This window comes from Mustela nivalis (assembly GCF_964662115.1).
Source record: "Mustela nivalis genome assembly, chromosome: 18".
In the NCBI taxonomy this organism is placed as follows: domain Eukaryota; kingdom Metazoa; phylum Chordata; class Mammalia; order Carnivora; family Mustelidae; genus Mustela; species Mustela nivalis.
Genome location: NC_139037.1, coordinates 58237645 through 58306946, shown reverse-complemented (window position 1 = coordinate 58306946; position 69302 = coordinate 58237645). Strand labels below are relative to the sequence as shown.

At 52.4% G+C, this 69302-nt stretch overlaps 2 protein-coding genes and 3 long non-coding RNA genes across 10 annotated transcripts in view; 4 read left to right on the top strand and 1 right to left on the bottom strand.

Moving 5' to 3' along the window:
- PVR (PVR cell adhesion molecule) overlaps nucleotides 1-13056 on the top strand; it is a 13494-nt gene extending 438 nt beyond the window's left edge. Inside the window, exons 2-8 of the mRNA XM_082710725.1 lie at nucleotides 2301-2660; nucleotides 5351-5653; nucleotides 6162-6279; nucleotides 8599-8747; nucleotides 9602-9730; nucleotides 10990-11021; nucleotides 11524-13056. Of these exons, the coding sequence (XP_082566851.1) occupies nucleotides 2301-2660; nucleotides 5351-5653; nucleotides 6162-6279; nucleotides 8599-8747; nucleotides 9602-9730; nucleotides 10990-11021; nucleotides 11524-11568 (1136 nt within the window). The 3' untranslated portion in view covers nucleotides 11569-13056. The remainder of the gene's footprint in view (nucleotides 1-2300; nucleotides 2661-5350; nucleotides 5654-6161; nucleotides 6280-8598; nucleotides 8748-9601; nucleotides 9731-10989; nucleotides 11022-11523) is intronic.
- Nucleotides 13057-27075: 14019 nt separating this feature from the next.
- On the bottom strand, nucleotides 27076-50713 carry LOC309853075. Its single transcript, XR_014305506.1, has 2 exons — nucleotides 50356-50713; nucleotides 27076-28190 (listed from the first exon to the last, which is right to left on the bottom strand). It is a non-coding gene; the product is annotated as an uncharacterized lncRNA (long non-coding RNA).
- On the top strand, nucleotides 27330-33422 carry LOC309853074. Its single transcript, XR_014305505.1, has 3 exons — nucleotides 27330-27410; nucleotides 29125-29210; nucleotides 33348-33422. It is a non-coding gene; the product is annotated as an uncharacterized lncRNA (long non-coding RNA).
- CEACAM16 (CEA cell adhesion molecule 16, tectorial membrane component) lies at nucleotides 47585-56699 on the top strand. 6 transcript variants are annotated; one of them, XM_082710720.1, is made up of 9 exons: nucleotides 47585-48115; nucleotides 48191-48319; nucleotides 48576-48708; nucleotides 49851-50195; nucleotides 50733-51008; nucleotides 51969-52247; nucleotides 53034-53094; nucleotides 54401-54727; nucleotides 56462-56699. In XM_082710720.1, exons 3-9 carry the CDS (start codon nucleotides 48672-48674, stop codon nucleotides 56586-56588), a joined length of 1452 nt encoding a protein of 483 aa, XP_082566846.1. In that variant the 5' UTR covers nucleotides 47585-48115; nucleotides 48191-48319; nucleotides 48576-48671; the 3' UTR covers nucleotides 56589-56699. The 6 variants fall into 6 exon arrangements, with proteins under 6 accessions (XP_082566846.1, XP_082566845.1, XP_082566848.1 ...); XM_082710719.1 differs by having other exon boundaries at nucleotides 48538-48708; XM_082710722.1 differs by lacking the exon at nucleotides 53034-53094 and having other exon boundaries at nucleotides 47588-48115; nucleotides 48538-48708.
- An 11563-nt stretch (nucleotides 56700-68262) lies between these two features.
- Nucleotides 68263-68878, top strand: LOC309853077. The gene is made up of 2 exons (XR_014305508.1): nucleotides 68263-68474; nucleotides 68673-68878. It is a non-coding gene; the product is annotated as an uncharacterized lncRNA (long non-coding RNA).
- Nucleotides 68879-69302: the final 424 nt, after the last annotated feature.

The window sequence follows — 69302 nt, the reverse complement described above, 5'->3', positions numbered from 1 at the left end:
AGAACCGTCGGTCAGTCTAGGAAAGCTGAGAATGAATGACTCATGCCCCGACACCTCACATCCCGCTCCTGCTCACGGTGGCCAGACCCCAGAGGCCGGGCCCATTGACCTCATCAGAGAATGCTTGATTGGGGGGGGGGGGGTTAGAAGAGGGCAGGAGCACATAACCTCTTCCCCCTTCTGACCCCAAATGTATGGCTCTAAGTCATGGCCATTCATTTATCCATGCAGCTGGGCATTTCATCCCACACAAATTCACCAAGTGTCTCACAATGTTCCAGGCCCTGGGGATATAGCTCTGAAGTCAGATGGCCCCAGTTTCAAAAGAGCTTTTGGCATTTAATACCTGTGTGAGCTCAGGAGAGTTTCAGGGAAACTAAAACTGTTTCCCTAAAAAAGTGTTGGGGATGGGGGAGATGGAGAGTCTACCTACCTTCTAAGACTCTTTCTTGGGTGGATGCCGATCAAAGTTGGATACACTGGGTAAGAACAATAATGACATGGTAATTTCGATGAACAATATTAACTCTGAATGCAGACTTGGGGAAGCCACAGTTGGTCATCTCAGCATTTCCCAAAAGGTGATTCCCAGAACTCTGGGCACTTCTCCAGAAAAGAGGGGCCCAAGGCTCGAGGACGTCACAGAGAGCCACCAACCCAAACCTCCTAAGGAGATTCCCAATATGAGCCCCACTGTGGCCTCCATTAGGAGAAGAGAAGCAACTTGCCCAGCGCACCAGCAAGGAGTAGCAGGTCCAATGAGTGAACCAAAATAGTGGACAGAGTCCCCCTCTACCAGGACGGGAGAGCCTGGTGCCCAGGAGCAAGGGCACAGGATAGACCTAGGCAAGTGGCTTGACCTTCGGAGGTGCACCTGACCTCTCCGTCCAGTGAGGATGAAAATACGAGTGCATATCTCACGGGGTCGTGGAGAGGGTTGGGGGAGGCCACTTGTAAGGAAACAGCTTGGTGTCCCGCACAGAGGAGGCACTTGAGTGTGGCCGTTATGCTTCACCCAACGCCGTCTTCATGGCAACCTTGCCAGGGACGAGACCTGCCATCGGGTGGACGAAAGCCCCGGAGAAGGAGACCCGCGTGCCCAGAGCCACACAGCACATCAGTGGCACAGCCGGCACTCAGACCCACTTTAGCAGGCTCCCCACTCTCCAATTGCCTGTGTCCAAACCGTGCCCTCCTCCACACAGCACACTCTAGGCACCCATCTGCTACTTCCCAGCTTCCTCTTCCTGATAACACAATAATTACAATATTCACCTTGGCAGAGTGAAGTGACACCACCCACGCACAGTCTCACAGCTGCTGCTGCTGCTAGCAGTACCAGAATTCAAAACCCTTACCTCCTTCCCACCTCCTCCATTCTCTTTATTATTACTAGTAAGAATGGACAGCATTGTGTTTATTAGTAGCAGTAGGTGCCAAGACATATTGAGGACCTACTATGTGCTGAGGCCTGAGCCTGAAAGATTTTAATATGGAGCCTGGTGGGTTAGAGGTCAGGACTGCTGAGCGCAGTCCGCAGGGTTCAAATCCCCCTTTGGCCGTTTACCTTCTCTGTGACCTGGAGGAAACGATTCTGTGCCTTGGTTTCCCCATCTGTAAAGTGAGGGTGATAGTAGTGTTTGCTTCAAGGAGCTGTTTAAGGGCTAAACCCCGAGAGATGCGTGAAGCACTGAGAACAGCCTGTGTGTGGTAACTGTTATTAGTCCCACATTACAAACTAGGAAAAAGAATCAGAGAGGTTAGGTAACCTGCCTGAAGCCTCACAGCAGAGATCGGAAGGGATCCAAAATCCTTGGGTTATAATTGCCTCCCTTCTTGTGCCAGGATCCCCTACAAACCTTCTCCCAAATGGGGTCCATGCATAGCAATAATAATAATAATATCATATTTCATGGATTCTAGGACTTAGATATGCTGGGCCTTTTCCCACCCCTCAGTCAGAGTTCCTGTAAATGACAGCGTCACAGTGGCATTGATGACAGTGAGCTGATGGAAACGCCTAGGAGCTAGATAGTGGTAGTTACTTGCACAGCTCAATGCCACGAACTGTGAGCTTTAAAATGGTTTAAATGGCAGATTTAAGTTTTCAGCCTCAGTACGGAACACAATTTAAAGCGTCGATGGGGAAATACGGTAATCACAGGCCCGCGAGGCTGCTCGGACGCAGACAGAGGGCAGCAGACCCAGTTCAGCCCGGGAAGGGGTGAGTGGCCTCCTGGGCGCCCCTCAGCATCCGACCTCGGACGCCGGGGTCTGACCCGCCCGCGTTTGCCCCGCAGGGACTGGGACGGTCGGCGTGCTGGCGCCCCGGGAGGTGAGCGGCCTCCTGGGCGACACGGTGGAGCTGTCCTGCAAACTGCCGCCGCTGGAGCAGGAGGTGCACGTGACGCAGGTGACGTGGACGCGGCAGGACGCGGCGGGGAACGAGCTCAACGTGGCGGTCTTCCACCCCATACAGGGCGCCAGCTTCCCCGAGCCCGGCCGGCTGGAATTTGTGGCCGCCACGCCGGGCTTGGAGCTGCGGGACGGATCGCTGGCCCTGCGGGGGTTGCGCGCCCAAGATGAAGCCAACTACACCTGCCGCTTCGCCACGTTCCCCGAGGGCAGCAGGAGCGCACGCACTTGGCTCCGCGTGCTCGGTGAGGGGGGGGGCGGGAGGCGGGGAGGGGCGGGGGGGGGGGAGGCTGGGGTGTGGCGCAAGGATGGAGCGCCGAGATTTTGTGGGGACCAAAGGAGGAGATGGGGCAATGATGGGGAGGTAGAGATGTGGGATCCTGGAGAGTAAGGTTAAGCTCTTGCAGACTGAGGGCAGAGCATGGGGGTGGTGGATAAGAAGGGGGGACAAGTAGAGTCCTGGCAGGGGCTGGGAAGCCTGGAGGCCAGGGTTTGCCTCCCAGTTGGCTACCACCAGCTTGGCAAACGCCTTCATCTCAGACTCTCCTTTCCTCACCTGTAAGGTATGGTTAGTTACAAGTGTGCTGTCCTCAGAAAGCTGTCCCTGGGGTCTCTGGAGTTTATCCAACTGAACCTTAGAACGGAGGCCCCTGTGAGCTCCTGATGGCTGTCAGTCATTGCTACTCCCTTTGGTGAGGAAGGGAGAGTTGAAATACACAGACAGGAAGGAGGGCCATTCTGACACCCAGGAGAAGAGGCTTTCCCCACCATGGACCCAGATGCCCCCAGGCATTGTCATCGATTCAAGGTTCCTGTTCCCCAGCAGAACATTTCCTCTTTGAAACTGAGGAAGTCCCTGGCCTCTGGGAAGGAGAGATCATCCTGAGGATTAGTAAGAGCTGATAAGTACTTAGAGGATTAGTAATAGAGGATTAGTAAGAGCTGATGCGTACTTACAGGGAGTTACCTGTGCTGGGAAGGGATCCAGGCCCTTACAAGATGCCTCCTGCACCGTTAAGTCCTTGAAGCGGTGCCCATAGCGCCCAGCCAAAGGCAGCACTTTCAGCAAATCTGGGACTTCAGGTCTTCGGGTTGAGAGTAACCCAGAACCAGTGAGCATCTGGGGCCAGGGCTAGGGGCCCAGCTCCCAGCATCTAGCGGCTGCTTGCCAGGCCATGTCCCCCGCTCCCCAGCAAAGTCCCCGCTAACAGGAAACTCAGTACAGCATCCTTGGAATCCAGCCCAGGCTGCCATGAACCTGGGGAGGTCATGGTAATAGGAGACCTTGGTGGGGCTCAGAACACCAGCATGCTGGTACCTTAGTAACAACTGGGAAATATCAAGCAGCCCATGAAGAAAAAAGTTAATCTACCTCCTTAACTTTGGAGAGCTTCCCTGGGATTGTAGGCCACATTCTGTAGCATCTACTGTGATCCCTTAGGTGAATCAGAGGCAACTGGAGACACAGCTTTTCATGTCTGCAATGAATCCCTCCCCAGCTCCACGCCAAAGTAGATAGACCCAGACCAATCTTCCTCTACTCTATGTTAATCAGAAAGAAAGGTGTCAAGTCGCAGCAGCCCCTAAACCTTGCTTACGTCTTTTATTTTATTTTTGTAAAAGATAATGAGACCCAAAGAAAGGGAAGGGTGAAATTTCATGCTATGCTTTCACATTCATCAGTGAGGCAGGGCTGGGAGGGGGCCTCCCCTCCAGGAAATCAAGTTCTCTGCTGCCTCCTCGCTGGTACCCTGGGAGTGAGGAGTGTTCCAATTGTGGATAAACTTGAAGGGCATTTTGCAAATTATAAAATAATGCATTTTTGAAAAGCACATTTGGTTGTAGTTTTAAGACAGAGTTCAGCTGTGAAATCCATCAGACGTGCCAAGTGAAGCACAAATTGGGAAAAGCAAAATAAATCGAACTTGAGCCCAAGCGATAGAGGGAATTTGCTTGAACAGAAGTGGACAACTAGATTGTCTAGTAGATTATTCCCAGCACCTGTGATTTCCTTTTCTCTTCATTAGCCAGAGATGACTAATTTAAATTTAGAAGCTGATTTTAACTTAAAATTTCCATGAATAAACTATTCATTGCAGATGCCTATTATACTACGTAACCATTGTTTTGGAAATTTTGTGTAAAATTAAAACTATCAGTATTTTACCAAAAAAAAAAAAAAAAAAAGACAAAAACCTACAACCAGTGAGTCAAATTTAAGAGAAATCTCCAGTCCATAGTAACACTACAGGAACAAGTAATAATGAGGAATGAATGAAGCGAAGCCCCAGGTTTGGGAATTACCAGAATAATGAAGAGATGGTCACACGAGGGGTTTGGAGTGGAAGCCCAGCTCTGTCCTGTAGAACTGTGTGACCTCAAGCCTGTCTTCCCTTCTCAACCTCCACACAACTGCTCAGCCCTCCCCTCCTCCATGAAGCCCTCCTTCACCACTCCCCCAACATTGAGACACCCTTTCTGGGCGCCCCCATCCCAGCTTTGCCCATTCTGGGTTGCCACTCTCTGGGGAAGTCTGTCTTCCCATTGGACTGTATACCTGCTAAAAGCAGGGCTGGGGGCTGCCTTGGGCATTGCTGGGTCCCCAACATCACCCACCCTCCAGCCAGGCACTGTATTCCATTCCCAATAATAATAGCAGCATTTCCTGAGCATGTATTATGCACCAGGTACCATCTTGGGAGCTTTACCTGCATGTTCTCATTGCCTGTGATCCTGTCCTTATCTCCCATTGACAAAGAAACTGAGCACAGACATGCCCATAGCCACCCAACAGCCTGGGGATGGAGCTAGGATTTGAACCCAGACCTCCAGTGCACTCACCTAGCTGCCCCCCTCCGCTGGTCCTCCGCTGGTGTGCTGTTTGCTGAAAGACCGCAGGCGAGGACTGACCAGTCCTTTTTGCTCTTGTCCGCAGCCCAGCCGGAGAACAAGGCCGAGGCTGAGGAGGTCCCGCTCAGACCACTCGGCCCAGAGCCTGTGCCTGTGGCCCGCTGCGTCTCCAGTGAGGGCCGCCCGCCCGCCGAGCTCTCCTGGTCACACCTGGATGGGAAGACCAATGAGAGCCTGGTGCCAGGACAGCAGCCTGGCACATACACCGTCACCAGCTTCTTAATCGCAATACCCTCAAGCCAAACAGATGGCAAGCCTGTCACCTGCAGAGTGGAGCATGAGAGCTTCAAGGAGCCCGTCCTGCTGTCCGTGACTCTCGATGTGCCTTGTGAGTGCACCCAGATGTGAGCAAGGACAAGGACCACTGTTCTGCTGTCTCCACCCCCACCCCCACATTGTCTACTGGGGACTTTGAAAATCTTCCCTGTCGATCATATTTGGGGTGGATAAATAGCAGCGGAGGCAGGGTCATCCAGGATTCTTCCCAGCAGGACTTGTCAGAGCCTTGAATGTGCTCCTGTATGTGATCGGTGTCCAAGAGGCCTCTTCTCCCAGGACACCCATGCCATGCCAGGACTTGGCTACCCAGGAAAATGACTAGAGAGAAGCAGATCCCCAAAAGCCTTCTCAGCACCCCGCTACCTCCCACCCTGCCGAGGACTTCTGGCCTTCTCTGCTCTGAAGGAATCCATTACCCAAGACTCCTCACGGCCCTCTGTGTCTTGGGCTGTTCCTGAAACCCACTGAAGCCTTTTCTTGTTATGACATGCTCCCACATATCTTAAGGCCCCTCTGAAGGGTCCCTGTCTTTGAGCCTGTGTGTCTGTTTCCCTCAGACCCCCCAGAGGTCTCCATCTCCGGCTTTGATGACAACTGGTACCTCGGCCGCAGGGAGGTTGCTCTGAGCTGTGACGTCCGCAGCAAACCGGATCCCACGGGCTATGACTGGAGCACGTGAGTCCTGGGCCGACCTGAGCCCCTGGGTCCTGGGTCTGAGGGAGTCAGGTCCTGAGTCTGAGGAAGGAGGGGCTGGGGGCAGGACTCCTGGGTCTGAGGGAGGAGAGGGCTGGGGGCCTGGATTCCTGAGTCTGAGGGAGGAGGGGCGGGGGCCTGAACCACTGAGTCTCAGGGAGGAGACTGGTACAAGAAAGTGAAAAGAGAGAAGTGGAGTCTAGGCCACAGTAGGATTTCTGTCTCGTATGCACAGTTTATGAGGCGATTTAGGGCAGGTTCACCATTATACCTGCTCTTTTCGGCTGTCTGCTGTGTGCCAGTGGTCACATGTGACCACTGTGACCCACAGTGTGACCCATGTGACCCCCACACCCCAGGCACAGGCAGCACCGTCACCGTTCCCCAGGTTAAAGATGAGTCGGGCCCCAGTAGGTGCCGTCACCTGCCTGGGTCCCAGGGCCACAAGGGTGCAGAAGTGGCTCCACACTGATCCTCCTAACATCTGGGTTTGGCCACCTCTGCGGTCGCCTCATGTAACCCACCCAGTCGCTTCTGGTGGAGTGGGTGCCATCCCCACTGTCTCGATGAGGAAACGCAGAGCACTCCGATTCCCTCAAGTTCGGACCAAGACTAGGATGCAGAGCAGGGAAAGAAAAAGACAAAGGGATCGATTGTTTTACAAGCTCCTTATTGGGCCCTTGTTCTTATTCTAAATAACTTACGGCCATTGTAGAAACTTCAGACAATCCAGTTAGGAGAAAAAGAAGATCTGTAGGCAAGTGTCCAGAAATATACACCACTACCCTTTGTTACACAGCCCTCCTGCCTTCTGTTCTCTGCCTTTCTCAGCAAAAACCGTGCCACGGGCACCTTTTTGAAACTTTCCCTGTGTCTCATCGCCTTCCCGCGTGACCCCATGTAGATCCCCGTCACCATGTCCCCCAGCGTTTCATCAGGCCAATCTGTAGACGTTCGGAAAAGACGTATGACTTTCCCAACAAGCACTCAGGAACCCACCCGGTGCATTCTCCTGCTTTGCCCAATCACGTCCATCAGTCTGTCTCCTCTCCCCATCCATCCGTCTTCTACCTGTTAGGCATGTCAGAGCCCCCACAGCGCCCTTTTCAGTGCTGCTGGGACCCCGTTCCATCCAGGGCACAGGCCATCAATTATTTAACCAACCCTGGACGGGGCTCACATCCCAGCTTGCAACCCTGCAGATGCCACGGGAGTGCCCATCCCCCACCAGCCCACCTCTGTGGATAGCCACTGCTACGTCTCTACGGTCAGTCAAGGGAATCATGGTCAAAGGTTTTCCAGTGGTGAAGGCAGACGCCTCTCCCATCCTGCTTCAAAGCACCGTGATCCAGGCCCGTGAGCCATGGGGCTGGGCTTCCGTCCAATCTATGCCGGATGCCCAGAAACCCATGCTTGCGTCTTCTCTGTCCACTAAACTGAAGCGTGTTGATTGCTTGCTCTGTGCCAGACCATATGGGCCAGCGTGTCTTGGTAAATGAAACAGGCCAAATTCTCTCGCCTCCTGGTGCTTCCAGTCTAGTAGGGGAGGAAAACAATAGACAAAATAATGCTGTGAAGTTGGTAGTGCATCAGATGGGGATAAAGCCTGAGTTAGAGATAAAGCAGAGGTGGGGGGGGGCATTGCACTTGAAATCAAGGTGGGGGCAAGAAAGGTAGGTCTTGCTAGGGTGACGTCTGAACAGAGGACTGAAGGAAAGGAGGATGAGCTGGGCACATACCCAGAAGAGCATTCCAGGCAGAGGGAACAGCGTGCAAAGACCCTGAGGTGGGGGTATTCAAAGACCACAAGGAGGCCACCGTGGACATAGAGCAGAGGGGAGAGTCACAGACAGTGTGGTCGGTGGTATCTGCAGTCAGCCTGTGGGGTCTGTGGCTGTGTGGACACTTTGGGTTTATGCTGAGTGAGGTGGGAGCCACAGGAGGGCTCTGAACAGTAAGGGAGGGGAACAAGTTCGTTCTAACCAGATCTCTCCAGCTGCTGCATGTGGGGCAGAGTGGGGTGGGCATGGGGTGGAGGCAGGGAGTCCTGGGAGAAGGTGGCCGCGGCAGCCCAGGAGCAGGGAGTTCAGCCTGGGGTGGTGGCCAAAGAGGCCTGTGGCGTGGTCAGAGTCTGGTGAGGTGTTTCAGATGGGGCGGAAGGCACCTGCTGCTAGGAGGGATGTGGGTATGAGAGGAAGAGTCGGGAGATTCCAGGGTTGCTCTCAACTGAGATCAGAGACGTCATGAATATGCAGTGAGAGCTCACACCTGCCGCTTCCTCCCGCCTCGGGTCTCTCCCAGGACCAACGGGACCCTGCCGCCCTCTGCTGTGGCCCAGGGCTCACAGCTCCTGATCCAGACCGTGGATGAGTCCATCAACACGACTTTCATCTGCCAAGTCACCAATGCCCTAGGGACTGGCCAGGCAGAACTGCCCATCCTGGTCAGAGGTGAGGAGCCCCTTGGATGGCAAGAATAGAGGGACCAAAGGCGGAGGTCACAGCAGGATCCTCTCTGACGGAGGAGTTTGGCGGTGGTTCCTGGTTAAGGGAATCGTCAGATGCAAGAAATCTTTCTGATTCCCATCCTTCCCCTAACACCCCTCATGAAAGGACCAAGGGAGTCAGCTTTAGTCTCATTAACTTACCATCTGTACCACTGGAACCACTGTGCAGCCTCCCGGATACACCCCATCTGCAAACCCAGGCTTGGGTAGCTGTGTGAGGCTTGTCCCCAGGACTCAGAAAGGCTTTTCCAAGCATGTGAAGCAGGAGTCTCTATCAGTTGCAAGTGATAGAAGCACAACTCTAAATAGCCTAAGCAAAAATGGGACTTTACTGAAAATGCACCTTCAGGTATGGTTGGATCCAGATGCTCCAACTGTAAAACCCAGGAACTTTCCTTTACCTCTCTTGTCTCTGCTTTTCTCTGTGTTCTCAGGGACATGAGATATTCCTCAGCAGCTACAGCCGCCTGTCTCCCCTGTCTAGTAGTCCCAGTTGAAAGAATACACCACTTTCAGTAGCTCTAGCCAAAGTCCCAGGGTTGACTGTCGTTGGCTTAGCTGGGGTCCCAGCAGCCCCGTGAATCTATCCCAACAGCCAAGGAGAATGGAATGCTCTGATCAGCCAGGCCTGGGTCAAAGTCCTGTCCTAGGAACCAGGGGGTGGAGTCAAGTCCACCTGAGACATGACCGGGAGAAGCCAGGCGGTAGCTTCCCTAAAGGACAAGGAATCATGTTTTAGGGGCACGTGAAGACCCCAGGAGCCCCTGAACTTAACCCTGCTTACTTCTTCTCTTCCAGAAGGACCTCCCAACCAGGCGCCACAACAAGGCTTGTCCCCTCTGAGCATCGCTTTGCTGACAGTGGGAGTCCTAGTCGTTCTGGCCCTGCTGGCCTTCCTGATTCGTCTCTGCCTGTCCAGACGCTCCCGTGAGTCCCTCCTCTTTGGCATATCTCCTGCCTGTCAGCTTAGAATGAGCATCCCCACAGCTGCCATGCTCGGCCACCTACTATGATCTAGACTCATCCCCGAGTACGGCAGCCTCAGACTGAACCCTCAGTACCATGAGTTTCCCGTATCCCAGCTGAAGGCCTCCTCCTCCAGAAAGCCCTCCCTGATCTCCCAGAGTGAGCCAAACACCTGCTCTGGACCTCCCCCCGCCAGCCCCCACCCAAGGCCTTGCCCCCTCGGGAACGCGCCACTGTGTGGGGACTCATCTATCTCTACAGCGAACTATGATCCCCAGGAGGGCAGAGCTAGAACTGTCATGGCCACAGCTGTGTCCCCAGCCCTGCCTGCCCCTGCACCAGGCACACAAGAGGCACTTGAGGAAGGGTTTGCCAAGCATGGCATCTCCGGAACCAGACTGCCTGTGTCTGCGCCCTCAGTCTACTGCTTTTTTTTTTTTTAGTATTTTATTTATTTGACAGAGAGAAATCACAACTAGGCAGAGAGGCAGGAGGAAGCAGGCTCCCTGCAGATCATGACCTGAGCCGAAGGCAGAGACCCTAACCCACTGAGCCACCAGGCGTCCCCAGTCTACTGCTTTATTCTTTGTGTCATCAAGGGCCAATGACCTACTCTCTGGGATTCAGGTTCCTCCTCCATGGGAGTAACCACCCCTGATCATACGGGTGAAGCACTCAGGGCAGCATTTTGGCACATCGTTAGCAACACGCCGGGTGCATGCAGGCTCTGAGTCCGGTTGTCGCCAGTATCAGCGGTTAATCCAAGCTCCATGAGAGTAGGGATTGGGGCTGTTTTGCTCACGGCTGTATCTCTGGCACCTAGAAGGCCCCTGGCGCAAAGTAGACATTTCTTATTTGCTGAATAAATCCCTGTGTGATGGTTGAGGAAACTGAGGCACAAAGCGTCAATTGGCTTAGGTCACACAACTCCTAAAGGGCAGAACTAGAATGTGAAACCTTCTCTCAGGTTCCAGAACTCATGGCAAATAAATATTTATTTATGCTTAATAACTGCTGGGTTATTATTAATAGCTGGATAGCTGGGTGGGGCACATACCCCAGTCCTGTTTTACGCCTAACCACTGCGGGGAGTGGCTTCCCCACGCCAGCAGCAGAGCTGGGGCTGAGAACGCAAGGGGCTCCACCACCCACATGCGTCCTCTCGCCATGCTGTCCAGTCCTGTCATTCATTCCCGAAACTTCTCCTTCTCTTTCCCTAGGTCGGGACCAACACCGCTCCTCGGCGAATGGCGTGAGTGTAGTGGTGGGGCTGAGGAGGGTGTGGGGCTCTGCATGAACCACGGACTAATCCCGTGGACATTCCTAAGGAGGGGACAGGCATCTCTGGGGACCTGTAGCATTTAACCAAACGCCAACATGGTGTCAGGAGCCAGGTCCTGGATTTTCTCTCCAGATGCCTCCAGCCGTGGTTCCCAATCCCTCCTGCCGGGCAGACTCCCCTGAAAAGTTTGCTTAAAATGCAGGTTCCCGGGCCCTGCCCCCTGAGCATCTGGTCTGGTGGGTGTGCTGGGGCCTGAGGATCTGCATTTCCGTAGGTGCCCCTTCCCTCCCCACTCATGACCACACCTTAAGAACTGCCCCGCCCTTTTGGCTAAGCTCAACTGAGGAAGCACCGCCCTGAGTTCCAGGGAGAGGGGAGGGAACAGGCCCACAGCTCTTTGCACACTGGGTTCCAGTGGGCAGATTCTGTTTGGAAGGGCCCTGAGGCTAACGTTTTAATATCTGCCTTCTAGCATGTCTCCTATGCGGTTGTAGACGTCAGTGTAGGATCCACCTAAAGAGAACACAAAGTGACAGCATCAGGACTGCTGGAGAGAAGAGACTGGGCCCGGCGAAGGCATGGACCTTGCAGCTGGACCCTGGTCCCAAGGGATGAGGCTCCTTCTAAAGAGACGGGCCACCCTTCTCATGCCAGACCTCAAGAATGTCACGTCCGCCCTGCACTGCAGTGGTAGGTGCAAGTTCAAGTGCCCCCACGATCCCTCTCAGGTGCCGTCATTCACTGGAAGGAATCACAGCACTCAGGAAAGCCGGTGCACTTACGGTTACAGTTTATTACAATGAAGGAATGAGGTTAGCAGTCACGTGAGAAGCCGCATAGGGCACTATCCGGGAGAGACCCTACACCAGCTCTCAGCTGCACGGACAGCACTGAATTCTCCCAGCAATGATGTGTGACAACACACAGAGTCTCACCAACCAAAGACGCTCACCTGAGCCTCGTTTTCCAGGGTTTTTATCCGGGGTACATCATTGCAGATGTGGCTGACCAGCCATGGAGCTGACCTTAGTCTCCAGCACCTCCGCAGGTCAGGGCCCCACTATGAATCACACTGTTAGCTTAGACTCTCTGGTGCTGCCCACAGCCCCAGGCAGAATAAGACTCCTATCAGCCAAAACACTCCCGAGGGCTTAGGGCCCTGGAGCCAGGGGCAAAGGGCCAATCTCTCTTTGGGCAAGATTAACCCTTTCCTGCTTCATGGAGCCACACAGACTATTCCAACTGCCAGATAATTTTTATAAGAATTTGACCTCTGGCCTTGAGCTTCTAAATCTCTGTATTCATGGCATCCCTTGGTTACAAGAAAGAACTGCCAACCTTCGTCCAGAAGAGAACCCAAGTCTGGAGTTCAGCTGCTTAGCGCTGTTCGAGGATCAGGAACAATGGCAGACATGAACTTGAAGGATAAGAGATCCTAGCACCTTCTGCCAAGACTCAGGCCATGGGAGATCATCTGTAGCCAGCATGCTGGGCTGGACAGGAACCCAGGGAACATGAGCTAGTCATCCACCAAGGAAAGCAAAGTGTGAAAAACAAGAAGGAAGAGGTCCTGGGGGAGCAGAAGCTACAGCTGTTCAAGACACAAGACAGCCCTCAGACCAGGAAGGATACAGCCCAAGGTCCCGGAGGCAACAGATGCAACAGGCCTGTTTCCTATTTTATAACAGATGCTGATCTCAGGAGCAGGATCCAGAATTCCTCTTACAGTGAGACCTGTCTGTTGGGGAAGTACTTGGCAGGATGTAAGGCCGTGGGCCAGGGTGCTAAACCAGAGAGTGAGGCATGAGCTTCTGTGCAAGAGAAAACAAGTTCTTAGGGTCTTCTCTGGATGGAGAGGAGAGTGTGAATAGAGAAGAATGGGCGGAGTGAGGGGCAAGGGCGTGGCAAGGCCCATAGGGCTCCACAGTGTCAGGGAGACATTGTTGCTACATAAACCCCTGTCCATCCCCAGCCCCAATATTAAAGTTAATTTATTACATCTGGAGTGGCTGTGTGCAAGGGAGGTCTTTTTGTAGGAATTGGGGAGGAGCTGCATTTTGTGTGGACTTTCAGCATGTGGGACAGAACCAGAGGTGTGGGAGCAAGATCCTGAATCAAGAAAGTGTCTGGGTGACTCAGTCGGTTAAGCATCTGACTCGATCTCTGCTCAGGTCTTGATCTCAGGATCATGAGTTCAAGCCCCATGCTGGGCTCCACGGTGGGCATGGAGTCCACTTAGAAAAAGGCAAAAAAAAAAAAAAAAAAATACACTACAGGGACATGAGCCCCCAGGATTCTCAGACACCCTGGGGAAAGTTCTTATTTATCTCTCTCTCTCTTTAATATTTTTAACTAGGTCCTATGTAAACACCCCAAATCAAAAGTTATAAAAAGCAAGGGGGTGTCTACTTTGAGTTAATTTGCACATTGAGAATAAGGTGAGGGTCCAACTTCACGCTTTTGCTTACAGATATCCAGTTTTGCACAACCTTGTGACTAAGATTAACACCACAAAACTATACACTTAAAAATGCCAAAAATGGTCAATTTTGTCATCTCTATTTTCCCACGATTTTTAAAAGTTGATAATGTAATATACCAAAAACCACCGAATAGTACATTTTATTTTTTTAAGAATTTATTTATTGGGTGCCTGGGTGGCTCAGTAGGTTAAGCCTCTGCCTTCGGCTCAGGTCATGATCTCAGGGTCCTGGGATCGAGTCCCGCATCGGGCTCTCTGCTCGGCGGGGAGCCTGCTTCCTCCTCTCTCTCTCTCCACCTGCCTCTCTGCCTATTTGTGATCTCTCTCTCTGTCAAATAAATAAATAAGATCTTTTTAAAAAAAAAAAAAGAATTCATTTATTTATTTGATGGAGAGCACAAGCGGGGAAAGCGGCAGAGGAAGAGGGGGAAGCAAGCTGGGGGCTCAGTCCCAGGACCCTGAGATCATGACCCCAGCCGAAGGCAGAGGCTTTAACTGACTGAGCCACCCAGGCGCCCTCTGAATAGTACATTTTAGATGGGGGAACTGTATCACCACAAGCATAGTGGCTTCAAACACAAAATTCTCTTACAGCTCTGGAATCGGAAGTCCAGAGTCTCCTGGGGCTAGAATCAAGGTGTCGGCTGGGACTGGTTCCTCTGGAGGCCTCAGGGGAGAACCCATTTCCTGCCTTTCCGGCTTCTAGAGGTGCGGCCAGCACTGCTTGGCATACAGCCCATCACGTGGCCTTTTCTCCTCCTGCTCCCTCCTCCCTCCTCCCTCCTGTGGCCTTCTCACCTCCCTCTTCCCTTTAAAGATCCGTGCGATTACACCGGGCCCCCTGGGGTCATCTAGAATCTAAGTTCCCCATCTCAAGGTCCTCGACTTAATCACACCTGCAAAGTCCTTTTGCCATATAAGAGAACATATCTTATCTACCACTCCCACTAGAACAACCATGGCATTGCTTGTCGGGTAAGGTTATTAATGCACAGAGAACAAATAGGTATTGTTTTTTTCCATAGTAGGTAGTGTCTTAGACACACCATTCTGTACCTTACTTGTATTAGTAGGGTTTCTGGAAATTCTGATGGAATGTCTTCAGTTTTTTTTTACAAAAAGCCACATAGTGGGGCACCTGGGTGGCTCAGTCAGTTAAGCATCTGCCTTCAGCTCAGGTCATGATCCCGGAGTCCTGGAATGGAGCCCCATGTCAGACTCCCTGCTCAGAGACGAGTCTGCTTCTCCCTCTCCCTCTGCCCCTCCCCCACCACTTGTGTGCTCTCTCCCTCTCTCCCAAATAAAATCCTTTTTTTTTTAAGCCCCATAGTTGGACGCCTGGGTGGGTCAGTTGGTTAAGTGTCGGCCTTCAGCTCAGGTCACAATCCTGGGGTCCTGGGATCGAGTCCCACATGGGGCTCCTTGCTCAGCAGGGAGCCTAGTTCTCCCTTTCCTGTTCCCCCTGCTTGTGAGTGTGTGCTCTCTCTCTGTGTCATATAAATAAAATATTTTTTTAATGTAAACCACATAGTAAGTACCCCACAGGAGGATATCTGGAACTTTTTTCAACCAAGACCTTACTGGACAGATGTTTGTAGTATTTCTGCCCCTTTACCATTACAGTGATGTGGTGGGTGGCCTTGTGCCCTGTCACCCCCCACCCCCAGCTCTTGTTGACACCTGAGTGTAGGACACACTCCTGGAGGTGAAATTCCTAGTCAGAGAGTATGTGCCCCTATTGCTGCGATAGATACTGACAAACGGTCCTCCACAGAAGTCTCTGTTCCCAGCAGTGATGGACGCAACTGCTTGTGTCGATGGGGGAAGCATCTGTGGGTTCCACAAAAGCCAGGAGTCGAGAGTGGACCCTGTATTTCAGTGTAGGAATTGTATAAACTCCACATACGACTGAGAGAACCATGATCATCCATTCTGGACAAGGAAGGGGAGGGGGTCTGATGGACTAAAACAGCCCCCAGCCCTCCCTCTGCGAGGAGAGAGAAGTGGGGCAATGTCATTTATATCAGGTTTGAAAAACTGCAGAGCCAATGCCATAGATTATATGGGGAGGCATCTGGATGTGATCATAGTATGAAAACACAGGAGAGGGGTGCCTGGGTGGCTCAGTAGGTTAAGCCTCTGCCTTCAGCTCAGGTCATGATCCCAGGGTCCTGGGATCGAGCCCCACATTGGGCTCTCTGCTCAGCAGGGAGCCTGCTTCATGCCCCCCACCATCTGCCTGCCTCTCTGTCTACTTGTGATCTCTCTCTCTGTCAAATAAATAAATAAAATCTTTAAAGAGAGAGAGAGAAGCCTCAGCACCTAGAAAATGCAGGATAACTGGCTTTGCTTTATAGGCTGCCTAGCCCTGCTTACAGAGCCTTTGCTCCAGGTGGTTAGTGGTGATAATGTATCAAGAGTCCCTCTGACTCCTAAACTCCCCTTTCTGCCCAGCCAAATTCCTACCAGAATGAGGCTGGTTTGTGCAATTTTGTTGCAGCCCAGACTTGGAGCTATCTCCCCTAGGTGGCTCCACTTGGAGACAATGGCTGGGTTTGCAACAATCTCTCTCTCCAGCAGATGGACAGAGAAACTTACAAAACTGCAGCCAGAAGGACCTAGGGAAAATCCCTGTGAACACCGCAGTAAACATCGTACAAAACCTTTCAGGCATTAGGGACCTTTCAGGAGTTGGGGGATCAGTAATTCCTCCAGAAAAAATGCGCTTCCCTTGAACAGGGTTACAGAGGGGCAGGGAGAATTCAGGAGGTAGCTCAAGTCCAAAGACAAGGTCAACACCACCACCATGAGACAGCTGTTGCCTGCTTGCCAAGCCTCCTGCATGAGCATCTCCTTACCCCTCCCAGCAGCCCTGTGAGGTGGCGATGCTTGTCCCCATTCTCCAGAGGAGGAAGCCAAGCTCAGACAGGTGACGTCATTTGCTACCAAGTCAAGATTTCTCTCTCACTCCAACCTGGGGACCCTGGTAGATGCCACCACCTCTGGCAATCTGGTGACATACACAGGCAAACTGCTATCCCAACCTAGTGCTCTTCCCACAGAACCCGAAACATTGCCCGGCGCTGCCCCCTTCTGATCCATAGACAAGCACTGTCCAACAGAAATTTCCATGATGGTGATGAAAATGCTCTGTAGCTGTGCTATCAAATGTGATAGCCACTGGTCCCGTGGGATAACTGATCACTTGAAAGTGACTAGGCCGAGAAACTGATTTTGAAGGCAGTGAATTTTAATTGATTTAAGGGTCTATTTCAGTCACCTGAGGTGACTACTGACTATAGTATCAGCACAACCCTGGACCCTCCATCACCTAGACCCTGTCCCAAGAGAGCTCAAAGTTCCAATCAATCCCTCCTTCTTCTCCAACCTCACCCCCTCCTGCTCAGCCCGTTCAGTTAGGATTTTCAGCCTCCACACCTTGCATGTGCTATTTATGATGCCTGGTAAACCTCACACCCCTCCTGCACCCTACCATCTGTCTCATAGCCACTCCTACTCCAGGTCTCTGTTCAGATGTCTCCTCCTCCAGGAAGCCTTCCCTGCCCCTCAGGCTGAGTGAAGCACCCTTTTGGGCTCTTCCGGCCCCCTGGGCTCTTCCATCTCAGGATTGATCACTCTGGATCATCACCAGTGTCTGCACCCATCCCAGAGAAAACAGGTGAAGCCTCTGGAGCCTGTGGATAGGGGGTGCTGGGGCTCAGCTAGCCTCAGCCATGTCTGGAAGGCACCCCCCCCCAGGATCCCCACTAAGCTGACCCACTTCACACGGCCAAGGCCCAGCCCTCCAGCCCAGTCGGCGTCCACTGTGGCCCCTTGGCATCTCCACGCTCTGGAGTGAGTGTGCCCAAGGAACAAGGGCCCAAGAATGTTAGCTGTTGCTACCGTCTACCACCCTCTTTTATTTATTTATTTTTAATTAATTTATCTTTTTAATGATTTTATTTATTTATTTGACACACACAGAGAGATCACAAGTAAGCAGAGAGGCAGGCAGAGAGAGAGCAGAAAGCAGACTCCCCGCTGAGCAGAAAGCCCTATGCAGGGCTTGATCCTCAGACCCTCTACCTGGGCACTGTTAACATCTTAGTCTGGCTAATTCTGTGTAGTCAGGGGCTGCTCCGGGCACTGTAGGATATCTAGCAGCATCTCGGGCCTCTACGCACTAGATGCCGGGAGCCTTCACCCAGTTGTGACGACCAAAATTGTCTCCGGACATTACCAACTGTCACCCTGATTGAGAACCACTGCACCTGTATCTTAAGAAAAAGAAAAACAAACAAACACACGAAGGACGCCTGACTGGCTCAGTCAGAAGAGCATGAGACGGTTGGTCTCTGCAACATGAGTTTGAGCCCCACACTGGGTACAGAGCTTACTAAAAACAAATAAACTTTTAAAATTAAACTAGGCGTACCTGGGTGGCTCAGTCATTAAAGATCTGCCTTCGGTTCAGGTCATGATCGCCTTGTCCTGGAGTCGAACCCCGCGTCAGGCTCCCTGTAAAGCGGGAGTCGGCTTCTCCCTCTGCCTCTTGCCCTACTTGTGCACAAGCGCACACGCATGCATGCTCTCGCTCTCTCTCACTCGCTCAGATAAATAAATTTTTTTGAAGTTTTTTTTTAATTTTTTATTTTTTATAAACATATATTTTTATCCCCAGGGGTACAGGTCTGTGAATCGCCAGGTTTACACACTTCACAGCACTCACCAAAGCACATACCCTCCCCAATGTCCATAACCCCACCCCCTTTCTCCCAACGCCCCTCCCCCCAGCAACCCTCAGTTTGTTTTGTGAGATTAAGAGTCACTTATGGTTTGTCTCCCTCCCAATCCCATCTTGTTTCATTGATTCTTCTCCTACCCACTTAAGCCCCCATGTTGCATCACCACTTCCTCATATCAGGGAGATCATATGATAGTTGTCTTTCTCTGCTTGACTTATTTCGCTAAGCATGATATGCTCTAGTTCCATCCATGTTGTCGCAAATGGCAAGATTTCATTTCTTTTGATGGCTGCATAGTATTCCATTGTGTATATATACCACATCTTCTTTATCCATTCATCTGTTGATGGACATCTAGGTTCTTTCCATAGTTTGGCTATTGTGGACATTGCTGCTATAAACATTCGGGTGCACGTGCCCCTTTGGATCACTACGTTTGTATCTTTAGGGTAAATATCCAGTAGTGCAATTGCTGGGTCATAGGGCAGTTCTATTTTCAACATTTTGAGGAACATCCATGCTGTTTTCCAGAGAGGTTGCACCAGCTTGCATTCCCACCAACAGTGTAGGAGGGTTCCCCTTTCTCCACATCCTCGCCAGCATCTGTCATTTCCTGACTTGTTGATTTTAGCCATTCTGACTGGTGTGAGGTGATATCTCATTGTGGTTTTGATTTGTATTTCCCTGATGCCGAGTGATATGGAGCACTTTCTCATGTGTCTGTTGGCCATCTGGATGTCTTCTTTGCAGAAATGTCTGTTCATGTCCTCTGCCCATTTCTTGATTGGATTATTTGTTCTTTGGGTGTTGAGTTTGCTAAGTTCTTTATAGAGTTTGGACACTAGTCCTTTATCAGATAAATAAATTTTTTAAAAAAATTTAAAAACATAGGGGCACCTGAGTGGCTCAGTGGGTTAAAGCCTCTGCCTTCAGCTCAGGTCATGATCCCAGGATCCTGGGATCCAGCCCCGCATCAGGCTCTCTGCTCAGCATGGAACCTGCTTCCTCCTCTCTCTCTCTGCCTGCCTCTCTGCCTACTTGTGATCTCTCTGTCTGTCAAAAAAATAAATAAAATATTTTTTAAAAAATTTAAAAATATATTAAAATATTTTTAAATTAATTTAATTTAATTTAAAAACCTTATGAAAGTGATATGCCTTTTACATCTTAATAGAGCTGGGAGAATAAAATAAGTTCTCAACCCTCCCAGGCAGACTTGGTCATTAACCATCCATGTCTCCAGAGGACTCTGATCATCCCACTAACTCTGTGATTTTCATAATGTGCCACATTCCAAGCATGTCTCACTAGCAGAGTAATTCTTCAAAGTGAGAGAATGAAAACATACTTGTCTTTTTTTTCCATATTTGTCTTTTTATCATCCAGCATCTTCTACAGGGTGGGGTGGGAGGGACACACAGTAGGTTCTCAGTTAATGTTTGTTGGATGAAGAAATGAATGAAAACGTTCTCCTTTTTTTGAAGGAGTGGGGCAGAGGGAGAGAGAAACAGCCTCCCCCACTGAGCTTGGAGCCTGACTTGGGGCTGGATCTCATGACCCTGAGATCATGACCTGAGCTGAAATCAAGGGGCGGACACTTAACTCATCAAGTCACCCAGGAACCCCTGAATGAAAGTTTTCAAAACCAAAACCTCCATGAGGCAGGCCCCATTATTGTCTTCATTTTACAGCTGGGGAGACTGAGGCATAGAGTATGGTAGCACTGAGATTTGATCCCACAAACTCACAATACCAGAGTCTGGGAGCTTAACCACTTCCTCTCAAAGGAAACAAAGAGGGAGAAAAAAATCTCCTTACCTTCATTCATATGTGGGTTGCTGAAAATGAGCACGTAGACAGTAAATTAAGCTCATATTTCAGAGACATTAACAATAACAGTTATAGCTAACATTATTTGGTGCTTATTACGTGCCGACTGTATGTACAACTCATGTAATCCTCACTGCAGCTCTGTGAGGTGGATAATATTGTTGGACTCATTTTACAGATGAGGAAATTGAGGCATACAGAGTTTACAATTTGCCCTGAAAAAAAAAAATTAAAACAGGATGATGTGATCTGGGATGGGAGGTCATCAAGGAGTGACATTTGAGCAGAGGAAGTGAAGGCAGCCCTGCAGATTTCTGAGGGACAGAGTTCCAAGAAGAGGGAACAGCAAGTGCAAAGGCCCTGAGGCAAGACTAGCTAGCTTAGTGCGTTCAAAGCATACAGATAGAAAGATGCCATGGCTCTAAGGCAGCAAGCAAGTTGGGTGTTAGGAGTTGAGGTCTGAGAGGCACACGGGGGCCAGGCTTGTTGGCCGTGGAGGGATTGAAAGAAGCCACTAACGGGTTTTAAAGAGAGGATTGATCTGATTCCCAGTTTATCCTAGCCACAGTGAAATGTGAGCCAAATCTCCATTCTATCTAGAAAGAAGCTGAGGCTCGGGTGGTTGAAGGCATGCTCCGAATATCAGGCATCCAACCATGGAATCAGTGATAGGGTTGGGATTCAAGCGGAGGTCCACCTAATGAGACATGCAGCTGCCCCTGCATGCGCTGAGCAGTTCATTTACCCGTCCCTTCAGCAAGGCTCCCCCCAGCGCCTCTTCCTTAAGGCTGCCTCTGCATCTGGACTGTACTGGGCAGTGCTGGGGACACAGTGCAGACTGAGACAGCCCCGACCCTGCCTCCCGGGCTTCACGGCCCACGGTGGGGGTGGGGAGGTGGCAGAGGAACTGATATTAAGCAACAATCACATACACAAAATACATCGTTATGGGGACGCCTGGGTGGCTCAGTCGGTTAAGCGGCTGCCTTCGGCTCAGGTCATGATCCCAGGGTCCTGGGATTGAGTCCCACATCGGGCTCCTTGCTTGGCAGGGAGCCTGCTTCTCTCTCTGCCTCTGTCTGCCACTCTGCCTGCTTGTGTGTGTGCTCTCGCTCTGTCTTGCTCTCTCTCTCTCTGACAAATAAATAAATAAATAAATCTTAAAAAAAAAAAAAAAGAATACATCATTATGCACAGTGTAGGTACCATGAAGGAAAGGCACATATGGGGATGATGAAAGTGTAAGTTTGGGTAGCAGAGAGGTTGCCCTGAGAAGGTAATCCTTCAACAAAGCTTGAATGATGACTGGTAGTTCTAAGTAGAGGAGAAAGGAGCTTTGGGAGGTGTTTGGGCAGAAGGCTTGGTCTGTGCAAAGGGCCTGTGGCAGGAAGCTGTAGGGCTCATGAATTGAGCTGGCAGGAGGCCAGCATGACAGTCAGGAGAGCAGGAGGAGCATCCTGGGAGGCCAGCGCAGTGGGACGTATTCAAGCCAAGGCCCAGGCTGTAAGGACAGAAGCTCTCTGCAACTGACTCACAGGGTAGGGAGACTTGTAGGACCCCAGGATAGTCCCTGGGATGGTCAACTCTGGGAGCCCTGAGTTCACAGGTGGCTCCTCGGAGCCTAGAACAGGAACAGACATCCTCGAATAAATGAATGATTGGGGAACCCAGCAGAGCTGATGAAAATAGTTGTCAGAAAAGCAAGTGCACCCTCCTCCTCCAGAGGGCACCATCCCTCGTCTGGCTTCTGCTCAGGGTCCTCCCCCCCCCATTCTCCTTTTCATGGCCAAGGACCCCTGCCTGAACTGGGTATCAGCCTAGGCTTCTTTGCATATTCTGAATCTCCCCTTCCAAAATGCAGAGGTAGAAATAAGAGAGCTGGAGAGACAGACAGACCAAGATAGAGCTAGTTGTTCCGGGATGCCAAGGTGGCTCAGTCAGTTGAGTGTTCGACTCTTGGTTTCGGCTCAGGTCATCATCATCTCTTGATTGTGGGACTGAGCCCCACATAGGGCCTCCAGGCTCGGTGGGGAGTCTGCTTGTCCCCCATCTCTCTCTGCTCCCTGCCCAACCCCCACCCCGACCCACTCACGCTCTCTCCCACACTCTCTCTCAAGTAAATGAACAAATAAATCTTTAAAAATAATAATAATTATAATCTGGTTGGTCCAACCTGGCCTGTGGTTTCCTTCGCCATGAGTGAAGGGTCCACCCCTTGTCCAAGGGGTTAGGATCAAGTAGGACCAACAAGACGGGGAGCCAGATGCCGGGGACCCAGGGCAGGGAAGATAAGCAAGAAGTCAACACCTGCTCTCCAAGTAATAATAGTAACGTACGTTTCTATTATGGTTTTGTTCACCACCGAGCCCCAGTGCAGAGAAGTGCTTAGCATACAGCAGGTCCTCCAAAAATACTTGTGACTCCGTCTCCCATCTGTGAGCACTTCCGGTATGCCAGGCACCTCCAAGCCAAGTCCTTTGCTGACCTCACTACATCTCATTCCCACAAGAACTTGGCAGGCCCCGAATGATCCCCATTTTACAGAGGGGCAAACAGAGACCCCGAGGGCCCACCAGCACGCGGCTGGGGAAGGCAGGAACCAAGGGCCCTGCCAGGTCTGGGTCCGTGTCCCTGTGTCACCTGGCCTTTTTCCCAGCCCCAGTAGAATCCACTCCCTCATGAGAAATGCCTTGGCGTCCAGACAGCTGAACACAGGGGACAGGGAAGCAGCGTGATTCAGCAAAAGGAACAGCAAAGAAGAAGGTGGAGGCGATGAGGCATGGGGTTGGGCATGTCCTCGTGTCAGGTTAGGTCACCTCAGCAGCTGGGGCATTTCTATTTGAGGACAGCTGTGGCTGCAAATCCAGCCCCCGGGAGGGGGCACGGGGATGGGCCTGGCTGGGAGCACTTCCGGTGTCCCTGGTAAATCCTGTGCTTTACCTCTCTCAGTCGTGAGGGGATGGGGTCAGAACAGGAGCCAAGCCCAGCTGGCATGTACAGAAAAGGGCTTAGTGAAGGGTACCGCAGGCTCACGGGACCCCAAGGAAGCCGGGAACCAGAAACGAGGTGTGAAGTACTTGCAGAATTCTGCAAGAGTTAGCGTTGCCCATGCATCAGCCCTGGGTCCTGAACCCTGCCGGGGCGGGGGAGGACACTGGGAAGCTGCATTCATTCAACAAACATCCACTGAGCATGTCCTGTGTGCTAAGCACTGAGTGTACAGAAGGAACAGACAGAGATCTCCGCTCGCGTGGAGTTTATCTGTTGGTGGGCATGTCCCTGAGTGGGGCCCTGGGTCACATGTCACTGCCCCATGGAAAAAGAAGCCAAGAAAGCCAGCCTCTGGCCAAACTCCCAAAGGGGAGGATTCACAGGCTCAGCACGGACTGAGAACATAAGAAAGGCCCAGGACACATAGATCCCCAGTGTACCGATGAGGAAACAGATACTCAGAGAGGTCCCAGAGCCAGTAAGCAGCCTAAACCAGGCTTGGAAGCCACAGTGGGATCACATTATTGACAGCTGGTGTCTGATCTCCGATAAATCCAGTCGTGGAGACTTGGGGGCCTCCAAGTAACACTGTACAGGTTCCTCAAAGCCTTCAGGGCCCCTGGCACCCAAGGCAGCTCATTACAGAGCATAGCACCCGTTTACCAAACGTGTGGAGTGTTCCCACACATTTCTCCTTTGTGTCCTCCCTGCCATGGCAAGATGATCCCCATTATGCAGATGGAGAAACTGAGGCACAGAGCTTAAGTAACTTGTCCAGGTCACCCAGCTAAGGGACAGCAGGTGCCAGACTTGAACCCAGGCTGGTGGGCTCCAGAGCCCACACTTTTAGGACTTTACTCTGCTTCATCATTAACAACCACTAACTGACTGGCGTCATGGGTTTATATGACCTTGAGTCAAATGCCCACACCTTTCAGAGCCTCTGTCCCCACCCCCACCACACCCCCGCCAAATACCTGTAAAATGGTGGCAATCACACCTCTCACCATGGATTGTTGCGAGGACTGGCTGGCAAATCCATGTGAAGTTGTGGAAACCCCAAGCCCAGCCAATGGGAAAAGCAAAGGCCATTTACTCAGGGCTGGCTGGAATAAGGGAGTTGGCTCCTGTCACTTGCAATTGGGCAGAGACTCAAAGGCAGGCCGAGGGATGGGAAAGCTTCACAGTGGAAGAAAGAGAAGGCTTCGGCTGTGTCCTGATTGATGGTTGTTGGCACAAGGACGCTGGAGGTCCCTGGTTAGGGTATATCTCTGGGTTTCTTAGGAGCTGGTCCTAAGTTAGAAGCAGGGACAAAAATCAGGGAAGCTCTTGGTTATTAATCAAGTCCTGACCATTTAGAGCCAATTCTTAAAGAGGTTACTATTTGTCTTCCTGGATTGTCACTGGAGATAGCAATCTAGCTTCCCACAAGTGTGACTCAAAGCAGGCTGTCATCGTGGGCTGTTGGTAAGAGGATTGGTCTTCTCGGTAGGTTGGTCCTTGCTGCAGGTTGTAGTCTGGAATTCTATTTTCATGTGTGGTCTGAACTGTGTCTGCTTTTCTAATGGTCTCTCAAAGCACTTTTCCAAATGTGCTTGTATCTACTCAAAGATAAACACAGTTAGGGGCACCTGGGTGGCTCAGTGGGTTAAATCCTCTGCCTTTGGCTCAGGTCATGATCTCAGGGTCCTGGAATCGAGCCCCACATCAGGCTCTCTGCTTGGTAGGGAGCCTGCTTCTCCCCCCTGCCCGCCTGCCTCTCTGCCTACTTGTGATCTATGACTGTCAAATAAATAAATAAATTCTTTAAAAGATATGCAGGGTTAATTTTGGTCCATAGAAGAAGACCCAGATGATTCTTTGCTGGTAGAACTGAGGATAGATGGTCCCAGTTGATTGGTAAAGATAAAAGCCAAAAAGAAAAATTTCAGTCCTGGAAGAAGAAACAGAAGAGGGGGGCTCTGTTCTCGTTACTTGTTTTTTATTTTTTAAGATTTTGTTTATTTCGGGATGCCTGGGTGGCTCAGTTGGTTAAGCAGCTGCCTCCAGCTCGGGTCATGATCCCAGCATCCTGGGATGGTGTCTCACATTGGGCTCCTTGCTTGGTGGGGAGCCTGCTTCTCCCTCTGCCTCTGCATGCCATTCTGTCTGCCTGTGCTCACTCTCACTCCTCTCTCTATGACAAATAAATAAAAACTTTAAAAAAAAAAAAAGACTCCCTCTCCCTTTAAAAAAAATATTTTATTTATTTCTTTGAGAGAATGAGAGAGATATAGAGAGACAGAGAGAGAGTGTGTGAGAGGGCAGAGGTCAGAGGGAGAAGCAGACTCCCCGCCCAGCGGGGAGCCCAAGGCAGGACTTGATCCTGAGACTCCAGGATCATGACCGGAGCTGAAGGCTGTTGTCCAAACAACTGAGCCACCCAGGTGCCCCTGTTCTAGTTACCTCTTGGTACAGAGCAAACTCAGTTGTATAGAACAACAACCATTTTATGATGTTCATGATTGCTGGGATCAGGAATTCAGATAGGGCAAGCAGAGGTGGTCTGTCTGCTTCAGACAGAAGTCATACATAGCCTTGGAAGTCATACAGCATTGCTTACATTGTATTCTTTTGATTACAACAGGAGCCGCTTAGATTAGCCAAGATTCAAGGGAGGGGTATTAGATCTTTCTACCAGATAGGAGATGGTATCACAGAAGAGATCCTGTCACAATGACTTTGAAAAAGACAGTGATTCACAGTTTCCCTCTTTTAAGCTCACTGCCTATGATAAAAGGCAGAATATATAACAAGTGCTAAAGAGGGGACACTTAATCATGTGGTTCTGGAAGGGTTCTTGTTACAGCAACAGAAAATGCTGCTAGCTGATTTAAGCAGAAAAGAAATAGATTCAAGGATTCTGAGCAGCTCAAAGATGCCTCAGGATAGCAGGGAACCAAGCTTGGCAGGTGTTGCATGTTAAATGCTGTCCCCTCAAAAAAGACACTGACTTTTTTTGACCGCCAGTACATCAGAATATAGCCTTACTTAGAAATAGCATCTTTCGGGGCGCCTGGGTGGCTCAGTGGGTTAAGCCGCTGCCTTCGGCTCAGGTCATGATCTCAGGGTCCTGGGATCGAGTCCCGCATCGGGCTCTCTGCTTGGCAGGGAGCCTGCTTCCTCCTCTCTCTCTCTCTGCCTGCCTCTCCATCTACTTGTGATTTCTCTCTGTCAAATAAATAAATAAAATCTTTAAAAAAAAAAAAAAAGAAATAGCATCTTTATAGAGGTAATCAGGTTAAAATGAGATCACTAGGCTTAGCCCTCATCCAGTATGACTGGTATCCTTATATAATGGGAAAATTCAGACACAGAATGTTGTATGTGAACTTGCCTGGGGTTCTAATGTTAGCAGCGATGTTCAACACCGTGCTCTAAGGCGCTTTTGAATGAGCTAGCTGTCCATGTATGGAGGCTGCAAAGGAGGCTGGGAAATGTCTTTATTTCTGCCCTGCTCAAGTTCAGGGTTCTCCTTCCAAGGGGTAGGAGACATGATTAATGCCTTCAAGGGAGCAAGATGATGACCGTAAGGTTCCCAAGTCTCCAGCTTCCAGAACGAGGGATCCCTTCCCCTAGCAGCCCCCTCCGAACCACCCCCCTTCACTTCACTCTGATTGGACCAACCTGGACTAATCAGGAAGGCTGAAGGAATGCAGAGCGATTATTGGCTTAGGCCTGAACCGCAACCCTTCCTGATGCAGTCGTTGTAACAAGGGAATAAACCAAGGGAGCCCACCCAGAGCTGGAGGCGGGATCCATCCCTCCTGAAGGCTTGGAGGCTTCACGGTGGCGGAGGGGTGGAGTGAGCTGAGGACACACCTACAGGTCCGTAGCTGGGGCGCAGGAGTGCAGGAGCACTTGGCTCCGGGGATCCCAAACAGACCAGGTTTGGCCACTCACTGCATACAAAAACCCAAAGGCAGAGCCAGGAAGGTTGGTGAAACAAGAAAGGGATTTATTCAATGAAGCCAGCCCCAGGAAGACGGCAGACTAGCATCTCAATGACGGTTTCCAAAGTGCTGAAAACACTTCTAGGTTTATAGAAGAAAAATGTAAATGTGGGACAAAGGTCAATGGGCAGTGAAGGTCAGGTCCTTGTCTTGGGGTTAGTCGGGAAGGGAGTCTTGCTGGCTCAGAGCAGTCCCTACTGCTTGAGGGAGTAGTTTCAGTTCCCATCACAGGATGCTTGAGTGGGTCTTTTCCATGAGAGACAAGCTGGAAAGAACTTCGTCAATTCTCAAGCACAGACTGAGGTCAGAATGGAGGTAGGTGAAGTTCATTCGTTGTTCTTTCTTTCTTTCATCTATTTATTTATTTATTTATTCAAGAGAGAGCATGTATTCATGCGTGCAAACAGGGTGAGGGGCAGAGGAAGAGGGAGAGAGAGAATCTCAAGCAAACCCCCTGCTGAGCGGGGAGCCCAACAGGGGGCTCGATCTAATGACCCTGGGATCCTGACCTGAGTCGAAATCAAGAGCCAGCACTTAGCCGACTGACCCACCCAGGAGCCCCTGAAGTATTCCTTCCTGTCCCATCTACCAACATGAATCAACGGAAAAACGTATCACGAGTCTCCTTGGCCTGGGGTTGTCAGAGAAGGCTTGCAGAGGGTTCAGGAATGGAAAAGTGAGCAGGAGTTATGTTTCGTGTGTGGAGAAAAGCGTCATCAGAGGGGACAGCATGGGCAAAGGCTGGGCAGCCCAGAAGGTAAGGAAGGGAGCTGTGAGTGATGGAACTTTGTGGGTGGACAGGGCAGCAGGGGCCAGCACAAGCAGATCCTGGGGAAGGGGCTCTGGATGCTGTAAGAAGACTGGGCAACAGGGTTGGGGTGGGGAGGGCAGGAAGTGGGGGAGCTCCTTGACTCAGCCCAGCTAGCCTCTGCCCCACCCCACCTCCTGAGTGACTCACAGAAGCCACTGAATTTTCACTTACTGTTGAGGGATTCAAAAACCTAGAAGGTGGGGGCACCTGGCTGGCTCAGTCGATAAAGTATGTGACTCTTGATCTCTGGGTCTTGACTTCAAGCCCTATGTTGGGTGGGAAGCCTACCTAAAAATAAATTAATAATCAATTAAAAGGTAGAAGGTGCAACAGTTGCTAAGTTCCAGTGTCTGAAAGAGGGGCTGCCTTCTATCCTCTGCCCAAATGCAACCTCTCTGGGCCTTGGTGTACACATCTGCAAAATGGGCCTGATTTAGCCATCTCCCCGGGTTGTGGGAGCAACAGCCACATATGCCCAGAAACAGCCTATCCTCTTTCTCCCAGTGAGAAGAGTACATTTTAAAATGGATTTCAGACACTTTGAACTGATAAACTTTTAGGGAAATGGATAAAGTAGACAAATATTGATTAATTTAATTACAAACACAAATATATATCCATATATCCATATATATATATATATATATCTCCATATATATATATGGTGACTCTCTAGTCCCTTTGGATTTAATGGTCTTCACTCCAGTCATGCAAAACCTGATACAGTTCCTTCCCATCCTTCAAGGGCTCCTGGGACACAGGCCCCTCCTTTGGAAGCCACACAGAGTGGTCATTGGAAGCTCAGGTGGCCCACATGTAATGCCAGCACTGCACCTACTCTGATCCCTTGTCCAGGTTAGCTTACCTCTCTGTGCCTCAGTTTACTCATCTTTAAAATGGCACAGATTCTACGTTCTTGGATAATTAAAGGAACTGTGTGTGTGTGTGTGTGTGTGTGTGTGTGTGTGCAAACTCATTCAGTCTTCACAACCCTACAAGGTAGACACTCCTATTGTCCCCATTTCACAAATGGGAAGAGACACAGAGAGATTGAGTAATCTGCCCAGGGACGAGAACCCCAGCATTCTGACCTCAGAGTCTACGAGCTTAGCTGCCAAGAAGGGCTGGGGATATAACAGGTGTTCTGCTTGATAGTCAAGCTAGAGGTCCTTATGGTGGGGGTAGGAAGTCAAGTAGGCTTTGTCCCAAACCTGGCAGGTAGTGTTTGAGAACCCTGTGCATCAAGACCCTATGAGGACCCAGAACAGCATTCTTGCCCTAGAAGGATAGAGGTGCCAACCAACTGAGGTGAGTAAAAGCAGGTAGGTGGGGTGAGGTGGGGGAGTGTGTTGGGAGGTAGGTTTCAGATGTGCCAAATATGGTAGGAAATCTTAAGGAAGCAAAGATTTTGAGGTGGGGTGAGACAAGGAATTCCTTCCAGGGACTTGAGTTTTATGTGCAGAATCAACCAGATAGTGGATGCTCCGCTCTGAAAAGCAGGAGAAAGCTCTGGGCTGGGGAAAGGAAACTGGACATCAGTGCTCTATGTACAGTCACTGATGCAGGGGTGAGGGGAGTGGGGAGACCCTCCTAGAACATCTCACAGACCTTTCTTTCTTTCTCATGCCCCTCAGAAGAGCTTAAGGAGCTTCCCATAACACACCTGCCCATGAGTGCTGGGATCATGGCTGCCATTATAATTGGGTCCCTTGCTGCCAGGTCCCTCTTCATTGGGTGCATTGCCCATCTCCTGTTAACAAGAGGCTGTAAGGGCCAGAGCCACAGGTACAGGGGCCCCAGGCCTCTCTATCCTTCCCTCTGTCTTCTTCCCCACTCCTTGATTGATTGATTCTTCCCTGAGTCACGTCCTCTGACTCATACACAATCTCATCAAATCTTGGAACTCTTGAGGTGAAAAGGGCCTTTCTATCCTGTATGAGACAGAATTCGAGGGACAGACATCCTAACTTTGAATGGCCTTAAAAAAATTAGAAAGTTTTTTTGGTCTTTCATGAGCTTCAGATATGGCTGGATCCAGGGACTTGATTTTGTCCAGAGACTCCTCCATACACCTCTCAACTCTGCTTTTCTCTGTGGTGGCTTCATTCTCAGACAGGACCTGCCCTCGTGGTGTGATAAGATAGCTCCCAGGGGCTCCAGGCTTATATCCCACCAGTTTAGCCCTCGCGGAGAGAAGACTGCACCTGACTCCTGATGCCTCTTAACAAAAGTCCCAGGGCTGCTTCTCACTGGCTTAAACTCAAATCACATGTCCTCATGTGGACCAATCACTGTGGCCAGGTGCTGGAATACCCTGATTGGCCAAACCTGGGCTATTTGCATAGCTCCGGAGTCAGAGAACAACCCAGCTCCACAAGACTAAATGGATTCATAGGCGGGAGGGACTTCCCCACCCCCACAAAAAAAAGACTCTAGTGCCAAAGAAGCAGAGTGGATGGTGGGCTGGCAAGGCATCAGATGGTGCCTACTTCTGTATGGGAGAGAGAGTCAAGGGCCTATTTTTCCAGGAAACAGTCTATTCATGAAAAATTCCTTCCTCGTGAGATCAGCCTGTTCAGAACTTTGTCTCCTGACTTGGGTTCTGAGCCGCTTGGAAATGTGTAGTTTTTCTGCTCTCCCTAATCCCCAGGAAATGAAGGCAGTCACCTTTTCTCCACCGCCTCCTCCTTCACTTTTGCAACTTTTCTTTAAGTTTGAAATATTTCCAAGGAGAAATCCCTCTTTCTATTCTCTCCCTTAGGTGCTGTGATCTCCAGATCTCCATCCTTCCACTTATTTGTCTTTCTCCCAACACACTCCCATTTAGGGGTGGCAAACAGCTTTCACCTCCTTCTGGTGCTCTAGAGAGCTTGGTGGAAAGGGGTTGGAGGTGGTGTCTCAGGGCAGTGGGAACGGATGCTGTGATCGATTTATCATGTCTGCCACAGGAGTTGGAGGTGGTGTCTGTGTATAGGAACAGATGCTGTGATTGATTAAATCACAGTTTAACAAGGCTATTGGAGGCACCTAAGCTATCCCTGCTAACTACCCCCACTCCTTCTTAACTCTTTCTTAACTCACTGGTGGTAGGAAAAGAGGCAATGCTGGTCCATAACCCTCTGGTTAGCCTGCAACCAGGTGTAGCCTGAAACCAGCCCCCAAACACAGAGAGGAGGGAGAGACCAAGGTAAGAAGCAGGCCCCTCCAGGTTGGCAGGTGGCCCTTTGAATAAGCAAAAGGAACTTAAACAGGAAGCTTGTCTCGGGTGGCAGCAAGATGAATGGATCCCCACACTCACCCTCCAAGTCTTACAGATTTATAAAGAGGCCCCAGCTGGACTCACCCAGACACACCACGCATGTGTTCTCAGCATTACACACCATCTCAAGGGTGTGTCCTTGGAGCAGCCTCTGGGAGCAGGAAAGGCAGGTAGCACCTACATTGCAAGGACACGGGAGGGGAGTGAGAAGACTCCAAGTGCCTGTGTCTGATCCAAGGCTCAATCGGTGGTCACATCTTTTTCCTGCCATTCCCCAGCAAGCGAGGGGGCTGATTTGGCCCTTGGTAGGTGGTTTGCCATCGTCTTTAGGGACAACTAAGGCTTAGAGACAGAAGTCATTTGCCAAGTGGCATAGAACTGGCCTGTGAGTGGCAGCAGATGCCCAAGATGGGAACCCACACCTGAGTGACCAGTAGGCTCTAGAACCAAAACTGGAGTCCACATGTCCGGACCTTCTGACCGGCTTTCCTTCCATTACTGCCAGCAATTCTCAGAGAATCTCACAGATCCTCAAAGAACTGCCCTGAAAAGGGCCACTTGAAATGGCATTCTGGACTGTAGTATTAAAAAAAAAATGCAAAATGAAAACAGTTCAATACCTGGAAGTGTTTACAAGTGAAGGGCCATGATGCATGACCCTTACCCTCAGATGGTTCAGGAAAACAAAATATGCACAAGAGACATAGAAGGAGAGAGAAAGCAGATGCTGAAGCAAAAAGAATTAAAACAATAGGCTGATGTGAGTAAAAATTACACAGATGTTCTTTGTACCATTTTTGCAACTTTTCTATAAATCTGAAATATTTCCACAGAGAAATTCCTTTTCCTGTTCCCTTTGTAGCATTCTGACTGTGGCAAGAGAATATCTCAATCTGGTTCTAGTCATTCTAACACTTGCTAGCTTTTCCCAAGAGAAAACCAAGAACCCTATCAAACCACGGATTTAACCCATTGTTTGGCTTTCCTTCATTTCCCCCATCACTTTCTACTTATGTCTGGTTTCATTATAATATGGCAGTTTCTGACTGTCTCCCATTTCTGCTCTTGCCCACACAGTCTGTTTCCTACTCAGCAGCCAGAAATATCCTGTGAAAATCAGTCAGCTTGAGTCCCTCAGAGTCGAGGCCAAAGTCCTCACTATGGACACAAGACCTAGCTTGACCTGCTGCCCCCCTCTGGCCTCACCCCTCCCCCCTCGACCCCGCCCCCAACACTCTCTGCCCCAGCCATATTCGTCTCTTTGCTGTTCCTGCTCCTGCCCAGGGCCTTTGCACAGGCTATTAGAGCTCTTTTCCCATGATTTCAGCAAAGGTGGTCCACATGCCTACATCAGACCTTTTGTTCAAATGTCGCCTTCTCCATGAGCCCCCCACCAATACCATTCTACTCGAAACTACACACACACACACACACACACACACACACACACACACACCTCTATCCTCTGCCTCTTTCTATCTTCACTTTCTTTAGCACTTTTCATTCCCTGACATTCTACTGCCAGTCATTTTTTGGGACTTCTCTCTCTCTCTCTCCTAGAGACCCCCACTCCAGGGGACCAGGGGTCTTTGTCTTGTTCCCCGCTGTGTCCCCAGTGGCTTCAGAAGGACCCATGTTCCGTAAATATGTGTTTAGTGAATTAATGAATTTGCTGCAGGGATGCCAAGTGTATTTTTTAAATAAAAGTATTCAGTTGAGGGGTGCCCGGGTGGCTCAGTGGATTAAAGCTTCTGCCTTCGGCTCAGGTCATGATCCCAGGGTCCTAGGATCGAGCCCCGCATCGGGCTCTCTGCTCGACAGGGAGCCTGCTTCCTCCTCTCTCTCTCTCTCTGCCTGCCTCTCTGCCTACTTGTGATCTCTGTTTGTCAAATAAATGAATAAAATCTTTAAAAAAAGAAGTATTCAGTTGAGCTGATTCAAAGAGAAATATCAAGGAAATCGTGAAACAGGTGGGAGGAGCATAATCATTCAGAAGGTCTGCCTAAATTGTGACATTAGGGAAACATCACTCATGGGCATATGGTGGCAGCTGGGGAAACTAAGGAAGGGCTCAGTGACTGGAGATTATGAGAGAAGAGGTGGGGATAAGGGAGACCTTGTCTTAGCTCATGCTGAAGCAGGGATCATCTCTCTCTCTCTCTCTGATGAACTGATGGGCTTTCCAGGTTCTCTGAGTTTTCTCTCCACCCACCTGAGCTGCTTACTACCCTGAGTGTTCTCTCCATTGTCCTCAGGATGACACCCACAGAGAAGCCGGAGGCCCACCCAGTCACAATGCTGGTAAGCCAGAGGTCCCGGTGGGTGGCTATCGACTCTCCTCGCAGCTCCTTCCTCTTCTTCCCATCAGCCACACACACCCTCACCACCCCCCAATCATCATCCCACCCAGACTTCTCTGGAGCCCCCCAGACTCAGCCCACAGATTCCGAGTACTTCGGCACTCACCCCAAATCTGCTTTTCCTCCTCTTCTCAGTGGCTGGCATATCCAGTCCCGGTGGTTCATTTATTCCCAGGTACCCACACCCAGCTCCTTGTTGGGCTCCCGGACCCCAGGCTGGCCTCCACCCCATGGGGGGTGGGAAGGACCCCATCCCCCACCAGAGTGCTGCCAAAGCTCTCACCCTGTCTCTCCTCTGCTCAGAGGCCCTCTGTAGCTCTCCAGGGTCCCCTCCTTTACATGGCTCTCTAGACCCCCCTAAACTGGTCTCCACTGTCTTTCCTGGCTTCATCTCCCACATGTAACATTCCCACCCTCAGAAGCAAAACAATATAAAATAAACTATATGTATACAGACAGACCAAATATATCACAGCTCCTCAAACATGGCAGGCTATCCCCACCAGCCACTCCCTCCTGCTTTTGTGTAGTTCTCGCTTCTCTTCCCAGTCTCAGATGTCCCCTCCTCCAGGGAGCCCTCCCTGGCTCCCCTCCAGGAGCTCTCTGGGCTCCACCACTCAGCCCTACCCACTCTGGGGACAGATGTGTCTCCCCTACTGGATGCGAGCTTTGGAAGGGCAGGGCCAGCACTGCCTCAGTCTCTGCTGTGTCCCCAGCACAGGGCTGGGGAAGGAAAGGGATTTGTACCAATGTTAGATGAATAAAAGATAGCCACTGAGAGCAGCCAGCATGTGCCTGCAGGCTGTGTGTCAGCCAGCTCCTCCCTTGTCCTCTGCTTCAGGTGACCAGAACATCTATGAAGTGATGCCATCTCCGACCTTCCTGGTGTCTCCCCCTGGTGACACGGGGTCCACGAACACCTCCATGGTGAGTCCCACCCCCTGTGGTGCCCATCACTTTGTCCCGCACTGTAGGAACACAACTCAACCTGGGATGCTCCCTATTTTAAAACCACCAGGAAAAGAGATTGGAAGGACACAACATAAGGAGCATTAGTCTCTTGGGTATGGAGGTTGTGGGGGGTGGCGCACAGGGGTGCTTTCTTTTCCCTCTTCCCTTTGTCTGTAGTTTCCACACTGAGCAGATGCTCCCTTTATAATCAGGTGGGAGATGATAAGAAGAAGAATTCAAATGAGTAAGAGGAGAAATATCAAAAGCTGAGATGAAAAGCTTAGAATCACAGGCGTGCAAGGGAGGCTAAGCGCATTATGGGGGTCATTGTCAGAACACCGGCCACACCACCCGTGGAGTCAGGAAGGGGCGATGGGGACTTGGAAGCCAGGTCTGTCCTCACAGCAAAGGTCAAAGGTGGGAGGGTGTCAGGGTGCTGGGGACCTGGCTCACCCATGCTCTTCCCTTGTAGCCCCTGCCCCAGCAGCCGGATCCAGAGAAGCACCCCTACCAGGTGTGGAGCTGGGACATGGCAGGGATCCCAACCAGGGGCAGATCGGGGTGCAGAGGGACAGGGCTGTCCTCACTGACCGTCCACCACTGACCGTCTCGGAGTCTGTAGCTTCCCCGGGAAGCACAGCACAGTTTCTCCCCTCCTGGGATTGTAACTTCCTCCTTCTTAGAAGGAGCCGAGGGCTGCAGGTCCTAGCCCCTCTCTGTGATCCGCCCCTGGATCTCTGTGTCCGTGTGTCTGTCTACATTTCTCCTCATTTCTCTACACCTCTCCGGGTGCCTCCTGCTGTCATTCTCTGGTTCCCTACATCCTTTTTTCTGTCTCTCTATCTATCTCTTCACCCGTCTTTGTTTCTTGATGTCTCTGTCCTTCTCTCCCTCTCTGTGCTCCTGTCCCTCCTGTCTCCCCATCCCTGTTGCTCTGTGTCCACCCCTTTCTCTGGCCTTCCCGGTGCCTGGTGTCTCCCGCCTCTGCGCGCCTCTCTCCTTCCATCATTCTCTCCAGGTGTGCTCTCCCCCTACCTCACCCACAATCCTTCTCTTCCCCTTCCCCCCCCAGGACCTGCTGAACCCCGATCCTGCCCCTTACTGCCAGCTCGTGCCAACCCCCTGAAGAGGTCCCAGGCCCTTGGAAGAGCAAAAGACTCAGCCCTCCCCTGGGGGCCTGGTGCACCCAGAAAAGCCACACCAGAGACCCCACAGGACCAGCACAGCAGGGCCTCAATAAGGTGGCCTTAAATGAAGACTCAGCACAGCATTGGGCCGGGGCCAAGAGATTGTGATGGGCCCAGCACCTCTCTGACCCTCTGAGTATATAATCCACCCTCAAGTCTGGTCCATCCAGCAAGCTGGCCTGGGCCTCGTGCCTGGGAAGAGCAGGCTCTTGCCTTCTCCTAACCCAAAGTACCCCCAGACACGCACTGGATATTTGGGTGTGAGGAAAGCGGTCTCGGGCCTGCTTCAAGCCATACTCACAGGCTCCTACTCGCTGGGCTTTTAACTGTCAGCCCACAGTGCCCCACCCCTGCTCCCTGTTTTTCCTTGGAGCCCTTCCGCTAGGGACAAGGCAGCTCCCTACCACACAGGCCCCAAAGGATAAGGTGCATGACCTGGGAGGCCCCCGACGACAGTCCTGGCCAGTGAGCACAGCTGCCAGACCCCTTCCCTGCTCGAGATTCAGTCTCTCAGAACCTGTCACCAATTTCCGCCTGTTGCTCCTGATCCAGAATCATACCACGGCCCTCAGGGCAGCAGATCCCTTTCCTCCCCCCTCCCAACCTCCACCCAGTCCCAAATGTGGACCCAATCTGTCACCCTTAATTTATTCATTCATTCAGCAATAAATAAGCCATGTGCTATGCACGGTTCTGGATCCTGCAGCTTTGGGAGGAAACAAAACAGACTGTGGCGGAGGCGAGAGTCGGCAATCAGAGTAACTAACATACGTGGTGTGCTGGATGGTGATAAGAGGAGGAGGGGGAATGAAGAGAGAAGGGGATTGGGAGCACGGATGGACTGTGATTTTAAATAGGGAGGGCAGAGAAGGCCTTGCAGAGAAGGTGACGATGAGCAAAGACCTAAATGAGGAGAAAGAGGAAGCCATGTAGGGATCTGAAGGGAGAGCATTCCAGGTGAAGGATACAGCAAGTGCAAAGGCCCTGAGGCAGGAGTATGCCTTGCGGGGAGGGGTGAGTCAAGGAGCAGCAAAGAGGCAGGGTGGTGGGAGCAGAGGAAGGAAGGAGGAAAGGGTGGGAGGCGAGGTCAGGGAGATGAGGAGCAGCTGACAGGTCAGGGGATAAGAATCCCCCCACATAAGGTACAGCAGACTGTCACTTTTGCTCTGGGAGCTGAAAAACAAGTCTGTGTGCCAGGCTGAATAGGGTTGCTCTGTGCTAATGCTCTGTGAATGTTACCTTAGGCGGCCAAAGGGACTAGGCAGGCGTGATTGGGTGAAGGATCTTGAGATGGGGAGATTATCCTGGATGACCCCGCTGGGCCCAAAATATAATCACAAGGGTCTTTGTGAAAGGGACCGGGGGAGAGAGAGTGAGAGGAGGAGCTGTAAGTAAGGAGGCAGAGATTGGAGTGACAATGGACTCTCAGGATGAAGGAAGGGCCCCAAAGCCAAGGCCGCACAGAGTCAGAGCCATGTGATGGGAGAAAGATTTCATCGGCTCTTGCTGGCGTTGAAGACAGAAAGAGGCCACAGTAAAGCCAAAAGCTGGAAAGGGCAAGAACACAGATCCTCCCCTAGAACCTCCAGAAAGCAACCCCCCTCCCCGCCGACACCTTGGGTTTGGCCCAGTGAGACCCATTTCAGACTCCTGACCTCCCGAACTGTAAGCGAATAAATTCCTACACTTGTAGCAAATGGTTACAGTGGCCACTGGAAATTAACATAAAGGATGAGGAAAAATTCACAGGAAGGGAAGTTGCCTCTCCTGCTAACTCGACACGCAAATACTCCCTGTAAGGATTTCTCCATCCCCAGACCTCTCTGGACACCCTGATCTCCTGGGCCCCTGATCTGCTGTGTCTGAGAAGGTCAGCCAGGTCAAGGCATGGTCAGGATCAGCCCCAGCACAGGCTGCTTGGGCACAGAGTATGGGGGGATCCTGTGCCTGCTTACCTCTCCTCTTGTCCAGCAACCCCTCATCAAACCCCAGTATCTGTTCTCTCTTTTTCCTCAGTAATAGGGTTTTGAACCAAGTGTATGCCTACTGAGCATAAAAACTACATTTCCCAGATGATCCTGCAGCTCAATGTAGCCATGTGACTAACTCCCGGCCAATGGGATGTGAGCAGAAGTGATGGCTGTGCTCAGTCCTCAAGTCACACAGTTAAAGGGAGAGCATTCCCCTTCCCAGAGCTTAAAGATGTGGTGGTGAGAGACATCTGGGATTGCATGGACAGGGGCGCACAGATCTGGGTTAGAGAGAGCTGGGGCAGGCACAGCAACCGGGACAGAGCCACCATGCCAGGTTAGATAAGTTACCTGAGAGAGAAAGACTCCTCTCTCATTCAAGCTACTAAATTACTTGGGATTCTTTGCAACTACTTCCTTCTAAATCTTGATTCACACAACCCACACCTTCAAGACCATAGTATTTTTTCAAGAGTAAACTCTCTGAGTCTGACACGGGCTGGATTGCATCCCCCGAAAATGTGTCTGTTGAAGCCATAGTGCTTACTGTGACTATATTTGGAGATAGGACCTTTAAAAAGGGAGGGGACGTGGCAAAACATGCAGGCTGTCACCTAGAAGTGACAGTCCCACTCACATCTCCTTGGCCAAAGGAAGGCACGTGATACAATCCAATGTCAAGAGTGCTGGGCAGGGGCAATGTTCCCATGTATGCAGAATAGGCGAAACGGGGGCACCTGGGGGGCTCAGTCAGTTACGCGTCTGCCTTCAGCTCAGGTCATGCTCTCGGGGTGCTGGGATCGAGTCCCGCATTGGGCTTCTTGCTCAGCAGAGACTCTGTTTCTCCCTCTCCATCTGCCCTTCCCCCTGCTTGTGCTCTCTCTCACTCTCAAATAATAAACAAAAACTTAAAAAAATAAAAAAGAATAGGGAAAACCAATATGTATGATCAGCGTAATCCATACGCTACCATAATGCACACCGGTGTCCACATTCTCAACCTCCACGTCTCCCTGAGAGAACTTCCCAGGAACACCTGCTCTCCTCCACCTCTTCAATGACTCATTCATTCATTCGGCAGGTGCTGGACTAGGGTGTCGAGCATGGCCGGGGAAGAAATGTACAAAGACAAAAGATGTTTAGAACAAAGCATTGACAGGATTTGGTCCCGGGTTGGGTATCGGGGATGAGGGAGAAGGGGGTGTCACAAACGCGTTCGCTCATTAGCTCAACAAACATTTATTGATCACCTGCTGTGTGCAGTTGGTGTAGGTTCTGAGGAGATAGCTGGGGACAAAACAGAGATCCCCGCCCTCAGAAAACTGACACAAATGGCCAGACATAATTTCCAGGGGAGTGATGTTATGGAGGAGAATGAGCAGGTGCCAGGAAAGCCAGGGGAGGGGGGAGCTGGAGTGGGGGGCCACCCCCTCGCCCTGTATCTGGCTTGCTGACCAGAAGCAGGGGCAGTGGCACCATTCACAGCGCAAGAGGGCCAGGTATGCAAGGAGGGAAAACGTGTCCATGCGAAAACTCGTAGGCAAATGTTCACAGCACTGCTCCTAATAGCCAGAAAGTGAAAACAACCCAAATGTCCATCCGTGGATGAATAGAGAAACAAAACACAGTGTACCCAGACAAGGGAATGTAATCGGCCAAAAATAAGGACCGAAGTGCTGAGCCATGGCACAACATGGATGAACCTTAAGAACGTGATGCTGAGGGGCACATGGGTGGCTCAGTGGGTTAAAGCCTCTGCCTTCGGCTCAGGTCATGATCCCAGGGTCCTGGGATCCAGTCCCCGCATCTGGCTCTCTGCTCGGCGGCGGGGAGCCTACTTCTCCCCCACCACACCCCCGCCTGCCTCTCTGCCTATTTGTGATCTCTCTCTGTCAAATAAATAAATAAAATCTTAAAAAAAAAAAAAAAAAGAACGTGATGCTGAATGAAAGCAGCGAGACACAAAGTTACATATTGTCTGATTTCATTGATGAGAAATGTCCAGAATAGCCAAATCCATGGAGACAGGGAGCAGCTGAGTGGTTGCCAGCAGCTGGAGGGACGGGGACACGGGGCTGGCGGGGAGGGGCGGAGGATGGGGAGTGACTAGTAAGGGATACAGGGTTTCTTTGGGGGGTGATGGAAATGTTCCAAAATTGATCATGCCGATGGTTGCACAACCCTATGAACATATTAAAAACACCGAACTGTACACTTTAAGTGGGTGAATGGTCTGGTATGTGACTTATATCTCAATAAAACCAAGAAAGAGAAGGAAGGAGGGAAGGAGCAGGGCAGGTTGGGGAGGTCAGTTTTGACTTTGTTTCGGTGCGCTGGAGAAGGCAGCTGGAAACCCCGGGGGTACGGCGGCGGGAGGGTGGACAGTGAACGTGGGTGCACCCTGCCGCACGGTCGCCCCAGAAATGTCATCTTTTATCACTGGTTGGGATTGAAGTTGATTGGGTCTGTCCTTTCTGCCAGACTTGTAGGCAAGGACCCGTGTCAACGCAGAGCCAGCAGGGGGCAGCAGAGGACCACATAGACCCATAGACAATTCCTCTGGTAGCTTGGAGGAGCTACCCACATCGCCTCCGGCACCTGTCTCCAGCTTCTGCCCCTTCATTACCCCTTCAGAGAGCCCAGAGAAGGCACCCAACTGCTCAGGCCCAAAACCTGGGCGCCTCCTTCCCTCAGGGAAGGGCAAACACGAGAACCTACCTCCTGGGCCTCCCAAACTTGGGGTCTCTACAGCCCAGCCCTGGACCAGGACTTTTCTCCCCAGCCTCCTACCTAGTCTCCTGCCCCTTCCCAGCCTCCCACCCCAAGACAGGGCAATGGATCTTCCTAAATCCCAAACTCAGCCCTGCCCCTCCCTGCTCGGAACAATCCATGGCTCCCCAGTGGCTCAAAGTCCAGGCTTCTCACCATAGCCTGTAAATCCCTGGGAGGTCTGGCCCCTGGAGGCCCCTCAGGCTCCCCTGACCCTCACCCCCACCCTATGGCCTGCAGTCTTTTGCCCACCACACATTCTGCCCCCTGGGCGGGGAGCACCCCCAATGGCACCGTGCTCCACTCCCCTGGCCCCACCCCCATTCATCTCCCAGGTCTCAGCTCAGATACCTCTTCCCCCAGGAAGCCCTCCCTGAAACTCGTGCTGGGTTGGGTCCTTTTCCTGAGTTCCTCCACCTCAGCCCTGCCCACTCTGGGTGGTCCCTGTCTAGAGATTTGTCTCGCCACTGGACTGTAAGGCCTGGAAGGACAGGGCCAACCAAGGCAGCCAGGGTCAGGGACAGGTCCCAGCACCTCCCCAAGTGGCAGGCACAGAGCAAGGGCTTGGGGTTGGGGGGAGGGACGCACATGGGATAAGTGAATGTGTGCATATTCTCATTATACAGCCTTCCCTTCCTGTACCTGGCAGTCTCCGCTCACTGAGCAGCTGCTGGCCACCCAGCTCTGTTGAATGAGCCCGACTCCCAGTATCCAGAGACACAAAGAGAAAGCGGAGGAGCCCCTACTCTTGGGAAACTGGTCTTCTGGGAGGTGGGTGGGCAACGGGACCTGCCAGGCACTCTGCTGAGTGTTTCCCATTTACCCACTTGTTTGATCCTCACCACAGTTCTACAAGGGAAATGCTAGGACCATCCTGATCTCACAGATAAGAAAACTGAGGCACAGAAAATTCAGGTCGCCCGGCCTAGAAAATGGACACACCAGGGAACAGAGCAAAATCTCTCTAACATCTGGATTTCTCCTCTACTCATTCTAGTCCGGAAAGAAGGACCAAACGTAACCCACGGCGGCTACCATGTTGGGGTCCACGTGTCCTAGCAAAGGGGTCTGCCTTCCACACGAGGGCCCATGGAGAAGGCACTGTTCATGCCGAGCAGAGAGGCATCACTGAGGGGGAAGCTTGAGGCACTGGGTGAAGTGTTTGGCCCCATTTGGAAGAGACCAGGGTCCTCAGCTGGGACTAGCTGCACCCCCACCCCCCCACCCAGTCCTTCACTGTCTCCACCCAAGCTCTGCCCCTCAAGGCTCAGGGCGGACCCCCACTCCCTTCCTCTGAGCCCTGGTCACCACTAGATTCTCAGGGCTGTGGCTCCTCGTTCTACAAATGAAGAAGTGGCTGTCTGGGGAAGGAAATGGCTGGCCCATGACCAAGACTGATTATGATTCATGGGGAAAACCCTTCCCTCCCAAACTCAACCCCTTTGCAGGCAGAGGGCATTGCCCTCTGAGAGTCCGTCTAGGGCTGGGGGGGTGCGGGCGGAGGGGTGTGGCCCGCAGGGGTGGAGCCCCTGATGCACGGCTCCCCCACCCACCCAAGCCTGTGGGGTGGGCTCAGGTCATGATCCCAGGGTCCTGGTCTCTGCTTATCAGGGAGCCTGCTTCCCCCCCACCCCACTGCCCCATCTACTTGTGATCTCTGTCTATCAAATAAAAAAATAAATAAAATCTTTTTTAAAAAAGAAAATCACACGTCGGGGGGGTGCCCACCTGGCTTAGTGGGTGGAGTGTGCGACTCTTGATCTCAGGGTTGTGAGTTTGAGCCCCACGTGGGGCGTAGAGATGACTTAAAAAAGAAATCCTAAAAAAACGAAAAAAAAAGTATGCCCCAGTGAAGCTAAGAAAAAGATGTTTTTGAGGGTCGCCTGGGTGGCTCAGTTGGTTGGGTGGCTGCCTTCGGCTTGGGTCATGACCCCGGACTGCAGGGATGGAGCCCGCCTCGGGCTCCCAGCTCCTTGGGGAGTCGGCTTCTCCCTCTGACCTTCTCCTCTCTCATGCTCTCTCTCACTCCTTCTCTCTCAAATAAATAAATAAAATCTTTAAAAAAAAAAAAAGAAAGAAAGAAAGAAACAGATGTTTTTGAGACTGGAACTCTGAATACTCACTAGGTATTTGAGGATATTAAGGAAGTGGTTTTTTGTTCATCTTATTTTCGCGCATTAGGTGAAAATATGAGACTGTGTGTGTGTGTGTGTGTGTGTGTGTGTGTGTTTTAATGAGTCCCTATCTTTGAGGGATTCAGGCTGAGGTAGCTATGAATAAGATGATAAAACGCCTGGAAATTGCTTTCAAATGCTATAGGTCAGGGGTGGGTGCAGGAAGGGAAGGAAGATTAAAGCTGGGGGATGGGCAGGAGGTATTACTGTCCCCTCTACTTTGGATGAGTGTGTGGAATTTGGAAATTTCCCAGAATAAAAAGTTATTTAAATGTAAAAAGGTATTAAATTGTTTATCCCTAACTCTAAGTCCAAATCCACCCCCTTCCAATACTCCGGATGGATAAAATGAGGCTTAGAGAAAGGACATCTAGCCAGGTTCCCACCCAGACCCATCTGGACCCTTGGGGACCCCCTTGGAAGGCTGGCACTCTCTCTCTACTCCCCTCCACCTCCCTAACTCCAGAAAAGCCCAGTTTCTCACACTTACCAACCCAGCCCCCTGCAGCCCCTCATTCCAGGCCTAGATCCTTCTCTTCTGTCCTCATTAGCTCTCTTACCCAGGCTGCACCTTACCATCACCCCATTCAGCCCTAATGGGCCATCTTTTGCATCCCAAGTCCTACTCCCTAGGTCCCCTGCTCCCTCTGTAACTATCTCTTTCCCACAGCCTCCTCCCTCACTCAGCTCCAGCCACACCAGCTGCCTTGCTGTCCTCACAGTCACCAAAGACCCTCCTGCCTCAGGGCCTTTGCACTTGCTGTGCCTGCTACCCCAAAACCCCCTTCCCCCAGATGTGTCACCTCCTTCAGGTCTCAGCTCACACCTTCAGAAAGGACCTCCCTGACCTCCCTGGCAACCCCCGTCCCTCCTATCCTCTGGCCCTACTTTATTTTTTTATAGCAGTTATCTCTCCTTGACAAGATATGCCGTATCAATTTTTTGATTAGTGTTCCTCTCCCTCCAATAGGATTACGCCCCACAAGGAAAGGGATGTTGTCTGTACCCCAGCACAGCCCGACTGATAGTTGGCACTCAATAAATATTTGTCTAATGATTGAAGGACTTGGAAACCACCCCCCTCCCCCTCCTGGCTCAATGAGGTGAGAGGGAGAGACGGGGGCGGAGGGTTGGGGGGGTAGATGAGAATCCAGACACAGGGAAAGAGCCTATGCTAAGGCATGAGTCTCGCTCCTCCGATCCACCCATCCCCACCTGCATGGTACCCCAGGTCCTCTTCCCTGGGGTGAGGGATCTGGGGTCCTTCGGGGGATCTGGGGGTCCCTTCTCCCCAAGGACAGCCTCCCCAGGACCAAGCCCAGACCTTGCCTGCCAGACGGGTGCAGGAAGCCACACCTAGAGGTCAGGTTCATGAGTAAATATTGCAGCATCCAAGCCTCCTCTCAGCAGATAAGGGGGTGGGGGGGGGGTCAGAAACCTGCTTTGGCCTCGCTGAGGGATTAGCTGCAGCCAACCCCCTCAGCTCCAAGGTCTCTGCCCTGGAGGATGGGACAGGGGTCCCGCCACCGGAGCCCAGGCCTGTTTCCATCTAACAAATACTGATTGAAGTCCCGCAGTGGATGGGATCAGAAGCACCCGGCACTAGGCCTTCTTCCCAGGGAGGTATTGACATGGCTGGTCAGATAAGAAGGTGGGGGCCGGAAGGGCTGACAAAACAAGATCAGGGAAACTTGTCCCCAGTCTGCTGTGCGGCATGGAGAAGATAAGACTTGCCCACTCCAAACTCTGGAGGCAATGGCCCTGAGCCTCAGTTTCCCGGGCTGCAAAATGGATCCTCGGGGAAGAAGGGAGATGGGGTGCCCAGTGAGGTAACAGGTAAAGCCAACGATTTCAAAATGAACAATAGCGTTGGTGTAAACTAGGTCACGCGATCCGTCCATTTCCCCGTCCTCAGTCCAGCCACCACCACCCCCTGCCTGTTCCAGTGCCTTCCAACAGAAGACATGCAAGCCCCATACACAGGAGAGGACGTCCTGCTATCACATGAAGCAAAGCAAAAACAACAAAAACAAAAACCAGGTGAAATGAATTGATTTAGCCCATGTTATCACCTCCACATGGAATCAATATAAAAAAATGAGTGATCTGGGGCACCTGGGTGGCTCGGTCGTTAAGTGTCTGCCTTCGGCTCAGATCTTGATCCTGGGGTCCTCGGATCAATCCCCGCATCAGGCTTCCCACTCAGCAGGAAGCCTGCTTCTCCCACTCCCACTCCCCCTGCTTGTGTTCCCTCTCTCACTGTCTCTCTCTGTCAAATAAACAAATAAAATACTTAAAAAGAAAATTAGTGGTCTATTTCATTTTACATTTTTGTTTTGCTTTTGCCAGCAACAGGTCCTTAGTATTTGGCGTCGTCATTTTACTCACCACTCATCTCCGGTGGCTACCGTACTGGACACAGCTAGACTATTGCAAACACCCCCTCAGGGCCTCCCAGCTTGGATCCTCACTCCCCGCCCCCATCTGTTCCCCACAAGGCAGCCAGAAGTTTCTATTAACACCTAAGTCAGCCCCGTCCTCTGCTCAAAGTGGCTGTCATGGGTCTGGTCTCAGAGTAAAAGCCAAAGTCCTCCCATGGCCCATGAGACCCTGCAGGATCTGCCCCCACCCCCTCCCCCAGCCCCTTTGTTCTTCCTCACACTCACCAAAACGCTCCTGCCTCAGGACCTTTGCACTTGCTATGTCCTCTTCCTGGAATGTTCTTCCCCTAGATTCAGCATGGCTTCCTTAGTTAAGTGCTGCCTCCTACAACATCTTCTCACTGCCGGACATAAACCAGTGCCCAGGCCACCTCTAATGCCTCCCCCACTTTCTTTTTCCCCATGGCATTATCCCCACCTGAAAGTTAGATGCGTTTGTGTTTATTTGCCTATTGACTGCCTCCCCAAACAAAAGGTCAGTTCTATGAGGCAGGGATTTCTGTCCTATTCATGACTGTGATCTAAGGCCTGGACTAGGTGCTCAAGAAACTCCAGCTCTCAAACGAACCAAGGATCTCGGCTCATGCCCAGGAGCACCAGAGTAGAGGCAGTGGGGGTGGGGGCTGGCAGCGGACCCGGAAGGGCAAGGACAGTAGAGAACAGTCAGCATGGCCCCATGAGGGGTAGGGAGCCACGCAGAGTCTGGACAAAAGCCTGGATATGTCTCAGGCCTCCCAGAGACGTGGCCTCATCGCCCTCCTCAACCAGATAGCAAATCACCAGAAACCCGGGCCTCCCTGGAGACTCCTGTTTCTGTCATCCACAGCCGGCGTCTGCTTCCACAAACACCCCTTGAGCCCCTGCTCTGTGCCCGACCCTCGGCTGGGCAGCAATGGGGACACAGTAGTGACCGCAACAGCCCAGGTTCTGCCCTCCCAGGACTCCTAGTCTAGATGGGGGGCCCACCCCCTGACTGTGAGAACCTATGGTGGTCAGGGCTGGGCCTGAGGATCACAGGGTGTCCTTAACCTAGTCCGAGAGTCCAGGGGGACTTCCTGGAGGAGGAGGAGTCGGGCAGGTAATGGGATAGAGCAGAGGGAAGCAGGGATCTAGAGTTCGCGGCCGAGGGGGTGTCCATGAGGCTGGTCAAGCCGGTGGGGCTCGGCCATGCAGGGCCTCATGGGCTGCACCAAGGAGCTGGGCTTTCTCCTAAGGATACTGGGGAGTCCTGGCAGGTTCTGAGCATCATGGAAGGAGGAGGGTGAGATCTGGGCCAGGGACCTGGGAGAACTTGCAGAGGGAAGCCAGATAGGAGGCGGGGGGGATGCCTGGACCAGGGAAGGGGTACAAGGAAGGAGAGAAGGCACATACGGAAGAGAGTTTAAGAGCAGGTGCCACAGGGTGTGGTGTGCTGGGGGGGAGCGGAAGCATCAGGGACCCAGTCCTGGGTCTGTGTGTCCCAATGACAGGTGGATGGTGGCGCCATCCCTGATAAGAGGAGGAGGAGGAGCAGGTCTGGGGGAAGATGCCAAGGTCAGTTTGGGACAAGGTGAGCCAGCAGTGCCCAGGGACATCGAGGGGGAGGCGTCCTGAATGACTCCGGGACGCGTCCCAGGGCTCCAGGGAGAGGCCTGGGTCAGGACAGAAAAGGATGAGGTGAGGTTGCAGGCGGGGTGAGGAGAACTGGAGGTCCCAGGGCACCCACACCTCCTGCCAAGCCCCCACCCTCCCCGACCGAACAGAGCCCGGCCCGGCAAGGGTAGCTCAGGACACCGGGCAAATTAGGAGCAAAGCAGGACGGGTGAGCCACAGGTAAGGCTCCTGCCGGGCACAGGCCACTGGGGCCTGACAAGAACCAGGACCCGTAAGCCCTCAAGGCTTCAACAGGAACTCATCTGTCAAAAACACTTCCCTGTGGGTTAAAGCCTCTGCCTTTGGCTCAGGTCATGATCCCAGGGTCCTGGGATCGAGCCCCACATCAGGCTCTCTGCTCAGTGGTGAGCCTGCTTCCTCCTCTCTCTCTGCCTGCCTCTCTGCCTACTTGTGATCTCTGCCTGTCAAATAAATAAATAAAATCTTAAGGAAAAAAAAAAAAAAACCACTTCCCCTAGCCCCCCCCCACAGCCCTGCCAACCTCACCTTCCCAGAGACGTTGCCCCTGATCTCCTCCCCCACCTCCAATTTAAAAATCACAAACCCCCTTCTTGGCTTGATTTTTCCCCAACACCACTTAGGTCCATCAGACATGGAATAGAGTTTGTATTTTTCTATTTTTTTAAAGATTTTATTTATTTATTTGACAGACAGAGACCACAAGTAGGCAGAGAGGCAGGCAGAGAGAGAGAGAGGAGGAAGCAGGCTCACCGCTGAGCAGAGAGCCTGATGTGGGGCTCCATCCCAGAACCCTGGGATCATGACCTAAGCCGAAGGCAGAGGCTTAATGACTGAGCCCCCCAAGGTGCCCTAGAGTTTCTATTTTATTTGTTTATCCCATGCATGTCAGCCCCACGAGACCAGTGATTTTATCTACCTGCACCTAGAACATGGCCTGGCAGACAGGAGATGCCCATTCAATATTTGTTGAATAAAAGAGCCCTATGAGGTGGGTATGGTCATTGTTTCCATTTCACAGATGAGGACACTGAGGCCCAGCCGGCTCCACAATTTGCCCAGGGTCATGGAGGTAGGGGACCATGGACTAAGCCCAGGGCCACTGCCCCTTTAATGGCAGTCACACCACCCAGACCCCGTGTGTGCGGCCCCAGCCTGCCAGGGGCTGTCCATCTCACTAACTACTGGCAACAAACTTAAGCAGGGTCTACACGTAGACTGCTTTTTGGAGCAGCAAACAGAGACTCAGCAAGGGGCTGCCTCCAGCTCCACCCGGGGAAAGAGAAGGGCCAAGGTCAAAACCGGACCCTCTCTGGCTCCAAGCTCTCCACACTCACACTTGACAGGCAGGGAAAACAAAGCTGAAGAAGGGAAGAAAGAATGTGGGTTTCTCAGCCCCAGAGAAAGTGTGTGTGTAGCCACCCCACCTCCCTCCCTCTGTGTGGCTTTGGAGACAGCAGGCTTCAAATTCCCTCTCCTGTAGGAACTTGGGTGAGTCAGAGCCCCTGCCCAGTGCCTCACTTTCCCTATCTGCAAACAGAGTTTCTAACAGTGCCCACCTCGCAGGACATCCCCTGAGAGGACAGCTGAAGATCCCCCACGTTCCCTGAGGCTGGGAAAGGACAGTCACTGCTGACTGGTTTTATCTCTCTGTGACCCCCGATTTCACCAGGGAGGCTCAGGCCTGGGCCCCGGGTAAGAATTGCCCTAAAATCTTCCCCCGCACCTCCCCCCGCCTCCCTGGCGACCTGGTTCTTCTCCTGGTACCAAACCCAGGCCCTTGGCACAAAGAAGGTTAGGCAGTGCCCCAGGAGGCCTGGCCAGGTCATGGCCCCTGGCCCGGGCCTGCCACACCCACTCTGGTACCCACACGGGGCCCCAGATCCTCGGTGACTCGATCCCTCCAAATTCAGGTGATCTCCCCCGGCTCCAAATCACCGAACCCTCCCAGGTCCCACGCCAGACGGAGCCAGGTCCCCACCGGGAAGGGCCTCAGAGCACCGGGACGCCAACACCGCTGCCTTGCAGACCAGATTGGGGGCGAAAGATGGCACTGACTAGCCACAGCTGGCTCTTCCTCAGTGGTGAGCAAGAACGGTACCCCCACAACCTCCGCACCCCACCAACCCCAGGGAGGGCGGGGATCCCTGCAGCCCGGGAGAGGGAAGGTGGGAGCTAGAAGTCCAGCAGACTAGGTCAGGAGGGCATCGTTGGCTCCGCTGGGAGGCACTGGCGTGGGGCTGGCCGGGGAGGCTTGCAGAGTGAACCTCACAGATTTCTAAGATCGGAGCATGAACTAAGGCAGGGGAGCCACCGAGCCTCCTTGGAAGCTTGGCTAGGGTGCACTCTAGCTGGCAGTTTGGCCTCTCTTCCCGAGAACGTGGCTTGGGGCAACGGGCCCCCTTCCCCTTCTCGGCCTGTTTCTTCATCTGTGAAATGGACTAAACTCACAGGGTTGTTTGAAGGTCAGAATAAACAGCATTGGCTAGCACTGGCCGTGCCCTTGGAGCTGTTCTAAATGTTCTCCCTATGGGAACAACAACATTCGGGAGGAGGCCCGCTCACGACCCCCACTCCATCAACGAGAGACCTGAGGCTCAGAGAGGGGAGGCCACTGGCTGGTCACACAGCCAGTAGTGGTAGGGCTGAGTGCTAGACCCAGAGCCCTCACCCCTAGCCATGCTTTATCAGCCTGGAAAGTACCAGAAACTAAGCAGCCACACCAGCATTTCTTCCCCAAGAACCTGCATGGCCGCCCATTCCGGGCAACCAATCGCACACAGTTCAAACCCAAGCTGCCCTGACCAGCCAGTTGGGTTTGGAGCTTATCTTCAGCCAGTAAGGAAAAGGGCAGAGTCAATTAATCACACTCCTACTAGCTGCAGGGGTCAGACCTAGAGAGGCAAAGGAAAAGCACTGGACTAAGAGTCATGGCCCAGAGGCTAGACAGGCCTGCCTGATTGTGTAAGCCTTGGTTTGGTGACTCTCGCCCCAGGAAAACCCTCTCGTGGGCTGAGCACGTGCTACATGCCAGATCCTTGGCACAGCCCATCCAGTTCAATCCTCAGGCCTGCTTGAGGACCAAGACCCTATGGCTAGCTAATACTTAGTGAGCACTTACTGTATACCAGGAACCCATGGGCCAGGACCCCGCATCTCCTCCTCCATTGAAGGGGGGCCATGGTCAAGCGCGGCTCATCCCATCCCTCTGGCTCCTCTTCCTCAGCCGCTTTCCTGAGTGTGGGGGCCGAGATCTCTATCACCCCCGAGCCTGCCCAGCCAGCCGAGGGGGACAACATCACACTGACTGTCCACGGGCTTCAGGGGGAGCTGCTTGCCTACAGCTGGTATGCAGGGCCCACTCTCAGCCTGAATTACCTGGTGGCCAGCTACATCGTGAGCACGGGCGACGAGACCCCTGGCCCAGCCCACACAGGGCGGGAGGCTGTGCGCCCCGACGGCAGCCTGGACATCCACAGCGTCCTGCCCAGGCACTCGGGCACCTACATCCTGCAGACTCTCAACAGGCAGCTACAGACGGAGGTGGGCTACGGACACTTGCAGGTCTATGGTGAGACACCCCTCCCGTCCCCCCCCCCCGCCCCAGGCTCCCCTCTGCCCCAGCCAGCCTTCCCATCTCCTTCCCAGTCCCTCTTAAAAAAAAAAAAAAAAAAAAAGTAAAAACTTAAAACCATTAAAAAAAAAAGACAAAATAACATTAAAATGCTCACCTCGAGGCGCCTGGGTGGCTCAGTGGGTTAAGCCTCTGCCTTTGGCTCAGGTCATGATCTCAGGGTCCTAGGGTCAAGCCCCGCATCAGGCTCTCTGCTCAGCAGGGAGCCTGCTTCCTCCTTTCTCTCTGCCTACTTGTGATCTCTCTCTGTCCAGAGAGAATAAAAAATAAAAAATAAAATCTTTTAAAATAAAATGCTCACCACCTTCAGGATGGCTTCCAGGACTACACCAGCCTCCTATCCCATTTGTTGTCCCTCCAGCTGGGGGTCCTGGACACCACCGGGATCCAGCCATGCCCCTGGACAGGGGAGGGGGACAGTTGGGGGAGCAGGCAGTGCCCGGCCCCCTCCCCCTCTGTCTCTTGCCCCCACAGAGATCCTGGCCCAACCTGTGGTCATGGCCAACGACACGGCACTGGTGGAGCGCCGAGACACCCTGCGCCTGACGTGCAGCAGCCCCAGCCCCGCTGAGGTCCGCTGGTTCTTCAATGGCGAAGCCCTGCCCATCGCCATCCGCCTCGGCCAGTCCGCCGACGGCCGGGTGCTGACCCGGCACGGCGTCCGCAGGGAGGAGGCTGGAGCCTACCAGTGTGAGGTCTGGAACCCGGTCAGTGTCAGCCGCAGCGAGCCCATCAACCTGACTGTGTACTGTGAGTCCTCCTGGCCCCACTTGGAAATACCCAGTGCCCAAACCTCATAGATGGGTAAACTGAGGCCAGGAGAGGGTGCCTGAGGGCACACAGTGAGTCAGGAGGTGAACTGGGGTTAGGAGCCAGGGATCCCTCTTAAAATGCACTTGACCCATCTTCCTAAGGACTAAAAACCACCCGAGAAATGGAATAAGCCTTCAGCCGGAACCAACACCCTCAAGAAGGGACCCAGGGCTGGCGGGTTTTGAAAGGGAGGCGGGAAGTGAGTGGTGGGGGGGGAGGGGAGATCAAACAGAAAAATGTAACCAAAGCATGGAGTCATTCCCAGGGGCAGCAGATCCGCAGTGTGGAATCCGGGGCAAGTAAATCTCGGAGGTACGCAGGGGCCGCTGATGTAGAAAAACTTGGAGCCTAGAATCCTACGACCAGGGAATGCTGGATTTAAGAAGCCCTGAATTCTGGACTCTGAGAATCCTAGAAACTCTAGAAACAGAGATTCTTAGAATCTTAGAGTCAAATTCTAAAATCTTAGAGCCACCCAATCCTAGAATTTTAGAAACCTAGATTTCTAGAATCTTAGAGCCCTAGAGCCTAGAAGCATTGACTAGAAGCATTGACTCTTGGAGCCCTAGAATTCTATAGACTCTTAGAATGCCTTATGAGAAACCGATAGTCTAGTCTTCTTCTTCTTCTTCTCCTTTTTTTTTTTTTAAGGGGGCCATAGATTTCGAAAATATCTTGAAATTTTGTCTGGCCCCACGTCCTCTTTTTACAGAAGAGAAAACAAATCCCCGGAAAGGGGAAAGTGATTCTCAAGATCCTAGTGCAAATTAGAGATCTGTGTGGGATCTGAAAAGACCAGAGCTCTCTCCCTCCACTAGGCCCACATGTTCCCAGGGGTGCCCACCTCTACGCCCCTGTCCCTCCACTGCCCCGTCTCTCTCCCTCCTGCCCCCACAGATGGCCCAGAACGCGTGGCCATCCTCCAGGACTCTACCACCCGCACGGGCTGCACCATCAAACTTGACTTCAACACGTCCCTCACCCTGTGGTGTGTGTCCCAGTCCTGCCCAGAGCCCGAGTATGTGTGGGCGTTCAACGGGCGGGCCCTCAAGAACGGGCGAGACCACCTCAACATCAGTAGCATGACCGCAGCCCAGGAGGGCACATACACGTGTATTGCTAAGAACCCCAAGACCCTGCTTTCCGGATCCGCCTCAGTGGTGGTCAAGCTCTCTGGTGAGTCGCCCCCGGCCTGACCACCACCCCCTCCCCACGGAAGCCCAGATGGACAGTGAAAGGTTTGGCTGCAGCCCCAAAAGTTAAGGGTACCCTTTGCCCAGAAGATAATCGGAAAGTAAGAGAGTCTCAACCCATTCTTTGGCCAAGTGACAAAGTGGTGTGGCGGGGGGACCCCTCTTTGTTCGGGTGGCAGAAGGAGACACCCCCTACCTTGTCACCTGAACAGGAATCAGACTCTTCTGTGAGGGGTGGCGAAGTGAGAAAGGGGGCACATGTCTGTCTCACACACGGGGTAGAGTGGGGACACATTCATCTGTCCCTTCACATGCATGCCCCACCCCCCGTTCTGAACTCCCCCTGACGCAGCTGGGGAGGACCCCGCCCCATTCCCTCCATGCCGACAGCTGAACAACCATGCAGCCAACTAGATGATGCAGTTATCTGGCCCCTGTGACTGCGTGCGCGTGCATGCACGGACACACATACGCACACACGGCACACACACGGAAAAGCACGGCCAGTTGCTGGCAAGTGGAAAAACCCAGCCAGGGAGGCGCTGTCTTGCCTCTGTCCTCAGACAACCTGGGGGCTGGGGGTAGTGCAGACACAGCTGGTGTTTGGAGAGCTATCAGCATCCTCAGGGGACACTTTCTCATCCCCTGGGGATGGTGGCTTTGAGGCCTCATTAATTCTGCCTTGGTTCCTTCCCAAGTGGCCACCATCCCCCAAGGACAGTGAGAACAGTCCTTCCCTCCCTTCCTCCCCCTTCCCTCCTACTAACAGGCTGGGTCTCATCCAAAGGGTGGATACTCTTTCACCCAAAGCAGAAATGGCATCCCCAGAGGTAAGTGTACCTCCGGCCCCACCCCCACCTGGGGACTTGGCAGCTGGTCTCGGCAAGAGACGGGGGGTATACCAGATGACCCCCGGTGCTGCCCCTAGCCCTGTTTGTGCGGGCCAAGATGGGGGGTGTCCAAGTGTGCAGGTATGTGCAGGGAGTGGGTACAGCACCCCCAAGGGACTCCTGAACGGTCAGCAACCCTGTGACAGGTGCCAGGCAGAGACAGAGGAAAAGGAAACACCCCCCCACCCCCATGTGGGGCAGACTCTGATCTGATGGAGGAGACATGGTCTCTGCTCTTGGAGAGATGATCCTGGAATAGGGAGGCATGACTTCCTTATTCAGGGTGCTGCCCATCAGAGAGAAGAGGCAATGCCTCACACTCCGTGGGTGTTTAAGCAGTGACGGAGGAGACACCCAACCGCAATGAAGCTCCAGTCAGACGGAGGAGACACTCACGCTTGGGGACATTTCGTAGTCTGACGGGAGAGATGTGGTCTTGAAGAGACATGGTCCTCTCTTTTTTTTTTTTTTTTTTTTTGAGAATTCCTAGTCTGATGGGGGAGACACAGTTCCCACCTCTGAGTTACTCCCAATCTGATGGGGGAGTATAAGCCCCCCATTTTCTAGGAATTTCCTGTCTGATGGGATAGACATGCCCCAGTCCAACTTCTGGAATCCCCAGGCTGACTGGAGAGATCTATGATCTGGAATTTCAAATCTGATGGAAGAGACATGGCCTCCCACCCTTTGGAATCTTTCTATTTGATAAGAAACTATTGTCCCTACATTCTGAGGTCTCTTGGTTTGACAGAAGAGATACAGCCTGGGGTACATAACTCCCAACTATCTGATAAGGAAGGCAGGGCCCCCATATTCTGAGAATTTCCAGTCTGATAGGGGAGATATGCCCCCTCATACTCTAGAATTTCCAATCTGATAGGGGAGACGTGGGCCCTATATTTTGGGAATTTTCAATCTGATGGAGGAGACATGGCCTGACCCTCTAGGGTCTTAGAGTTAAATGGGAGAAATATCCCCCAAGGGCTGGAAATTCCTAGTCTGATGGGGGCAGAGACAGCCCCCATTGTGGGAGAAGACACAACTCCCTGGCAGGCATTGTCAAGACACAAAACCCCCCTCCACTACCACAAAAGTCAGCTCCTTCCTCTGTCTCCTTCCCGGCACCCTTCCAGGGGGAGCACCTGCCAGTTGTGGGGAGGCACGGATGAGCTGGCTGAGGGGGGGAGGGGGACACTCTGCCCCGTGCAGGCCCAGCTGACCCAGCCTCCCCCCACTCTTTCCCCAGCCGCAGCAGTTGCCATGACAATCGTGCCTGTGCCGACCAAGCCGATGGAGGGCCAGGATGTGACCCTGACTGTCCAGGGCTACCCCAAGGACCTACTGGTCTATGCCTGGTACCGCGGGCCTGCCTCAGAGCCCAACCGGCTGCTCAGCCAACTGCCGTCTGGGAACTGGATCGCAGGCCCCGCGCACACAGGCCGGGAAGTGGGCTTCGCCAACTGCTCGCTGCTGGTGCAGAAGCTGAACCTCACGGACGCCGGCCGCTACATGCTCAAGACCGTCACGTTGCAGGGCAAGACCGAGACGCTGGAAGTGGAGCTGCAGGTGGCCCGTGAGTGAGCCAGAGAGCGCGGAGGGTGAATCTTTTCAGACACAGGCTCCCAAAGGGGCGCTCTGTCTCCTCCATAGTCTGGCAAACACAGATTGAGGGTGGTTATGCCTCCCCATCAGACTGAAAGAAGGGATTTTGTCTCCTCCATCTGACTCGAAGATCTCGAAATAGAGTTCTTTCCTCTTCCGTCCAACTGATGACCTAGACTAGGGGTAGACAGGCCTCCTCCATTAGACTGAAGGCTTCTACGGGGGACTTCTGTGCCTTCTCTCTCACACAAGAGGTTCACCAGACTGAAGATTTTCAAAGAGGAGACATAGTCTGAGAGGAGGGCATCCTTTTCCCAGCAGATGCATAGACTCCAAAACATAGGAGATATTGCCTCTGCTACTATATTGGGAAGATGAGTTAATGATGGGAGTTTACCTCCCCCATCAGAATAGATGTGTAGCATGACGGTGGATCCTACCTCCCTCTTCAGCCTGGGAGATCCTAGATCATTAGGATTGTGTCTCCTCCTTTGCATTACAGTAAGAGTGAGGACAGAATTTCTACCATCAGAGGATAGAATTTTTCTCATAATGGAGGAAGTGAAATCCTCCATTAGAATAGAAGCTTCTAGATGGTAGGAACTGTGTCTCTTCCCTCAGACTAGGAGTTTCCAGTGGTCAGGAACAATGTCTCTTCCATCAGCCTGACAATTCCCAGATGTTGAAGACCATGTCTTGCCCATCAGAGTAGGAACTCCCAGGGGCCATGTCTCCTCCATCAGTCTGGGAGCTCCCAGAGGCAGGAAACATGTCTCCTCCATCAGACTGGGAGCTCCCAGAATCAGGCACCAGGCCTCCTCTATCAGACTGGAACCTCCCAGACTTAAAGACCATGTCTCCTCCATCAGACTGGGAGCTCCCAGAGTCAGGGACCATGTCTCCTCCATCAGACTGGGAGCTCCCAGAGTCAAGGACCATGTCTCCTCCATCAGACTGGGAGCTCCCAGAGTCAGGGACCATGTCTCCTCCATCAGACTGGGAGCTCCCAGAGTCAAGGACCATGTCTCCTCCATCAGACTGGGAGCTCCCAGAGTTAGGGGCCTGGTCTCTTCCATCAGACTGGGAGTTCCCAGAGTTAGGGACCATATCCCCCACATCAGACTGGGAGCTTCCAGAATCAGGGACCAGGTCAACCCCCATCAGACTAAATTTCCCTGGAGGTCCAAGAGCCATGTCCCTGAGGCAGGTTTCATCCCATTAGACTAGAAGCTCTCAGACACTGGAACTAGGTCATTCTCCAGTCTGGAGTCTCACCTCCCCCATCAGACCAGGTACTTTTGGAAGTCCTGAGTCAGGCATGGCATCACCCAGCTCAGGCATGAAGCTTCCAGGATCAGGAAATCAATCACTGCCAGGTACCCCCTAGATACCCTTCTTCATCAAACCCTGGTCCCAGGTCAATGCTGGAGGTAGAATGCTCTTCGATGGCAGCCATCCACCCCCCTCCTCCATGAAGGTTCGGGATTCCTTTTCACCCTGTCTCTCTTCTCACAGTCAACCTCCCTCCCCTGCATGAGGACCAACGCCACCTTCCTGAACCTGAACCTGGCACAGGCTGAGCGTGTTGAGGGGGGCGCGTGGGAGGCTGGGGGTGGACAGGGGAGCAGGAGGGGTGAGGGTCCTGGGACCTGGTCCTCTACCTCCCTGACAGCCTCTTCCACCCTTTTCCCCCATCCCCCCTCAGCCCTGGAGTAGCAGCACAGCTGTGGCCGTGGGAACCTCGGAGAGAAGAGCTCTTCATGCCACCCATCACCCCCATCTCCTCCCACTGGGTGGAGGACCACTTGCTCCCAGTGAGGATGCCAGACTGACCATGGTCAGCCGTTCTCCTGCTTCCACACTAGAGTTAGAACTGACAGGGCCCTACTCCCTCGCTGAGTTGTCGGAGAGCCACAGAGACCATAAATGTCCTGGTTAACACATGCATGTGTCAGCCTCTCCTTAATGACCGTCAGCCCTGCCATTTCCCAGTGCCCACACTCGCCTCCTTCCCTACCCAGAGTGACTCTCAGTTTAGGTGCATGCGTGCACAGGGACGCCTAAATGACAGTGAGGAGAGTCCCTACTGCTCAGTGTCAGGGCCTCAGGCTCCTCCCACACCACCCAGGTTATATCTGATGGTCCTGCTTCCCCAGGAGCCAAAGACAGCCCCTCCCTGGGACACCAACAGAGCTGGGTTCTGTAGGACACGGCCCTCCCCTATACTGCACCTCACTCCACCTGGGCCCTGAAGCAAGATCGCTCATGCCACAACAGGAAGTGACCAAATTTCCCTTCTATCTAACCAAAGATGCTCCTTTGTATCCTCCATTGTCCTGAGATTACCCCCCCACCTCATTTCACTCTCAAACATTACCTGCACAACCCTAAAAATATCTCCCTCTTCTTAAAAATGCAAATGGGGTATTGTGGGGGTGAAGAAAGGAGATCAGGGGAATGGAAGCCAGAGAAATGGTGTCTTCTAACTCCTGTCACTACTAGGACCTGACCCACAGGCCCACTCAGCCAAGATGTCCCACTAGAAACAGACTCTTGGTTTTGGTCAGAAGCAGTGATGACAGACTCCACTGGGGGTAGGAAGAGATGTTTGGACAGGGATAGAAGGGCCTAATAGAGAGATTTCCCAGAAACTTTCAAGACTGAGTCTTTCTAAGGATGACCATGTTGAGATAAGAAAGTGGGTGGTGAAAGTGCCCCAGAATGAGGGCTATGACATATGGATTATGATCCACCATTTGCCACGGATTCAATAGACCCTCGGTTTGAATATCAGCTAAGAGCTCTTGGCTTAGGGTAGACTAGAATTTTTCAAACCGTTTGATTAGCCTCAGAGCCCTTGAAATGCCAGCTTACAGGGCAGGTCAATATATTATTTGAAATAGTAATGCAATAAAAGTAGCTATCAAATCAGCAGTACAGCCCTCTCTCCCCCAAAATTTATACACAGTTGAAAAAATTCCCCAAATGTAAATTAAAGAAACCTTGGATTACAGAGGCAATTCCAATGCAAAATAGCAATCAGAATCAAATACCAGTGAAAACAGTAGATACAGAAACCTGTGGGAAGGGTGCCGGGGTGGCTCAGTTGGTTGGGTGACTGCCTTTGGTTCAAGTCATGGTCCTGGAATCCTGGGATCAAGTCCCACATTGGCCTCCCAGCTCTGTGGGGAGTCTGCTTCTCCCTCTGACCTCCCCTCTCATGCTCTCTCTCATTCTGTCTCTCTCTCTCAAAATGAATAAATAAAATTAAAAAAAAAAAAAGAAAGAAAGAAAGAAAAGAAAAGAAACCTGTGGGATATGGCCAAAGCCACATTTGGAGGGGGAATGATAGCCTAAAAGGTTTATATGTAATGAGAATACTAAAAAGAAAAGAGCTTGTAGATGAACAAAATAAGCTTTCCACTCAAGAAACTAGGAAACGTGCACAAAATATACCAAAGAAAAAAGGTAAGAAATGTAAAAAGGTAAAAGCAGATATGGATGAAATAGAAAACAAAACATAGAGTTAGTCAATAAAACCTAAACCTGCTTCTTTGAAACTGCTGATGGACTAGACACGCTTTTTGCAAGAGAGACAGAGAAGACTAATATTTAAAAATATCGAATATCTAAAATAAAATAGGGGCACCTGGCTGGCTCAGTGGGGAAAACGTGGGGCTCTTGATCTCAGGTTTGTAAGTTCAAGCTCCACGTTAAGTATAGAGATTATTTAAAAATAAAAATCTTAAAAAAAAAAAAAAAGAAAGAAAAAGAAAAAGAAACACTGGTCTTGTTGTAGTAGAAGGTTGGTTCCTGGTTAGATACACAATCAACATATACCTTGAGGGAATAGAGTCTGGGATACCTGTGAATAGCTAGCTCCCCAGCAGCTACTCAACCTCCCTCTTTCAGGATAGCCAGGCACAGCCTCAGGTAAAAGCCCCTGAAATTGGCAGGTACTCACTTTCCCAGAAGGCTTTGCAGATCTAAGTGGCCATGTGACCAAACTCTGGCCAAGGAAAGAAGGAGAAAACCAGAAGTCCCACCCACTGCTTCTGCCCACCTGAGGGAGGCACTAGGAGAGCTCCATGGAGTTTGAAAGCTATTACCAGAACCAGTGCTCCCTAATATAAGAGTTCCAGAAATCGCAGATGGATTTGAGCCCCGACTCTTAACCCTAACATCATCCAGGTCCCCAAATGGGAAATGGCACCCACATTCTACCACCTCCACCAAGTTCACATAAGAGTCAGCGACATACATGGGACCAGAGCCTAGATACATAGTTAGAATGTCTCTTCAGTGGCAAGTCAAAGACTGGACACAACTCAAGACAGAGGGAGGAGGACTAAAATACGAGATGAAGGAGAAACTGGGATGGGTAAGAGGAGCTTACGTGGATAGAAGACTGTTTCTCTCTCACATGAAAAGTGCCCAGAAGCAGATTGTTCAGAACTGGAATCAGGGCTCCGTGGTGTCATTAGAGACACAGCTCCTCCTGTGTTTCTGCCCCACCATTCCCAGCGTGGGGGTCTCCATTCTCTTGGCCTCCTCGTGGTCCAAGATGGCTGCTGGAGCTGCTGGGTCAGTGCTCCAAGAAGGAAGTGGAAAGAAACGGACAAAAGGCCAACACAAACCCACACACATTATAGACTATGCCCCTTTTAAGGAAGCTTCCCCAAAGTCCCATCCTACAACTTCTACTTACATCTGATTGGCCAGTGCTTAGTCACATGGTCGTCCAAGCTGCAAGGGAGGCTGGGACACGTAGTCTTTCGCCTGGGTCAATCGCTGCCCCCAAACAACCTCAGGGTCCTGATATCAAGGAAGAGAGGAAGAGTGGATCCCAAGTGGGCAGCTGGCGGCCTCCCCCACGCCAGACCTTGGAACTCCCACCTCCCCAGCTGGACAAAATGGCCTTTCTCATCTAAGCCCAAAGGGAGATCACCACAGCCATAGGAGCCAGGGCTGGGAAAAAAGACAGTGGTTGTGTTCAGTTGGGGTTTGCTTTGTGCAGTGCAGAATGAGGGCAGCGGGAGGGATGAGGTGGAGGGAGCCAAGGAGGAGGCAGCTCAGGTTTCTAGGTCAGTCGGATCCTATAGCCTCAGGGTGTGGAGGCTCAGTGTCTCCAGGACCAAAGCTCTGGTCCCTCTAGACACCTCTGGGCTCCTGAACTGAATCCCAGGCGGTCCCAAACCCTTCTGTTCACAGTCCAGGAAATAACCACAGGAACCACAAAATAAGACTAGCGTGGATTGTCCTGCTGCAAACACGTTCTCAGTGAATGTCTGCAACAACCCCTTTGAGTCATTACTGCCGGTTCCTCCACTTTACAAGAGGAGGAAACTGAGGCATGGTTAAAAACCTTGCTCTGGGGCGCCTGGGTGGCTCAGTGGGTTAAGCCGCTGCCTTCGGCTCAGGTCATGATCTCAGGGTCCTGGGATCGAGTCCTGCATCGGGCTCTGTGCTCAGCAGGGAGCCTGCTTCCCTCTCTCTCTCTCTGCCTGCCTCTCCATCTACTTGTGATTTCTCTCTGTCAAATAAATAAATAAAATCTTTAAAGAAAAAGCCTTGCTCTGGGCCCCACAGATCCCCACGGCTGCCGGCTGGAGGAGCTGGCTGGGAAGTCCCCTTCATTCCTCAGCAGGGCAGGCCGGTCAAGGGCCCAGGCTCGGGAGCCCAGAAGGAGCTGAGCTAGCCACTTTTCACTGTAGGGCTTGGGACACGTTGCTTTTTCTCACCTGTAAAACAGAAAAGACAAACAGTGCCCACTCCTAGAGTCATTGAAGAGTCACTCCAAGTAAAGGTTCTGGGGCAGGCAGATGGCAATGTCAAAAATAATGATTTTTCGGGGAGCCTGGGTGGCTCGGTTAAGCGTCTGCCTTTGGCTCAGGTCATGATCATCAGGGTCCTGGAATCGAGCCCCGCATCGGGCTCCCTGCTCAGCAGAAGGCCTGCTTCTCCTTCTCCCACTCCCGCTGCTTGTGTTCCCTCTCTCACTGTGTCTCTCTCTGTCAAATAAATAAAATCTTTAAAAAAAATTGTAATCACTGAAAATGGCTTCCAAAAACTCATAATGAATACATGTGAGCTTTTAGAATCGCTACGCTAATCCAACAGTGGTTCAAGGATATCGTGCTTTTAGCACAGACTTTCCCACCTGCTCCTTTGAAATGGGGACACATTAAAATGGGGATATTTATTAAAAATACACATCCCAGGTCCCTGCCTGGCTCCAGGAAATCTGTGTCTCCAGAGAAGAGATGTGAAACTGAATTTTTCAAATAAAGAGCCTGGAGGGTTTTTGTTAACTGGGAAGTTAAAGCACCTAGATGCAAGGAGTGTTGGGGGGGCGGGGGACAAAGAGGAGGAGGCAGTGTGCCCAAGGCTACTCAGCCAGGAAGGGGCAGGGCCACTAACTGGCTCAGAGGCGGCAGTAACAGGAGCCCAGGATCCCACAGGAGAGCCGGGACAACCAGGATCACACAGAAGGTTTCAGACTGAAGACGGAGACTGGGGTGCTCCTCTGCCCCACCTCCCCCAACAAAGCCACAAAGCCGGGATAGTGCCGGTTGGGGCTTGGGTCCCTAGATTCCACTAGCTGTGAGTGAGGGCCAGACTCTGCCCTGTCTCTGCCCCCATGCCTCCCGCCTCACCTAAGAGGCCTTTTCTCAAGCAACCTTCTGCAGTGGGGAGGGGAGGGCGGGGCAGGGGTAGGAATGACCTTGAGGCCAGAACACACAATGGCCCAGTGGCTGTGTGGAGCCCTGCCAGGGAGAGGAAGGAAATCTGCCCCGTTTTTCTCCCCTGGGCTGGAATGTTGATTCAGGACCAAGAGAGGGGAGGGTGAGCAGAGAGAAGAGGAGGGAAGAAGAGGAGGGAGGAGGAAGGAGAGAAAGAGAAGCAGGAGGGTAGGGAAGAGAGATAAAGAAAGAGAGGGATGAAAAGGAAGAGGAGAAGGGGCGGGGCAGAGGGGTCCTGGCACCAGGGTGCCAAGGCCAGACTTTGGGAACCAGTCAGGGAGGCTGCTCAGCTCCAGCCCAGCCTGACACACAGTGCAGAGACCAGAGAGGACATCCCAGCACCATAAGGTTGCACAGGACCGGGCTCTCACCCAAAAGGGTTCACCTTTGCTGCTAACCACAGGCAGGAGCTCCCTGAGTTCCCACAGGTGTCAACCCTCCTATTCCTCAGAGGAGGAAACAGAGGCCCCAGACATAAGGTCACATTTCTGGAATCATCTCCCATTTGGATGACAGTCCATACCCCTCTCCTCTCATCTCACTCCAATCTGGCCACACTGGGCTCCCGGTATTGTTTGAACAAACCACACAACTCCCGACCCAGGGCCTTTGCACTGGCCTTGGCTTCTGCCAATAATGTTCTTGGCCTAGATACCCAAATCACTCTATTCAGGTCTCTGCTCAAACGTCACCTCCTCACAGGGGCCCCCGAACACCCAGTGTTGTCTAGCTTTGTCCTTCACAGACTTTATGACACACACCCCCAACTTTATATTCGATACCCCTTTCTTCACTTGTACACTGTCTTCCCCACTGGACTGGGAGCTCCACAAGGCAGGGATTTTCTTGCTTTTTGTGCACCGCAGTGTGTTTATCACCTAAACTAGTATCAAGAGAGCCCGTAGGCATTATTCAGCCTCCCACAAGGTGGGACCTGAAAGCTCCGAGGAGCCAGGCAGAAAGTAGGCAGGGAAAAGCATTTCAGACAGAGGACACAGAATGTGCAAAGCCCAGAAGGCAGGGAACCAGGTTCAAGGCCAATATGGCTAGAGTGGTCATGGGCCACCATGAGGACTTTGGCTGTCCCCTTGAGTGGGAGCCACAGGGTGGAGGGGTGGGCAGTGCTGGACAGGCTCTGTCTCAGATGCTAACACAATCCCTCTGGCCACACGTCGGAAGAGACATAAGAGCAGGGAGCCCAGTGAGAAGCCCACAGCAGTGGAGACAGGAGGTAATGGCAGCTGGGCAGGGGAAGCGGGGAGGCCACGGAGATGGGGATAGAATTGATTTTTAAAGGTGGAATCAACATTTGTGGATAGACAGGATACCGTGGAGGGAAGAAAGGAGTCAAGGGGTCTCAAAGCTTTGGGCCTGAGCCGGCACAGGATGGAGCCTGGAAGGAAGGCTTGGGGTGTTTGAGAGGCCAGGGAACCGGGAAACAGCCCCGACCCCAAGGCGCCCAGGCTCCAGGAGGGAAATTGGCACTGGTTGTGGACTGTGGTTTTCACCCACCTCGAGGGGCCCCTTATCCTCTCCCCCAACTTCCCCTCTGGCCGCTGGGTGGAGCTGGCCTTGTTTGTTTCCCTCTCCGTCATCCGTTTTATGATGGGGAAGGCTGGTTTTCCCCTAACCCAGCAGACACCTCTTCCCTCTGCCTGGCCCCGGCCCTCCCGCCTTGGGAAGCCCCGCGCCAGCCTCCTGAAATGTCCCTGCAGGATAGGACCCCTGCCACCCGTTCATCCAGCCAGATGGGACCCGAAAGGGGAAGTGGGTCACCCCTAGTCACCCAGCATGTGGTCAACTCCAGACTTTGGGGTTGCATCTCCTCAGTGCCCCAGCAACAGCCCTGGGAGGCGGCGGGGAGGAACCAGCAATTCTTTCCACATTTCACATGGGAAAACTGGGCTCCCAGGGGGCCCTGAGCTCACCCAAGACACTCTGTGACCAGTGCAGTCAGAATTGAAACCGAGCTCCCGACAGCAGAACTGCCCTGTTCTGAGCTTCTGAGGAGAAGGCAAGGGTAAACAGAACCCAGCCCTGTCCTGCCAGGATGCAGCTGGGGTACAGATGATGACAAAGAAGCATTGGTCAGGGCTGAGGTAGGGGGGACCCAGGAGATTAGGTGGAGGAACACCTGACCCAGCCAGCATGGAGGGCTTCCAGGAGGAGGTGACCTAGAGAGTTCAGAAGAAGTTAACAATGTTCCAAGGAGAGGGAATGGCACAGGCAAAGGCCCAGCACTGAGAAGGAACCCTGGGGGCTTCTCAGTGACCACGCCCCTTAACTCTCCTCTGACCTTGCAGGCAAACTGTGCAGCCTGGCCTGCGTTCATTCATTAAAACAAACATTCCCTGGGGGGAGTAGTTAGTGTTACGCCCCATGGGAACACAGCAGTGACTCCAGCAGCCCCTCCAGACTGCGGTCCTGACCTGGGGCATCAAGGAGGGGCTCCTGCAGGAGGAGGCATCTACTTCACGAACTGAAGAGGTAACAGGAGCGAGGCTGGGAAAGAGGCAGGGAAGGGCGTTGCAGGCAGAGGGAACAGCCTGTGCAAAGGCCCGACGGCAGGTTCCGAGTAGAACAGTGGCTGGTGGTTCAGCTGAAGCACAGGGTGGTTTGGGAGAGGCTAGAGAGGCCAACCCCCTGGCCTGTGGGGGGCGAGGGGGCTTCCTTCCAAGCCTCTGGGGAGCCCTGGAAACCTTGTGAGCAGAGGGACGGGAGGAAAAGTAGACTGGTAAGTCAGAAAGATCTCCCCGTCGTCCACGCGGAAAGTGAACAGAGGAAAGCCACGGAATGACAGGTGGGGTTTTGCGGCAAGGAGGAGACTTGCACCGGGGTCTGAGGGAGGGGATCCGGGACTTGGGGGCACAGCCGTCCCGCAACTGGGGATGGGACGCCTGGCCTAGAGCCACCACCAGGTGGCGCCAGCACACCACTACGCGAGGCTGAGCCCGCAGAGGGCCCTCCCGCCCAGAGTCGGGCACCACCGCCCGGGGTCAGGGGAGCAAATCTCACATGCCCCCCGGCCGCTCCGTGTGGGGATCCTGGCTCCCTCCTGAGCCGGAGCTTGCAAACAGTGAGATTGCAAGCACCCCGAGACTGCTTGGACCCCGGGGCTCCAGAGTTGAGGTAGTTGAGCCGCAAAACGCGTTCGGTCATTCCCCGGGAAGCCGAGACTCGAGAACCTTGCCTCCCCTTCCGAACGGGAGGATTTTGACCTCTTCCCATAAGACTGGGTTGAAGGGTCTCCTCCTGATTAGAAACTCGTCATCTCACATATCAGAATGGGGCCCCCTTACTTCCCCTCAACCGACTAGAACTGGGATTTATCTTCTCTATCCGATTTGGGAAATTCTGCCTCCCTCGTCGAACTTGCTGATGGCTCCATATGCCCCCAGCCAGTTGGGTCTCCTTGTTTCCCCGATCCCGACAGAGGAAACTTTTGTCTCCTGGTTAGAACGAAGGGGAAGACTCTTCCACCCTTGCAAAGCTTTGCGGGTCCTTCCTCTGTCCATGAAGGGAACCATGTGGGATTTAGGGAGAAGGAAATTGAGGCACAAAGTGACAAAGCAGCTCGGACCCACAGAGCTGCAGATGGTCTCGTTCTCGCTTTCCCCCCTCCCCACACCTGCCCTCTGCCCTCCCTGCGCCCTGGGTAACTCCCCTGGCACTGGGACTAGGGGAATTTTGCGCTGGCCTCCGTGCTTAACTCGCCTTTATTGGTGGCGCCCAGTGGCCCTGGGGTTAAAGTCCCCCGGAGTGGGCTTGGGGCTCGGAGCAGGGAGGGAAGGAGGGGCAGTGGCCTAACTGGCAGTGGGGACTCCCCAGAAGGACCAGCCTTTGCACCTGGGAAGGGTAGGGGATGGGCTGGGAGGATAGGGGTAGGGCGAGGCAGCGCTCAAGTTCCTGCAGGAGTGGGTGGGGTTTGAATCTCCCCACCCAGGTTGCTGACTGTGTGGGCTTGGAGCCGGAACTTTGCAGCTCTCCCAGCCTCAGTTTCCCCCGCTGTGAAAAGGGTGTGATACTTCTCTGGGTGGTTGTGAAGACTCTGAGTTTATGGGAAGGAAATCCTAGAAACAGTGGCCGATTGTGGCCCCTCTGTCCCCCTCTTCTCTACATGGTTTCCTCCTAAACCTCTGGAACTGACCTTCTTTATCCCCAGTCCAAGCCACCTACATAGCTCGTCTCCCTACACAGCCAGAGAAGTCTTCCCAAAATTCAACCCCATCCCAGTTCAAGACCTGCTGTGGCTCCCCAGTGCCCTCAGAACACTTATGCTGTACCAAGGCCACAGGCCAAGTAGGCACTGTGTGACCTGACCACTGTTCCCCTCCACCCTCCTTGCTGTCTTTCTAAGCTTCCTCCTCTTTCCAACATTTCTCCACTCACTTCAGGTCCCTGCTAAAACATCACAGCTCCAGGAATGCCTTCCCTCATCTCCACAAACCAGGCCTGCTTCCCGCCCCCTACCCCACCCTCCTTCTCTGTGCCCCTCCACGCAGCTCCCACCACGGTAGCCAGAACATGTATTGGAATGCCACCTTCAAACTAGCTCCTGAGTCCTGCCACTTGTCCCCATCTCAGCTGCCCCACACACCTGCCCCCCACCCTGTCCTGGCCCAGCCTACCCTCACCTATAGTCCAGACCGTTACAATCCCCTCACTGGGCTCCTGCCTCTGTCCTTGCCCCCCCTCAGGCAGTCAGAGGGACCCTGTTAAAGCCGAGGTCACACCACATCCCTGCCCTGCTCAGAACCCTCCATGGCTCCCATCTCCTTCTGAGCAAAATCTCAAGTCCTCAAAGTGGCTCACCCAAACTGCTCAACACCCCCCCACCCCACCCCGGCGCATCTCCCCAAGCTCACTTCAACTCCCCCACGGCTCACCCTGCTCCAGCCACACTGCTCTCAGACAGTCAATGGGAACCGCCTCAAGGCCTCCGCACTTGCTGTTCCCTTGGTCTGGACACTCTTCCCCCAGATGCCCAAGGCTCCTCTCACCTCCTTCGCGTTTCTGCCCACACATCACTCCTTATAGGGAGCCTCCTTTAAACACTCAATTTAGGGGCGCCTGGGTGGTTCAGTGGGTTAAAGCCTCTGCCTTCAGCTTAGGTCGTGATCCCAGAGTCCTGGGATCAAGCCCTGCATGTGGCTCTCTGCTCAGTGGGGAGCCTGCTTCCTCCTCTCTCTGCTGGCCTCTCTGTCTACTTGTGATCTCTGTCTGTCAAATAAAATCTTTTTAAAAATAAAATAAAATAAACACTCAATTTAAAAATCACTTTTTTTTAAGGAGGGGCAGTGTCAAACAGAAAGGGAGAGAGAATCTCAGGCAGACTCCCCGCTGAGCCCAGAACCCCTTGTTGGGCTCTGGGCTCCATCTCACGACCCTGAGGTCATGATCGAGCCAAAATCAAGAGTCACAGGTTTAACCACTGAGTCGCCAGGGTGCCCCCAAAACACAAAACACGCTCTAAACCACTCCTCACCCCAGCCCCCCGCCAGCTCTATTTTCCTGCACAGCAACTAGCTGACATTGGCCATACTCTCCTGTCTTATTGACAGTCTGTCTGGGGGACTGGACTGGGACTCCCCAAGGGCTGGAAGGCGACTTGTTCGTTACCACAATGGGGCCTAAACTACTTGTTGGCACAGCCGGTGCATCATGTGTGTTTATTTAGGAGAGGTAAGATGCTCAGGAGTTTCAAAATCCAAAAAGTACAAAACAGAAGTGAGAAGTCACCTCTCCACCATGTTCTGGGGGCCCGTCCCACCCCAGTCCTGCTCCTCCTCCAGGTCTGCACCTTTTCCAGTCTCCTGTGTTTCTTTCCAAAGATTGCGCACCAACAAGAACATCGAGGCCTACATTTCGTCCCCCTCCCCCGGGTATGCCCATGGCACATACTTGGAGCCAGCACCACATTTTTTTTTCCCTCCAGCTTCTGGAAGATCTCGCTGCTCAGCCCAGGAAGCTCCTTTGGTTTTTTTTTCTTCCTAATTTATTTATTTTATCTTATGTTTTGTCTTGCAGCTACATGGACGGCGACCACAGTGGACACAATTATTATTATTTTTTTAAAAGTTATTTATTTATTTATTTATTTGACAGACAGAGATCACAAGCAGGCAGAGAGGCAGGCAGAGAGAGAGAGGAGGAAGCAGACTCCCTGGCCTGCAGAGAGCCCGATGTGGGGCTCGATCCCAGGACCCTGGGATCATGACTTGAGCCAAAGGCAGAGGCTTTAACCCACTGAGCCACCCAGGCGCCCCGCAATTATTATTTATTGAAACAGTGCTCCTGGGTGGCACGGGTGCTTAAGTGTCTGCCTCCTGCTGGGGTGATGATCCCCGGGTCCTAGGGGAGCCTGCTTCTCCTTCTGCTGCTCCCTCTGCTGTGCTCTCACGCGCATTCTCTCTCAAATAAATAATAAATAAAATCTCAGAGACTGGTGCCGCTCGGCAGTCAGGAGCACAGATCCATGTCACTGACCCCGACTCTGGTTACAGCCCACAGCCCAGCCACCGGCGCCCTCCTGCTGGCAGGAGGTCCCACCAGAGGAGCCGCCTTGGAAAACAGTTGCCAATTTCCCCGGAGGTTCAACATACACTTCCCATGAGACCCAGCAATTTCACTCCCTGGGTATTTACACAAGAGAAATAAAAACCTATGGTCATACAAAAACCTGTGCACACATGTCTCCAGCAGCTCTCTTCATAATCACCAATAACTAGAAACAACCCAGGTGTCCTTCAACTGGCGGGTAATTAAGCAAACTAAGGTCCACCCACACAGCGGAACACTGCCGGACGTCGAGACTGGGCAAGTTACCCACGCACACGACCACGTGCGTGATCTCGGGTTCACGAAGCAGAGTGGAAGAAACCAGGCTCCGAAGGCAACGTTATTCCCTGTTATCAGACATTCGGGAAAAGGCCAGAGGATAAGGACAGAGAGCAGATCGCTGGGTGGTTAACAGAGGTGAGACAGGGAAAAAGTGCGACCACAGATGACTAGCATGTGGGTATTTGGGGTGCGGGGGGGTGATGGAAATCATCTGTAAAGAGATTCTGGTGGTGGTTACGCAAAGGCATGCAGAGAGAGAGGCTGATAGAACCATCCACCAGAAAGAGTGAATTTTACTGCATGCCAATTTTTAAATAATTTTTTATTTGTCAGAGCAAAAGCGAGAGCAAGAGAGAGCACAAGCAGGGGGAGCATCTGGCAGAGGTAGAGGAAGAAGCAGGCTTCCTGCTGAGCAAGGAGCCCAAGGCATGACTCAATCTCAGGACCCTGAGATCATGACCTGAGCCGAAGGCAGATGCTTAACCAACTGAGCGATCCAGGAATCCCCAATTCTTTTTTAATAAAGATTTATTGATTGATTGATTGATTGATTGATATGACAGAGAGGGAGAGATCACAAGTAGGCAGAGAGGCAGGCAGAGAGAGCGGGGGACGCAGGCTCCCCACCAAGCAGAGAGCCTGATGTGGGGCTCAATCCCAGGGCCCTGAGATCATGACCTGAGCCGAAGGCAGACGCTTAACCCACTGAGCCACCCAGGCACACCCCCCCCCCGATTTTTTAAAATAATTTTTTAAAGACCACATACTGTATGATCTCATTCCTTTGACATTCTAGAAAAGCAAAACTATAGAGATAAGACAAGCAAACAAACAAACAAAAAACCAGATCAGTGGCTTCCAGAGACTGGAGATCTGGGGGATAGATGACTGCAAAAGAACACAGGGAAGGTTTTGGGGTGATGGAAATATTCTATATCTGGCTTGGGATATGATGAGAGGACT

Excerpts from the sequence above, each read along its gene's own strand:
- CEACAM16 (XM_082710718.1), top strand. The coding sequence starts at position 49,805 with ATGGTCAAGCGCGGCTCATCCCATCCCTCTGGCTCCTCTTCCTCAGCC. Across the intron at positions 51,009-51,968 it reads CATCAACCTGACTGTGTACT|ATGGCCCAGAACGCGTGGCC; the intron begins GTGAGTCCTCCT and ends CTGCCCCCACAG. Across the intron at positions 52,248-53,033 it reads AGTGGTGGTCAAGCTCTCTG|GCTGGGTCTCATCCAAAGGG; the intron begins GTGAGTCGCCCC and ends TCCTACTAACAG.